The sequence below is a fragment of the Castanea sativa genome, chromosome 8, assembly GCF_040712315.1.
Source record: "Castanea sativa cultivar Marrone di Chiusa Pesio chromosome 8, ASM4071231v1".
NCBI lineage: Eukaryota > Viridiplantae > Streptophyta > Magnoliopsida > Fagales > Fagaceae > Castanea > Castanea sativa.
This window is the reverse complement of record NC_134020.1, coordinates 43,678,085-43,748,934: the sequence shown is the minus strand read 5'-3', so window position 1 is coordinate 43,748,934 and position 70,850 is coordinate 43,678,085. Positions and strand designations below refer to the sequence as shown.

The window sequence follows — 70,850 nt, the reverse complement described above, 5'->3', positions numbered from 1 at the left end:
TAAAACAAATATACAAAACAAAATAGAAATACTCTAAAATATCTACATACACTAAAGATGCAAAAAGAACTGATCATACATTGCTAAAGCATGCCAGAACCCTGGGAACACCCTCACTTGGACCGTCAATGCCAGGAATGAAATCCATTCTGGGTCCAATCCAGTTAAAAGGTCTCACAATTGTGAACTCCAGACCATTCTCTGCACCTTCAGCTGTAATAAGACAAGAAGTCAGAAATATTCATTACAAAATACCAATTGAGAAACAGCCAAGCCAATGGAAAAGGTAGCAAACCATAAATCAGCCTCTCAATCAACTGCTTCGCACATGCATAGGACCATCGCTGCTTCTCAATAGGGCCAAAAATGCATGGGGATTCATCTTCTTTAAGAACGAAATATTCAGGCTCCTGGAACAAAATAGCACATAGAATGAGTCAGCTCATAGAAAGTAAGGTATAAAACAAACCACATTGACTTCAAAGTAATGTAACATATTCATATTAATCTAATATCTGCAGATAAACTTAAAGCAATAATAAGAAGAGATAAGGGATTGTTTCTTCGAAACTTGCATTAAACTCTGAAATGCCAGTCTGACCCAACCAAAAATGTCAGGGCAACCATTAACTCACAATGTCAAAAGTGAGTTATAATTCTATCATAAGAAAAGCAGTTTTATACCTCAGTGTATAGAGAGAATGGTTATTACTCCAAATAAGTACTCAGAACAAAGAGAAACTGCCAGCCAACCTCATATAAAAACACACACAAACACCCACAAAAGCTACCCCTCATAAAACACACGCACCAACCTCATATAAACCTTAAGAAACCTGTTATCCCTGGAAAAATTAGCCAACCTTGTAACTCACATTAGCAAACACACCTCATAACCAACCTCTCTCTCTCTCTCTCTCTCTCTCTCTCTCATATGATAAAATTGTAACATTAACCAGAACCAATTCAAGTTACTTTTTTCATTAAAAAAATGGCACTGAGCTATAGCTTACTCCTCCCATAATAATGGGATGGTAAGGTCATCTGTTCAAGACCCACAGGTGGTTGCATGTATTAAAATAAAAAAATACTAACGTCGTTCTAGAATCTTTCCACTTCCGAAATGTACTCCAACCATCTCTTTCTATTTTTTTCTTTCTTTTTTTTGAAGAAGTAAATTCTCTCATCATTCAAAAACACCTAATGACAGGAATGAATAAAATCACTGAGATTTTCATCATCAAAAACTTTCATCAACTTCTAGAAGACTAGAATTCTCAACAAATATATGCATATGGTTATAGTCTACAGAAATTATCAATTTTTTTTATTGAATGCTACAACTCAGTCAGCTATGTGTGACAACAACAAAAACAGCCACCGGCCCACATAAGGGAGGGGTGAAAAACCCATATCTAAAATAAACACGCAAGAATAACTACTTCTAGATGAAAACATATAAACATATAAACAAATAACAATGGGATTAGTAAGACTATCATCAAAGTAACAAAAATTAATAATAAATAAATAAAATTCTCTACAAACAACCCGCATTGTCTGAAAACGGCATTAAACTCATCATGTAAAGAAGATGGCTACCTAAAAGAGAGCTCTTGAAAATCAATAATTTCTATAATAAATAAATTACCAGTTCTTTTTTACAAAGATCTTCAATCTATACAGTCATTCATGGCAGTTCAAGTTACTAGTATTATTTATTATTGTTAACATTAATAATCAATCATTCCTACACATATCATTTCAAATCTTGATCCACATTATACATCCAAAACATATTTACATCAAAACAAACAAATGCTGAGCCACAAACTATCTGAATTACGCAACCGTCAAATTAATCACAAAAAAGGTTAAGCAAGAACATCACAGATCTGAACTATATCAAGAATTGCCAACAAGTAAAAAAAAAATTGAAGAAAGCGAAGGATTACCTTACGGAGAGGACTGTCTTTAGGAAGAAAGCTCCCAATCGTTTTCCCATACACCTCACAAGTAGAGAAGTGAATGAGACGCTTATTGTTCTCTGAGCAGTACTTAACCTAATCAAATTCAATAATCACAATCACACACATCACCGTCAATCAAATAACAACCAAATCTTTGTAAAGCGAACGTAAAATAGATAAAAGTTCCAATCAATCAAATCAAATTCCAATTGATTCCAAATGCAAAAAGAATTGAAAAAAACCGCGCCGAGAAAACGCGATTTTGTTCTCAATCAATGCTTACCACTGGGAGCGCATCGATGAAATTGCTGTAAATCGTGTCGAGAGGTCGCGTGTTGTAGTCCGCCGGAGTACAAATCGCCGCCAGATTTATCGTCTACCGAAAATTCAAGAACAGTGTCAAAAAATAAAAAACGAAGAAATTGAGAGAATCTGAAATGGAAATGTGGAGAGAGAGAGAGGAGTGGAACTAACCAGATCTGACATCTTGATGAGGCCTTCGAGGCGAGAGTCGTTCTTGATGTTGAGGCGGTGGAACTGGATGCGATCGGACCAAGGGTGAGCCCCAGCGGGCTCGAGAAGGTGCTTGATCTTGTCGCCGTAGACATCGAGAGCCAACACCTTGTGCGGCGTCTCCGCCATGAGCTTTTCGCAGAGGTGAGAGCCAATGAAACCACCAGCTCCGATCATGCATATTGTCAGAGGCTTGATTGGTTTCCCATCTAGATCTACCCTCGCCGCCATTTTTTTCTCTGTTTGAAGCTTTTCTTTGTTGCTGGTTTCTTTGCTTTTTGTGCACTGAGAGAGTTGAGTCTGAGAGAGAGAGAGATAGAGAGGAATTTGGATGGAAAGGAAGGAAAGAATGTGAGGAGAAGAGAGGTGAAGAGTTATTTGAAGGGGAAAGAGAGAGCGGAAAGGGAGGGAGGTTGTGTTTCTGTGAGTGGATGTGACTCCTCTTCACTTCTCTCTCAGCCTAAATTAATTGGGGATTGGATTTTTTTTTTTTGAACACTCTCGCGCGTGTCAATGATCTGGCTACTCGCGCTATTTCTGCCCACTCTCAGGTGTGATTTATTTATTTTTTAATACTTTTTTGACAAATCCTAATTTGATCCGTAAATCTTAGTTTGAATCTATTATTAAAATTATTTTTTTATTCATTAGTAAAAGTAAGTAACAAATTACTAGATAAAAATTATTATAAAAATATTGAAAATGAGGTCTAATATGGATATGGATTATTTATTTTATATTATTTTTAAATAAATCTGTTGATTGTATAGTGATTATAGTAAAAGCTAGTTTGAGGAAGAATGGGAGAAGAAGTTATTCCTTTCTTCAGTTAAATTTTTGCTTGTTGAAATTTTCTATTCCTATTGACTTAGGGTTTTGCATTATTAATCAGTTAATATAGATAAAAGTGTGATAAAACCTACTAAAAAAAATTAATACTGAAATAATTCAATAATATTGAAGTCATTTTTTCATGGATGAGTGTGAGTTTTTTTTTTTAGGGTATAGTTACTATAATAGGAGTTTTTTTTTTTGGTGCTGGGAATTACTATAGTAAGAGCTAATTTGACAAAGAATGGGACAAGAAATTATTCCCTTTCATTAGTCAAATTTGTGTATATTGAAAATTTTCGAAATAACAGGCTTTTCAATTTTTTGAAAATGTTGAAATTTTCTATTCATTTCAATTTAGAATTATGCATTATTTAATCACTTAATATAAATAAAAGTGTGATAAAACCTACCCAAAAAAATGAATATTGAAATAAGTCAGTAATATGGAAGTCATTAGTTCATGGATGAGTGTGAGTGTGTCTTTTAGGGCATAGTTACTATAGTAAGAGCTAGTTTGACAAAGAATGGGAGAAGAAATTATTCCCTTTCATTAGTCAAATTTGTGTATGTTGAAATTTTTCGTAACAATAGGTTTTTCAATTTTTAGAAAATGTTGAAATTTTCTATTCATCTCAATTTATAATTATGCATTATTAAATCACTTAATATAGATAAAAGTGTGATAAAACCTACCTAAATAAGTCGGTAATATTGAAGTCAATAGTTCTTGGATGAGTGTGAGTGTGTCTTTGAGGGCATAGTTACTATAGTAAGAGCTAGTTTGACAAAGAATGGGAGAAGAAATTATTCCCTTTTCTTCAGTCAAATTTGCATATGTTGATTTTTTCTTCTTGCAATAAGAGCCTTTTCACTTTTTTAAAAAATGTTGAAATTTTCTATTCATCTCAATTCAGGGTTTTGCATTATTTAATTATTGAATATAGATAAAAGTTAACAATATTAAAATCATTATTTCATGGATAGTATGAGTGTCTTTTTTGAGGGTATAGTTACTATAGTAAAAGCTAGTTTGACAAAGAATGGGAGAAGAAATTATTCCCTTTCGTTAGTCAAATTTGCTTATGTTAAAAATTTTCGCAATAATAATAGGCTTTTAAATTTTTTAGAAAATGTTGAGATTTTCTATTCATCTCAATTTATGGTTTTGCATTATTTAATCATTGAAAAAAGATAGAAGTGTGATAAGACCTACCTAAAAAATGAATATTGAAACAAGGCAATAACATTGAAGTCATCGAGGATGAGTGTGACTGCGATTGTGACTGTGTTCTTTTTTGGGGATGAGTCTCATTGTGTTTCTGTCTATTTTATATAATTAAAAATTGCAAAGCCTTTGTTATGATCATAGTATCTCACATGGATTAAGTGTAAGCTTAACCACATATTTATAAGCTAGTAAGCACCATTTTCTTGCAAATTGGTTTTCAATGGTGAGTTCTACCTATGGGTTCCTAACAATTGTTATCTAAGCCAATCACCACTAGAGTAATTGGACTTAATTCATTGAGTATGAGATCAAATGAGTTGCTATTTTGTGACCAGATCTTGGAAGTGGCAACCTAGAGGCTAGATCTAAATTAAAATAAGTGATAGGTGAAAGGAGCCACCAAAAGAGAAATTACTACCATCAAATCAGTATCACTAGAGTGAAATGTCGTGGACGTCGGTTGCAGAGCATAGTGGTATGTTATGATTCTAGTGTCCCACATGAATTAAGTGTAAGCTTAACTATATATATATAAGTTCTTGGGCACCCTCCCCTTGCAAGTTGGTTTTCAAGGGTGAGTTGTACCCTTAGGTTCCTAACCTTTGAGATGAATAGAAAATTTCAACATATTCTTAAAAATGAACAGCTCTTATTGGAATAAATGGAAAATGTAAAGATTTTTTTTAAAGAACAAGTTTGAAAAGGCTGATATATATATATATATATATATATATATATATATATATATATATATATATATAAAAGAAAAAAAAAAGAGAGGAAAAAAGTGGTTTGCTATGGGGTTTATTTATTTATTTATATTATTATTTTAATTGTTATCGATATATGGTCCGTGGGTCATAGCTTATATATATATATATATATATATAGTATAAAAGATTAAAAAAAATAAAGGTTAAGAGAATGACAAAAGTTATACATATGTGTATCTAAAATTTGTCATTCTCTTAACTTTTTTTTTTATTCAAGCATATATTTAGTTACACATAATATATATACATTATACATATATTCTTTTCTAATTAAATTCAAACACATGATAAGTGGGAATTAAGTTCTTCTGTGTGTGTGTGTGTGTTTTTTTACACTTTTCTAATTTATATAACTTGGAGATATAATGGATTATTTATCTTTTTAATATTTTTATTTTGCTGATTATTTGTTACCATCTTATGGTTGCCTATAAAATTTCTTAGAGACCTTTTTTTAACACCTCACCTCCTTATTCATGTTAAGTGTATGTCTCCATTCTAATCTTCAAGAAAGTGTATATGCCGCCCCTCCCCCATAAAAACTTTGAAAATACACACGTTTATTTTTAAAATTTACTAATTTCAATAGGCACGCATAGAGTTCTTTCCTTTATAATATAGTTGCAAGCTTTTCCTCTATTGTTTTAGTAGGAGAAAACTTGGGTGTGTATATTAAGTTATCTATTGATTACATTGACCATTAAAAAAAAAATTATTGAATTGATTATACAAATGTGGACAAATGAATGCAACTTCGATCATGTGGATGATTTTTTTTTTTTAAATGCCTCCGAGCACCCGCGTTTAAGGTTAAGAGTTTTGAGAAAAGTTCAAAATAATTAGGGTAGAAACATGTACCAAAATTAATGATTTTTGAAATATGAAGTGTGTTTGAGCCCCATGTAAATAGCTTACAAATAATATTTATTAGTCTAGTTTTTTTTGAGGAACATTTATTAGTCTAGTTGTTATCACCTAAATACATCACTCTATATGTTTATTAATGATAAAATATATGAAGTTTTATATGTTTTTATTCTACTGCTAAAAACCTTGTAATTTAGTTGACATTTTTTATTGTTTACAATGTAGATATTCAGAGTTCAAAATGGCCCTTGCCCAACTACCATATCGTTAACAAAAAATGAAAAAATTACATCACCCTATACATAATTAACGATCATATATGAGGTTTCATGTCTTTATTCTAGCTCCATTTGTATTTCTCCTAAAAGAGACATCTTTAATGTGAAAAAATTATATTCTCTCATGCTTCTCAACAACTAGACTTCCAATGCAAGAAAAAACAAAATCATTCACAATTCATGAAGAAAGGAATAAGGACAAATGTAAAATTTTATTAATCATAACAATTAAAAACATGTACGGAAAAAATAAAGGCATAAGAATTCTCTTTTAACCTTATTCCATGATTAGGCCCACAAACAATCTTGCTGCTGATGATGCTTGATGAATCATCCCCAATCGAAACACCATATCATCACCTCCATTATTTTAAAAGTTTGACAAAACATATTTATTGCAGTTATTCACAGTTGGCATGTATAGAGACTTTTGAGATTTTTTATTAATACAAGATAAAAATTCTATTAATTAAATGCATGTATATGTGTATAGAGTTTCCTCTTAGAGACTTGAATCTCAGCTTTTACCCCTCATATCCTACAAATACTTATACTCATGGAGTAGTGACCATTACACCAAGATTATACGGTAGTTTTTTGAAATATTAAAAGCTCTAAAACCTTTGAACTATAAAAAAATAAAATAAAAATAAAAATACAGAGGATGCTAAAAAAAACCATTTTGGAAGAAAACCAAGAGCGTGTTTCCAATGTCCCAGCCTATTATTTTCTTCCAAATTGGTTCCCTTCTCTTTTTTGAAACTGAAAATGAAAGATTTAAAACAAAAGAGATGCCTTTTTTTTTTGGGTGGTAAATGATGGGAAATTGTATATGACAATGCAATGAATTGTAAATGGCAATGCAAACTATCATTTGGACGTAGAATATTTTATGAAACCAAAGATCTAGTTATCTTGGGTTACTGTGCAAACTATCAGACAATATTTTGTTGTTGGATCTTCTATCCCATAAAAATTTTATCAAAATATTTTGATAAAATGTGGAAATGTTTAGGATATACTTCTTTATCAAAATATAAGCACACCAAATGTAAGAGATTCACGTGCATGTATAGAAAAATGAATGGAAGTCAGACGGAAAATTCTACCATGAAAAGTAAAACTCCTATACCGACCAACATCATGAAAGGAAAATTCTTTCAATATTATTGAAAAAATAAAATGTAAAATAATAAGTTCAAAAATACTGAAAATACAAAATAGATTGATGAAAATAAGTCTAGATCTACCATGAAAATTGTAAAGCATCAATGTATATAAAAATTAGCCCATTTTCATCGTACCTATGATCCATCTCCATTCAATCAATCAAAGGCGATGCAAAAAATTAAAAAAAAAAAACGTGGCTACAGCTCGCGTGTTTTGTAGGGCCACTTTTCTTGACACACGTTCATGCCCACATACATATGCGTTGCTCTATTTGTGACTCAAATTGTCAAAAACAATGGCTAGTACAGTAGCATGCTGTTTTAGTGGTTCATTGCTCTCTATTTGTGACTCAAAAAGAGTCAAAAGAATAACATGTTCAGCAACGGCTAGTACCGTAGCATGTTGAAGTGGGCGGGTTTTGGGGATGGCTAGCTTGTTTTTGTTGGGAAGGTGATGAAGTGGAAGAAGATAAGTGAGGACTGAGGAGGTGGTTTTGGTTTACTTTGAGGATAGAAAATAAGACTGCATGAGTTATCAATTTTAAGGAAAATTTACACTTTACCACTCTAAATTATATTCCCGATTATATTTTGCATCCTAAACTTTTCAAATATATGTTTTGCACTCTAAAATATGATTATTGTTATGCTTTACATATCGACATTAAGTTTGTTATTAACTTGAATGGAAAATATGGCATCACGTGAGAATAAACAATTGCCCATATTCTTAATCCTTTAAAAACAAAAGATAAATTAACACTTTACTATCTTAAATTACACTCTTAATTACACTTTGCACCCTAAGCTTTGAATTTAATTTCTTCCAAGTTAACTTAACAGCGAGGTGCAAAGTATAATAAGAGTCATAGTTAAAGGTGCAAAATATAATATGGGTATAGTTTAGGGTGGTGAAATGTAATTTTCTCCAAATTTTTAATGTAAACACCACTTAAAGAGAAAAAAAGTAGTTTAAATGTTAGGAGTTTGGGAGATAGGACTCCTATTTTTTTATTTTTTTTATGGGAATTCAAATAGTAACCTGTAGAAAGAGATTTATAGAGTTATCTTAAATTTAGAGGAGTTAAAATTAGTAGTTTATCCTTTTTGACCTTATGATCTTAAACTTTTGTAAGATATCATTCTTTTAAGTAGGAGGGTATTTTAGAACTCGAGAAAAATCTAATTCAAAGAGGAAAATTTTATTATAAGTAGTATAAATAGTGTTAGTAATTTCTTATTATTATTATTTTGATTAGTGTTTTTGTTTGTTGATAAAAAATAATCATCATAGAGTGAAACTCATAGGTAAAATTTTATCATCTTTATATTAAAAAAATTAGATTTTCCCTTTTAGGTAAGTAGCTTAATGGGATTTCACAAAAAAAAGTCTACGTACACGGTACACAGCACAAATATTATTATAGTATAGTAAACAATAAAAATAGTAATATCTTATCAAGTAATCAGTACTACAAATAAATTAATCGCGATAAACATAGGAAGTTTCCGTAGATAGCAGCGCGTAGTGTTGCTCTGATCAACGGTGCATGTCAACTAGTAAGGAAAGTCATGACGTTTTTTTCAGATCGCGATTGTCCAATCGAGACATGTGACTCGCCTTGTTCCAATGAGCTGTATATATTCATGCTCACGTGGGTCATATTTCTCTGTTTGTGCTTGGAGGCGAGAAATTTTTTTTTCCACGGCTAATTGGTCTCTGATTGTTACTGCACGCGCTTTTCTTACGCTTTAGCGACCATTTCCAAAGGAATCCTAATATCTCTTTTGCCAGAAGCAACCAAACTTATCTTTATCAGCTTTCTATTTTGGTATCTTTAATTTGTTGTTTTTATTTGCCACTTTGGATAAGATTATTGTGAGAGCATCAACCACGTGCTATTCATGTTGAATCTGTTTTGGTTGTAGGTAAACGTTAAGAGCATCCTGTGGTTCTTGTTAGAGTTAAATTAATATAGATTTTATTTAATAAAAAAGTTGAATAAATAAATAATTTTTTTTTATAAAGTTGATCTTAAAACTTATAAAACTGATAAAATACTGACATAAAGTTGAACGATTGACAAAAATTTAAGCATAAAGTGGTGTGTTAATGGATCCTTTATGGTGCTCAACTTGAGTCTCTCTTTTTCCAAAACTTTAAAAAAAAAATTTTGAGTCTCTAATTAAACCAAAATTTAGTCTAGAATTTGTCATAAACGACTAAATATAATCCAAAATTTAATACCATGCATATAAATTTTGACAGCTAAATTGTTTGGTTGATTTGAAACTTGATTTGCCCGTGCATGAATTAGAATGAAATTTCGCCCTCTCTAAAAAAAAAAGTAGGAATTATGTTTCTTTCTATATAATTGTTAGAAATATCAACAGGACGAGTGGACGAGATAGACTAGATCATGGATACCCTACCCTATTGCAAGAGGGATAGGTGATGATGAGAGTATCGATAGAGAGACATTAGTGTATTATTTGTATTATTATTTTTTTGATAGAGATAGAGACTAGTGTATCAAGAAATTAAGATATAGAATAAGTATAAAAGATTAGATATAACATTCATGTTTTTCCCCCTTAAAGAGAGGATGGGGCTTACAAAATAAGCCCCATCATCGCATCGCCTCGTGGTCCATTCATTTTCTTTTTCATCTCTAGCTATCTCATCAGTGACAACTGACAAAGCCAAGTAATTGAGGTTGAGAAAATGCTGCATGGGCTTCCCCAACTGAGAAGAAGTGACGGGTGGGGTTGGAACACCTGTATATGGTCTCACTTCGTCTTGTCCTCTTCTTAAAGCACGAAAAAATCTCTGTGAAAAAGGATGAAACAGGAGAAGCTGGGCCATTTTGCTATATTCCTACTATCCTTTTCCTTTTTGCCGTAACTAACTATATTTCTACTAAATTACTAATGATTGTTCATTCACATCACTCATATTTTAATTCAAATAAGCTACGTTGGCCCAAAGCAATCCTATGAGAGGGACTGCATCAGTAGCAAACAAATGCATCCTATGTGTGTGTATATATATATTATCCTTTTCATTTTGTAATATATATATATATATATATAGATATATATATTTCCATTATGGCACTTGACACACATTGAAAATATAACAATGAGAATGCAAATTTTACAAACAGTGCAATTCTAAGATATTCCCTTATTAGTTCTAAAGATTCTTAAGGCTTTGAACTCGATTGATTAATATAAATATATATATATATATATATATATATTAATATCCAAAGTTTAGAAAAAATCTAATTTGATTTTAATTGGATTTTTAATTTTGTATCCTTGTCTTATTTAATTTTTAATTTTGTGTTAAGTGTGTGGGGAGTAAAAGGACCCAAGTGGGCATATGGGCCTTTGTACTGTAGCATGGAGGGCCGACCTGCTCCAGAGTTAAGAATTTGTTAACTCTGCGAATTGGCCCATCCGCCGAGGGTCCGAGGATACAGCCGAGGGCCCGAGGATACAGCCGAGGGCTAACTTCTCCTCGGATAGATCCAAGAGAATTCAAAGCTTCATTATGAAGGTCAAGGCACAACTCTGGAAAGACTAATGGTTAAAGGAGGAAACCCTGAATCTTCGAGGTACACCGGTGTTAGAAAAATACCAAAAGAAAAGGCTGCCACCTCCACATTAAAGACTCTGCACCTATCTCCCTGGCCGCATTAATGGGGAAGTGACCCCTGAACAGTAGAACTGAAACTTCTGGTCATTATTCAAAGGCACTAAGAAAAGAAATATCTAGGGGGGAGGAGGTTAGAGCAACACGTGGATAAAGTATCAGGAAAAGAAGTATTTAAAGGGGATGAACGCCAGAGAAAAAAAGGAGAGGGGTGGTCAGTAACTAAGAAAGAAATTAAGAATTGTAACTTTTAAGAGAAAAAGAGAAATAATACAGAAGTAGTCCTCGGCTTACGTCCGAGGAGGTCTATTTGCAATTATCATTTGTTATTTACAAGTGTTTGTAACTCTTAGCCTGTTATCAAGTTCTCAATACCTCTAACCTAGATTTCAAGTCCACACTCTACAAATTTTATTGTTTAAGACTCATTGGGCCTGAGCCCGTAATTGTCTTTGGGTCCAGGTGCAATTGTGCACTTACAAAGTGAATTATTGAGGGTAAAAATCAAAGAGTCCAAATTCAATTAGATTATAAATTAGATTTCAATTAAAGTCTAATTTTCAATCACTTGTCCATCTAAGTTTTAATTTTTGTGGCAAGTAAATTATTGGTTGCAAAAATCTAATAGTTTAAAACCAATTTATATATATATATATATATATATATATATATATAATAAGAAACCATTACATATTATAGAAATATATGGTTTTAAAAAAATATAAGCTAATACCTGTATAATTTGAACTGTGTGTGATTATTTTTAACTGTATTTTTATATATGTATGGACTGCACACTAGTATTTAAAATGAATGATTTTTTATGATACAAATTAATTTTTTATTACTTATTGAGAAATTAAATGTGTATATTGTATACATAATAATGTCTTCTTAGCAAATTTTAATTATAATTTTGAAAAAAAATATTTTCTTATTTTTTTTCCAAGAATATATAGTAAATTTAAAAATTACATATTGAGTGAGCGAGGGCTCCATTTTACGTGCAAGTTTTTTTTATATTTTATTTTTTATGTACGAAGAAAAACAGTGGGGTTCTGATCTGTGGGCCTGTGACCCACACCAAATTACTGCTGCATATAGCAATACAAGGACCACCGACAAACAATCTATCAAGCAAGCACCACGCAAATAATTCAGCGCGTGAAGAACATATTCAAATCCCGAAGCGTGGTTGAGATGCTATGCTATTGTACGCATTCTTTTCTAGCACATTTTAGTGAGGTGCCGACAAAATTATCCTCAATTAATGCTAGCCGAGTAATAGCTGTGAATTTGATGATTTACGCGGAGTTTTGATTGGGCGGCGATTGCTTGAACCAAGCTGGTTTTTTAGCTTTATTGTTTCTGTTAATGATGTAAAATTTTTAAAAAATTACTAAAAAATATCTCAACCAAAGTATCCATAAAAAAAAAATTTAAAATTAAAATATGAATGAGATACGGTAGAAGATAGAGAAAATATCAACCGATATGTACTTTTTAATCTTTTTTTTATTCAAATATATACTTTTTAATCTATTCATGAAAGTATTCACTTTTTTTAATTTTATTATTATTATTATCTTCCTTCTCTCTGTCAATTTATTCAAAGATATATTTTAGTCAAAATCAGTTTGTTGCAATCTTTTTTAAACTAAAGCAATGATAAAATTTTGTTACCACGATTTAATAACTTAATCAATCATTAATACTTAGTACTTACATTATCTATTCATTATTAATGGTTTCATTAATGTATTGCAATATTTTTCAAAAGTGTACCTCTTTTATTTTGGCTACAAAATGCTTCTTGAGCAATCAATTGATGAAGTATGTTCTAGTTAGTTCAACTGGTAAAATTTTTTGTCCTCAAATAAGATGTCTGAAATTTGAATCAAAAGTTTGTTGCAATTATTTTACCTGATTGGATAGAATATTACAAATTCAACTCAACTTTATTATTGTTTAAAAAAAAAAAAACATTTTTACAATTTTCAACCTAAAGACAAAGGGAGAGAGAGGCCAAGAACCTTGTAACTTAGTGACATTTTTGGTTTCCTTTATAAAGAGAATTAGGATTTGAATTCTCCTCCCAACTTTTTGTAATAATTAATTAATTAATAAATTACAAAGATAAATATAACTTGTTAGGACGTAGCTTGTAATATTTAAGGCATGAAATATATTTGTGTGATGATACTTACAATATTTGCCTTTTTTTTAAATCTATAATGATATGTAATTTGACTATTTAAATCAAGTTCCCATTAAATAAATTCCCAAAAACTCTTTTGGCCAAGTTACAATTTGATCCCTATACATTTGTTATACTTAAATAAAAGTATGCTACAAACTTTGTTGTAGCTAATGACTATAATTCTTATTAAAAAATTAACATGTTTATATATTTTAAAATTTTAACAGTTGGATTGTATATTCTTTGTATTTTTAACATACATGTCAAATTTTACGTCAATTGAAGATTATTTATTATTTGATCCATAAAATTATTTTTATTAATAATTTTATATTACAAAAATTTGAAATTTAAACATTCAATTAATGACATAGCTATTGATCTTTAGTTTTTTTGGAAATTTTACAGGCACGTGGGATATTAGAAGAAAATATTATCTAATGATGGATTTTTCAAAATTCACATTCAATAAAAAGTTATTGAGTAAAGTTGTAGCTATTAGCTACAACTAAATTTGTAGCCAAATTTTGTCTAAAATTTATTACCTAAATTTCAAGAAATTTAAAATTCTAAACACACATGTCAAATTTTACGTCAATCGGATATTATTTATTATTTAATCCATAAAATTATTTTTATTAATAATTTTATTTTACAAAAATTTGAAATTTAAACAATCAATTAATGACATAACTATTGATCTTTAGTTTTTTGAAAATTTTATAGGCACGTGGGATATTAGAAAAAAATATTATCTAATGGTGGATTTGTCAAAATTCATATTCAATAAAAAGTTATTGAGTAAAGTTGTAGCTATTAGCTACAACTAAATTTGTAACTAAACTTTGCCTAAAATATATTACCTAAATTTCAAGAAATTTAAAATTCTATTACCAAAAATTTCAATAAATTTAATATTTATTTTGATCAATCTTTCATGCTTATATAGTAAAACTTACACTAATATAATTATTGTGCCATTTGACTTAGCATAAATAGGTATTATGATAGTCAATTTAATCAAGGTGAAATTTTATTAAAATATTTCAAGTGACTCACTAATTATTAAGAATATTTGTAAAATATATTTTATTTAATAAAGAATTTGTAAGTTATTGAATTCGAGATCATAGAAAATATTACTATATAATTTATCGGATTAAGAATATTAAAATATCACTCATCATATCAAACATGGACTGATACATTGGATCATGGCAAGATTTTGGTATTGTTGGGCTATTCCGAAATTAGGCTACATATTAGGGATATTTAGAAGGCCTTAAAGCCCAGTCATAATATTTTCTTTAAAGCCAAGCCCAACAAGTGGGGGCCCTTTTTCGTTTGATAGCCTCGTACGTATTTATTAGCTATAATATTATATTGCCAGTGGGTTCCATATTTGTGAGTTTATCTTACAAATTGTGAGTTAGACTTAGAGCCCCCTTTACCCTTCTCTCTCGAACTCGCTGACTGTCTCACAGCAACGCTGCCCTATCTTTCTAATGAGTCCAAATCTGAAGTTATGAACAATATCTTGGTTTAATATTTAGACTTAGACTTAGTTGATATTTGGATGGAGACTAATTTTTTATGGTGATTTATGAGTATGATGCATAATGCATGTGTTAATTGTTTGTTGCAAACATTGGCTCTGTTGGGATTCAAACCCAAAAACTGGTTTTATAGACCAGCTCCTATCCACTAGGAACAGATTTAGATTTATTTATATAGTATTCTTATATATCAAATACATTAGATTCGAACCCTATAGGTAAAAAAAACTATATTTAGAATTTGTTGCCTTGCTTCACTCGAGCTAGTGCCTTTTGGGTGCTTCGTCGTCTTGGGCGACACAAGGCCTTGGCACCTTAAGGCCACCTTTTGCCTTTGACTACCTTGAAAATAACTACTCACTAACATGCCTTTTCATTTGTTAGTAATGTAGTTATTTTTTGCTAACATATTTCACAATTATTGAATTTTGATACCGCTGACACGGTATCATTTGATAGCAAATACCTTCTCTACTAAAGCCCCTTAATACTCATTCTTATTAGAGGCTAGGGCGAATTAGGGGTCTTTATATTTATTTTATGTTTTTCATTTTAGCTTAAATGATTAATTAATCCTCTAATATTGGGCAATATTTAATTTGATCCATAAACTATTAATATTATCCAAGTAGTCCCTCAACTTTCAAAATCAAATCAATATTAATTTCTGGTATTTTTTAGTCAATTTATTTATGTGTTGTTTTTAAGGTAAATGACAAATTACCTCCCTAAGGTTTGGCCAAAGTTTTAGTTTATCCCTTGACTTTTCAATTATTAATTTACTTCACCTTCCTGTGAGATGAAGTAAAATAAAAATATTAGATATATACTTTGTGATTCCATCTTAATGAGGCCGAAAAAATCACCAGTAAACTGCAAGCACTTCCAAATCGAAGCAACACCTGTAAAAAGAAAATAGAGGACCTCACAGAGAGCACCGGTGTGGTGCAAGCCAAAAACCCTCCGAAGGTCAAGTTAGAGACTTTTTCTTAACCTTAGAGTGCCAGAGTCGAGTTAATTATGCGTACCTTGATGTGAGGGTTTTTGGGGTATTTATGGTGGTGTAGGGTTATCACTCCTGCCTTGGCCAGGAAACTCTTTCCTTTTAGGATAATACTTCTTTTGATTCTACATTCCTTCTCGAGCTCTTTTCCATATAAGAGTCTCTTGATTATGGTCAAACGTGTAATGCAAGAACTCCCTGTGTTCACGTTTGTGTGGAGATAAAGTAAAGCCATGTCAAACATATCGTGTGATGTATGTTGATTCCAATTAGGAGTCTATGACTAATCAGTACCCGACGGATACCTAATGTTAACACTGTCCAATACATGTCCTTATGGTATCGATCTGTCGACCTACCTCATCTACACCACTCCGTCGTGCTTTATGAAGAGAGATCCGTCTCATACTTTTATTCTCTTCAGTTGCCCCTTCACTCCTTGAATCCGTTGCTACAGACTAGATGGACTCATGGAGTGGCAGTTGTCTTTATGGCAACCTATTGAGACTTGACAGGCTAGGCTTATTTATGACGAAGGACACGTGGCCTTTATTTACGACGAAGGACACGTGGCCTTTATTGATTAGCTGCTCCCCCGAAGCGAGGTGTCCCTTCGTATTTTGTGCCCTTCGTTCTATAAAAGCGTGCCTTTTTTTTTCCTTCATTCTCACCTTCTTATAAAAAATTTGCAATCAGAGCGCCACCGTCATTTATATTGCGCATTCGTATCGTCCTGCTAGTATATCCGTCATATCGAATTGCTCGACCTCGATCCGGTATGTGCTCTGAACTCTTCTTTTTTTTTTATATTCACTTTCTGTAGAGCCGTCAGTGTATTAGGTTTTACCGTCATATGTAGGTAATGTCTAGTGCGTCGAGTAATCAATCGTTTGTCCGCGACGGGGCGGGCTACGATGAGGGATTCCCGTCAGGTCAAAGAGATCCTGATACTTCAAGTGAAGAAAGGAATCCGTCCGCTACCTCTCCTTCCCTAGATGACGAAGGTTTGGAGTCGGATAGTTCGGAGTCGTCAAGCGATAACTTAGATGGTGTCGATCCCCTTGTTCAATTCGTGATTGGTCCAGACGGTCTTAGGGAATTCACAATGCTACCCCTTTGGACGGTCAATGATTTTAGGTCCACAGTCACAGAATCCCATTTCAAAACAATTAGGGCCAAGAACCAAATTCCTGACAACGTCCGTCTCCGTCTCCCCCACAAGTCTGAGAAATGTTACTACAGGGGGGTCGACGGTGTTGGGATCTATGAGCAAGCACTGAAGGCAGGGCTCAGATTTCCTTTAAGTTCTCTCCACTGTTGTCTGCTTCAATATCTTGGTCTACCCATCACACAAATCTCCCCAAACGCCTGGAGGGTTTTCATAGGTGTGGAGGTTTTGTACGGGGCCATGTTAAACGGTGCACGAAGGTTGACGGTGGAAGAATTCTTTCACTGTTACCGTCCCACGGAGATCATAAAGTTAAAGGGTATGTATAGTTCTGTAACTAGGAGCCCGTTGTTGAGGCTTGTCTATGATACACCCGACTTCAATAGGGATTGGAAGAGTAGGTATTTTTTCTTGGAAGGGGACGAATGGATGTGTCGTCCAGGGGATGACACATATATGCCCGTCAACACCACATGGGGCATAATGCCTCCGTCGGGTATGCAATTGCTTTTAGCTCTCGTCTACTTAAACATTTGATTTTTTTTTTATATATTTTTTTTTGTAAGTTATTCTAACCGTCTTTTTTGCAGCTCGAAACCATCCACAAGTTACTTTGAAGGAGTGGAGCTTCTTGGAGAGGATTTTCAACAAGACGAAGCTTGAACAGAGGACGTGGGCACAATTAGTCACCCTCGACACACTACATTGGTATTGTGAAGGCCCCGAACCCACTTTTGCTGCCCGTCGTTACGACAGTAGAGTTTGCAAACGTAAGCCCGTCATAAACACTTTTCGTCTCTTTAACTCATTCTTTTCTAATGCTGCACATCCGTCTTTGATTTGCAGAAATGGATGCTGCCAAGAGAAGAGCCTTCATCAAGCAGCAAAGAAGAAATAAGAGGTCGGTCAAGCTAAGGGGACGGTTCCATCCGTTCCATCAAAACGAAACCAACTAGAGAAGATGGACTATCTACTAAAGAAGCAGAAGACCACCCCAAAGCCCGTCGTAGCGCTGGAAGCCGAGAACAAGAAGACGGTCACTCCCATCAGGCACGGAAAGGGTAAAGGTTTAATGAAGGGTCCAGCTCATACCGATGAGAAACCACTCGTCCTCCTTCAAGAAGACTCAGAATATGCCTTGGAAAAACTGTCGTCCATCATGACTGCTGATGATTATGAGGACTTTGGCAACCACGCTACGGAGGCGATGGGAGAAACGAGCCTCTTCACTATTACTCAGGTATTTAAAACCCATCCTTGAGCTTGAAATCGTCCTTTCTTATCCATCGTTTACATAGTGTTTACTTGTACTTTGCTTTCAGGCCATGCTAATGATGAAAAGGTTGATGGGCCGTTGTCTAAATCATGAGACAACTCTGGACCGTCTTAGGAAGAAGAATAAGATGATGGAGGACGAGCTCCATGATCTAAAGACCTGGAAGATCAACATGGAGAGAAAACTCAAATGCTCGAAGCAGGTTAGAGGAGAGTTGGAGAAGTAGACAGAGCAGCTGACGCAAATCCTAAAAGACAAGGAAAATGAGGTGACGGATGCCAAGACTCAGCTTCGTGATGCAAAAGAAGTGGCGATCCGAGAGTATCATGACTCCGACCTTCTTTTGGTAGAGCTTGGGAGCTCCTTTGCTGACAGATTCGACGATGCCCTCTGTCAAGTCAAGGTCTTGTATCCTGATCTGAACGTGTCCCATGTCTCGATAGACGCCCAAGGGCAAACACTAGCTCAATCAATCCATTTAGAGAGTATAGAAGATGTGTTTTCCGTCACTGCTCCTCCTGCTGACAAAGGCCAGACTCTTCCTCAAAATCAACTAGACGACAACCAGAAAGTTGAAAGCTCTTCCCCTAAGCATCAGCAGCAGTAATTTGTGTTGAACCGTCGTAACTTGTGTAATTTCCAATATATATATATATATATATATATATATATATATTTTTTTTTTTTTTGAAATGTCAAGGACAAAACTTTAACCGTTGTAATTTGTTTGTGGACATATTTCTTATAAGATTTAACTAGTCTATTCGCTTGCTTTTATCCGTCGTTTATTTTCAATTTATTGCTCATATAATAGTCCAATCATGTTGCAGGGGTCCGTCCAATTGTGAATTGTAAGCGATTACGACATTTTTATCTATGATATCAGTCCATTTCACAATTTGTTTTGTATGTTTCATCCTTTAGAGGTTGATTCGTCCATTTTCTGGACACATTAACCTTTTGGATGACTCGTCCATTATGTGGATAGTACACTCTTCATCCGTATTGGATTACCCGTTCACCATGTGGAATTATATTTTCACCCTTGTAGGATGATTCGTCCACTATGTGGACCTGATGACTTTTCATTCATTTTGGATGATCCGTCCGCTTTGTGGATTTAATAAAGATTCGTCTACTATATGTACTGATAAATTTCCATCCATTTTGGATGATCCGTCCACTTTGTGGACTTAGTAGAAATCCGTCCACTATGCGGACTTAATAAGTTTTCATCCATTTTGGATGATCCGTCCACTTTGTGGACTTAGTAGAAATCCGTCCACTATGTGGACTTATTAAGTTTTCATCCAATTTGGATGATCCGTCCATTCCGTCCATTTTGTGAACTTAGTAGCAATCTGTCCACTATGTGGACTTATTAAGTTTTCATCCAATTTTGATGATTCGTCCATTTTGTGGACTTAGTAGAAATCCATCCACTATGTGGACTTAGTAGATTTTGAGCAAAACAAATTTCATACATTCTGAATAAAAACCCCCTTTATTATAATTAGACTGGTAGACTATATTGTTCATAGAAAATAAAAACGTGGATTTTAGTAAGTAGAAACTATGACTATTTAAAAAATAAACTGGAAATAAAGAGGAAAATGTTGCTATTTTCTTTGCCTAGTGGTAGTATTTTTTCAGGTGCTCTGTGTTCCATGGATGGCTTAGCTTTCTTCCATCTAGCGTCTCTAAGTAGTACGTTCCTTTCCTATGCCATGAAATGATTCGGTATGGTCCTTCCCAGTTTGGGCCCAACTTTCCTTGGGAGGCATCCTTTGTGGCGCTGAGTACTTTTCTTAAGACTAGATCTCCCACCTAGAAATCCCTGTGCCTAACCTTGGAGTTGTAATGCTTTGACATCATGTCTTGGTATCGTGCTAATCTCTGTGCAGCTGCTGCCCTGAGTTCGTCCAAAAGGTCGAGCTGTAAACGCAAAGCTTCGTCATTCCTATTCTCATCATAGCTTTCTACACTGTAGCTTGTTAATCCTACTTCGGTCGGTATGAGAGCCTCACTACCATATGCCAATCGAAACGGAGTTTCCCCTGTCGGTGTTCTCACCGTTGTCCTGTATGCCCATAAAACACTTGGTAATTCGTCCGGCCATATGTCTTTTGCCCCCTCGAGCCGGGTCTTGATAATCTTAAGCAAGGAACGGTTCGTGACTTTAACCTGTCCGTTGGCCTGCGGGTGGGCGGGCGATGAGTAGTGATTCTTGATCCCAAGCTGAGAACAGAAGTCTCTGAGTGTGTCATTGTTGAATTGTTTCTCGTTGTCGGAAACCAGCACCCTCGGAATACCATATCTGCAAATAATACTTCTCCATACAAAATTACCGATATTCTTTTCCGTGATAGTGGCCAAAGCTTCTGCTTCCACCCATTTGGTGAAGTAGTCAATACCAACCACTAAGAACTTTAGCTGCCTTACCATAGTTGGGAAAGGACTCATGATGTCTAACCCTCAATGCGCAAAGGGCCATGGAGCCATCATTGGGGTAAGTTCTTCCGTTGGTTGCCTTATAAAATTGCCAAATCGTTGGCATTTGTCGCAGGCTCTAACATATGTGTGGGCATCCTTTTGCATTGTTGGCCAGTAGTATCCTGCTCGGAGTAGCTTGTGCACTAAAGACCTTAAGCCAGAATGGTTTCCACAAACTCCTTCATGGACCTCCTCATCACGTAGTCTGCTTCTCAACGGCCGAGGCATCTTAAATATGGTCGTGAGAATCCTCTTTTGTATAGGACATTTTTAATCAAGACGAACCGGGCAATTTTAACCTTCAACTTCCTTGCGTTTTCTTTGTTATTGGGCAGCTTGCCTTCCTTGAGATATGCCCTTATAGGAGCCGTCCAACAACACTCACTGCTTACCTCTTGTATGCTAATGTCATCTAATAATAATGAAAGCTGGACGAAGGACAATACCTGTTCGGGGATGATCATGGATACGGCCGAGGCCGCCTTTGCGAGTCGGTCCGCTTCTTGGTTCTCCTCCCTTGGGATTTAAATTATCTTGAATTGGAGGTCATTTGTTCGACCCTTCACTTCCTCAAGATACATTTTCATCCTTTCGCTCTTGCAATCATAGCTCCCATTAATTTGACTGGCCACGATTTGAGAATCGGAGTAGACGACCACACTCTTAGCTCCTGCCGCTATCGCAAGGTCCAGTCCCGCTACCAAAGCCTCATATTCCGCTTCGTTGTTAGTAGTGGTGAAGCCCAGACGGATCATACATTCGATCTTGTCTCCTTTCGGGGTGTGGAGTACAACTCCAACACCCCCAACTTGCTTATTAGAAGATCCGTCTGTATGAACTCTCCATATGGGCGTCTCTTTTGCCCCCTGCTCCTTTGCGGTAGTGAATTCAGCAAAGAAGTCTACCAATATCTGTCCTTTCACTACCGTCCACGACTGATAATGGATATCGAACTCACTGATCTCGATTACCCATAGCACCATTCTTCCAGCAGCTTCGGGACTGCTCATTGCCCTTCTTAAGGGTTTATTTGTCAGGACATTTATAGTATGCGTTTGAAAGTACAGCTTGAGCTTTTGAGCCGTGGTCACAAGAGCGAATGCGAGCTTTTCAATCGGGGGGGTACCTTTCTTCTGCTCCTCTTAGTGCCCGACTTATAAAGTACACGGGCTTTTGCACTTTTCCTTATTCTCTAGTGAGCTGCACTGACCGTGGCTGAGGAGATGACAAGGTATAGGAACAATTCTTCTCCCAGCATAGATGGCTAAGTAATAGCGGGGCGGAGAGATACATCTTTAACTCTTCAAATGCCTATTGGCACTCATCTGTCCATTCGAATGATCTCTTCAGGGTGCGGAAGAATGGGAGGCATGTGTCCGTCGCTCTTGATACGAACCTGTTTAAGGCTGCTATCTTCTCGGTCAAGCTTTGTACTTCCTTTACCGTCCGTGGAGGAGATAGCTCCATAATCGCTTTTACTTTCTCTGGGTTGACTTCAATACCCCTCTGGGATACCATAAATCCCAAGAATTTTCCTGCGGTTACTCCGAATGCGCATTTGTTCGGATTCAACTTCATTTTGTACGTCCGAAGAGTGTTGAAAGTCTCCTAGAGGTCCCTCAGGTGATCAGACACCTTTACGCTTTTTACCAATATATCATCTACGTAAACCTGCACGTTTCTGCCAATTTGGTGTGCGAACATCTTGTTCATCAATCTCTGATATGTGGCTCATGCGTTTTTAAGCTCGAAAGGCATTACCTTGTAGCGAAAAAGCCCCTGACTTGTTACGAATGAAGTTTTCTCTTGATCAGTCTTATCCAACTTGATTTGGTTGTAGCCAGAGAAGGCATCCATGAAACTCAAGAGTTCATGCCTTGCGGTGGAATCTACCAGTGTGTCAATGCGGGAGTAGATAACTATCCTTAGGACAAGCCCTATTCAGATCTGTGAAGTCGACACATATTCTCCACTTCCCGTTGGCCTTCTTAACCATTACTACATTTGCCAACCAATCAGGGTAGTATACTTCGCGTATGAAGTCTGCTTCTTGTAGCTTCCGTACTTCCTCTACTATGGCTCGGTCTCGTTCGGGGGCGAACACTCGTTTCTTTTGTCGAATAGGGGAGAAAGAGGGTGACATGTTCAAGCTATGAACTATGACCGTCGGGTCTATCCCTGGCATATCCTCGTGGCTCCATGCAAAGACATTTTGGTTTTCTTTGAGGAATAATGCAAGCGCTTGTCGGACTGTAGGGTTAGCCAAGGTGCCGATTCTCGTGGTTCGGTCGGACCTAGAATCATCCAATTGTACTTCTTCTAATCCTTCCACTGGTTCTACCACCGTCCTCTGTTCCTCGATGCTCATTGTTTGTAGGTGGTCATCCATTTCCATCATGGCGACATAACATTCCCGTGCAGCCACTTGATTTCCACGCAGCTCTCTAACTCCGTGTTTAGTCGGGAATTTGACCATTAGGTGGTACGTAGAGGTAACGGCCCTCCATGCGTTGAGAGTTGGTCTTCCTAGGATGGCGTTATAAGCAGAAGAGCATTCGACCACAAGAAAAGCTACATCCTTGGTTATTTGTTGTGGGTAATCCCCTACCGTCACAGACAACGTGACGACACCCAGAGGGTAGACCGTTGTCCCTTCGAAGCCAACAAGGGGTGCATTTGTCAGGACCAGTCGTTCTCTACCAATCCCCATTTGCTGGAACGCGGGGTAGTAGAGGATATCCGTTGAGCTTCCTTTGTCCACCAAGACTCGATGCATGTTGTAGTCCCCTGCCCGTATGCTGACGACGAGCGCGTCGTCATGGGGGTGGTGAAGACGTTGCACATCTTCTTCTGAAAACCCGATGCTAGGGTTATCTCGTTGCATCACTCCTAGTGAGGAACCTGTCGACTGGACGCTTTGAACCATCCGCAAGTAGGTCTTTCTGGCCTTTTTGGACGAACCTGCAGAAGTAGTGCCCCCTACAATCATCCGTATATCCCCTATGGGTGGTTTGGGATGCTCGTTCTTCTGTCGGGGATTTTGTTCTTGGAGTTGACCCGTTCTCTCCTTCCTCACGAACATCTGCAACCTTCCTTGTCTAATGAGGGCTTAGATTTTTTGTTTTAAGTCATAACAGTCCGTCGTATCGTGGCCATGATCGCCATGAAAACGACAGTATTTGTCTCTTGGCCTCTTGTTCGGATCTCCCTTCAGCTTTCCTAGAAACGTCAGGGTTCCTTCGTCTTTGATCTGCATCAGTACTTGGTCAATTGGAGCTGTGAGGGGGGTGAAATTCGTGAATCTTCCCGTAGGTGGTTTGGGTCTTCGATCTTCTCGTCGTTCTCTGGTTCTAGCCATTTTTCGTCCCTTGTTCGGTTGTGTATCTTCCTGTCTTTCCCTCTTTCTAGGTTTGAAAGTGAGGAAGAGAAAAGAGAGAGAGAGAGAAGATTGATTGAGTACAAAGGGTTTGAGATGGGACTTCTGATGTGTGATGGGAGCTAGGTCACCGTTTGAGAACAAAATGGGTTCCCCAAATTTTTTGTTTTAGTATTTATATAAATCTTCAAGCCGCGTTTTTAACCTATGGCTATAGGCAAAGCTGAAGCCCCGTTTTTAAAAACGTAGCTAGAGAAAAACTAAAGCCGCGTTTTTAACACGCAGCTATAGGCAAAGCTGAAGCCTCGTTTTTAAAAACACAGCTAGAGGAAAACTAAAGCTGCGTTTTTAACACGCGGCTACAAACCTTTCTTCTTTTAAAAAAATTAAAACTGAAGCCGCATTTATAACACGCAGCTACAGGCCTTTCTTTTGTATTTTTTTTTAATTAAAAAAAGTCCTATAACCGTGTGTTTAAAACGCGGCAATAGGCTAAGACAAAAAAGGTGGCTATAATACGTAAAAACACGCGGCTTTAGATGTATTCTATAGCTGCGTTTTAGACACGCGGCTATTGACGAACAGTTTAAGCCACAGTTTCTTAAAACGCAGCTTTAGGCAGATCTATGGCCGCGTTTTTGCAAACGCAGCTAAAAAAAAGCGGCCTAAGACCCGTGTGTTTTGTAATAATGGTGGGTTAATTGATCAATAGAAAAACAAAATGGGGAGGATGAATCTAGGGGAATATAAATTGGTGCTGGATATTTTCTAGTAGAGTATTAGAAATTGGTATATTCGGATGGATGTCCAAAACTTTGTCGACCTTTTGGCTAAGATCAAGAAGTTAGATTGACATTACTCACATTAGTATGTTCAGATTGACGTTGCATTGATGGTGCGCGCATCCAATCCAAGGTGGCTGGATTATACCCCTTTTTTTTTAAATTGTGAGATATAGACTATAGTCACAAATCCTAAAAGCACAACGCAATATTTGGCATGTGTACGTAGCAAGCAAGTTGGGTTTTAAATGATACGTTACGTACCGAACCTTCCTCTTTTTTTTCTTTTTTTTTTTTGGGTGAAAAAAAGCTAAACCATGAGTTAGAGGGACCCAACAAACAAAAATCTACACTTAATTGAGACTCTCACTGTCCCATACTTAAAATTAAAATGGTTTTGATGATAAAATTTATACATGAGAAAAAGAAACAATTAACGGTTTGGCCCTAATTAGTTTCAGGGGGCCAAACTAAAAATATAATAAAAAAATTAAATCCAAAGAACAACACATACGTGCGTGCATGTGCATGCGCACGCACGCGCGCACACACACACACACACACATATATATATATATATATATATATATATATATACACACATATATAATATTTATTTATTGTTTATACATTGAATGTTTGTAATTTTGATTTATCATATGATATTTTCTTACATATTGTTTATACATTAAATACACTTTAATTTTTATAATGAAAAGATCATAACTTTATTAAAAATATATATGTAAAAACATTACATCTTAAATTGAAGCTGACTCAATCATAACTGAGTTTTTTTTTTGATAACGGGTTTTTCTCTATCTAAGTTACGTAAGCTATGTATGGCATAAGAATAATTAAAGGAAATAAAAATGCACTAGTCAATTATATAAATGCATTACCTATTCTTAGAAAACATCTAGGAGGTCAATATTGATATTAATGTCCAAAATTATATACTTTTTAAATACCAAAAATAAAAGGCGAAAATGCACTTTTGGTCCCTACATTTTGGGTCAATTCCCATTTTGGTCCCAAAATTGATTTCGTTACAAATATTGTTCCTAAAAAAAGAAAATCGTTTTTAAAATGGTCTCTGCCGTCAACCCACTAACAGAAACTTCTTACGTGGCAGACAAAATGGCTTGCTTGCTGATGTGGTGCTGACATGGCTATTAAAATATTATTAAAAATAATTATTTGGCAATTTTAAAATAACACGTCAGCATTTTAATATTTTAAACAATTTCACGTCAGAAAATTTATATAAAAAAAGAAATTAAATTAAAAAAACTTAAATAATTAAAAAAAAAAATTGATCGTAGCAACCCCTATTTTTAATAAAATAAATGTAATTATCCTTTTAATTCTTTTTCTTTTTCTTTAACCTTAATTCTTTTTCTTTTACTTTTTCTTTTAATCTCATCTCTAAACTCTCTCTATCTCTAATTCTCTCTTTCTCTCTTCACCCTCGACGAAATCTCTTAGACCCAAACTCTTTCTAATCTAGTGATGAGGTCGCTGTCGTTGAAGTCATTCAAGACTCAGTGAGGTCGCTGCTGCCGTCAAAGAAAGAAAACCCATCGTGAAGGTCCGCTGATTTGGTATGGCTCGGTTGTACGAAACCCCAGTCACTGATTCAGTATTGGAGCCTAGATTAGTGGTTGTGAAGCTGAGATGACCCCAAACTCTCAAATCTCATGATCTCATCTCCGCTCAAAACCTTATACCCAATATTGACCAACGACGAGCAGATCAAGAGGCTGATCTTCGATGTTTTAATCATGGAGGCCATGGGATCTTGATGCCGTGAAAACAATGGGAAAATTTTGGAGTCTTGCATGTGGGAGTTGTGAACACGGATCGGTGGTTGGGTTCACTAATGATTTTCGTTTGGGATGTGATCTAGGTTTCGTTGTGTTTGATCTCTATTTGTGATTTTCGTTTGTTGTTTTGATCTGGGTTTGAGTTAGTGGTTGCTGGGTTTGTGTTCATGTAATCTGGGTTTGAGTTCTTTGTATCTGGGTTTGATTGGAAAGAACACAAAGAACAAGTTGTAATGTTTGAAAATTAATAATGATAAGTTATAATTTCTTTAATTAAATTAGATTTAAGGTTTTTTTTTTAAATTTAATTTCTTTTTTATATAAATTTTCTGACGTGGCATTGTTTAAAATATTAAAATGCTGACGTGTTATTTTAAAATTGCCAAATAATTATTTTTAATAATATTTTAATAGCCACGTCAGCAAACAAGTCATTCCGTCTGCCACATAGAGTTTCCGTTAGTGAGTTGATGGCAATGACTATTTTAAAAACAATTTTTCTTTTTTAGGGACGATATTTGTAACGAAATCAATTTTGAGATCAAAATGGGAATTGACTCAAAATGTAAGGACCAAAAATGCATTTTCGCCAAAATAAAAATACAAAAGTCAAAATTTTCATAATTCAATTGGTAAAATGCTCACTCCCGTACATCCTTAAGGCGATGGTCACTCCACAAGTATAACTGTATAAATGCTTGTGGGGTATGAAAGATAAGAGTTGGAGTTCAAGTCAAAAAAATAATAAAATGCTCAAACCCTATTTTTGGTGGATACGAAATCTTAATACTACCTTATTTGATAAATAATAGACTTTTCTTTCACGCAAGAAATAACCTAATAAAATAACGAATCAACTTATGTTCTATAGGTTTCTAACTTTTACTCCCTCAAAAAAAACAAAGAACTCTTCTTCTTTACGAAAAAACAACCGAGAGAATTTCCCTCTATATAGCAATGTTCACGGAGGTCATTCTTTCCAACGCTTACTCTTACAAAGCTTTGTACTAATCTCTGCCACCACTAAGCGCTCTCTCTCTCAGCAATGGAGGCTCTCTGTTTCGAATATTCACCCACTCCTCTATTTGGCACCACACCGTGCCACTCAATGTTCCAAAAAACCAAAACCTTAACCATAAACAAAGCCGCCAAGTCTCACAAAAACCAACTGTCCAATATTACTGCAACGTTGACAAACCAAAAGGTTGAGATATTCCACAGGGCCTCACATCTGAATTCTCATAAAAAGACGAAGCTGCCTAATAAAATAACGAATCAACTTATGTTCTATAGGTTTCTAACTTTTACTCTCTCAAAAAAAACAAAGAACTCTTCTTCTTTACGAAAAAACAACTGTGAGAATTTCCCTCTATATAGCAACGTTCACGGAGGTCATTCTTTCCAACGCTTACTCTTACAAAGCTTTGTACTAATCTCTGCCACCACTAAGCGCGCGCTCTCTCTCTCTCAGCAATGGAGGCTCTCTGTTTCGAATATTCACCCACTCCTCTATTTGGCACCACACCGTGCCACTCAATGTTCCAAAAAACCAAAACCTTAACCATAAACAAAGCCGCCAAGTCTCACAAAAACCAACTGTCCAATATTACTGCAACGTTGACAAACCAAAAGGTTGAGATATTCCACAGGGCCTCACATCTGAATTCTCATAAAAAGACGAAGCTGCCTAAGCCCTCACATATCCCCCAGTTGATGAGAGTTCCTGCTGAGTCGTTAGTTTATGAGAGTGGCTTTCTAGGAGTCGTGCCAAAAAAGTTGGCGGGAGAGAGTCACAATCACAACCACAACTACAAGGACATCAATTACTTGAATGAGATATTGTTATCTAAGGTTTATGATGTTGCGGTAGAGACGCCATTGGAATATGCTTCAAAGCTCTCTGAGAAGCTTGATGTTCATATTTGGCTCAAGAGAGAAGACCTTCAACCCGGAGTAAGTACTCTGGTTTTGCTTTTGTTTAATGTAAAATATTTTGGATTTTTTTTTGTTTTGTTTATTTATTTATTATTTTTTGAAGATTCCTTTGGTAATGGTATTGATACATACGAAAGTCAAGAGTTTTGAGGTTTATTATCACCTCTTTTAAAGTTTTCAAGGGACATATGTAGGTTCAAATCATCCTCCCAATATAACTATCCAATTATTAACAACAAAAAATATTTTTAAATTAAAATTTTCATATAAATTTTAAAAGAGTAAGTTATTATTGATTATTATATTGGCTCATTATTGAGCCCATTTTATTATCCATCATTGTCAAGTTATCATATAGGTTGTTGCATGTGAAATATATTGTGACTCTAGTCTTATTATTAACTCAATTGAATAATGCTATAACCACAATCTATATTACAATATTTTAATAAACTATTGATGTAACAAATTATTAGGTCTACCATTAACATCACTTGTTTATTTATTAATAACTACTTACCATATCAGCTGTTTGGAAAAAAATTTGTAATATAATTTGTGCTATCTCCTATATAATTGTGTTGCCTTTGAAAAAAGAATAAGCTAAAAAAAAAAAAACAAAGAATGAAACTTTTTTTTAAAATTATTTGTTGATATGCTGGGTTGTGAGTGCTCAAAAATATCAAATAAAGTTAGCGTTAATAGGTCCTCCTAATTAATTCACTTAAGGACAAATTGGAAAAAGAAAAAGAAAAAAGATGGATTGTGGCCTTTCCAAGGTGTTTATTCTTAGCACTATCATCAAATAACTTTTCAAAAACATACCACTGCTTTAACATATCAAAATATTACTTTATTTATTTTAAATTTTAACACACCACTTAAAATACACTCTATAGTCTACATCAAGCACATATTTTAATTGTTTTACTTTTTTATTAAATTTTTTTTATTCTTTTTAATTAAGAAAGATATTTTGTATGGAAGAGTGCAAGATATTTCATTATTTTGTATGAATGAGTGAGAAATTTTGAATAAAATTTAATAAAAAAACAAATAGCATATCTACAGTACATAACAAATGCCAAATTTGACATTTGACACATTTCATGAAGGTGATTTTTTGTACTTGACGTGTTAAATGCTAAAAATTTAATATTTAACATACGCGATTCTCGCTCTAGGAAATGCCTTTTTGAAATTGCCCTCCTAATTCTTTTTGTGTCTTCAACGTTTCACGAACAGAAATCGATTGTCTAATTAATACTGTACTCTATAAGCGCTTACACAGTTAATGCTTTCAAACTGCTAGGTGTTCTCCTTTAAGCTACGGAGAGCTTATAATATGATGGCCAAGCTTTCAAGGGAACAGTTGCGTAAGGGAGTTATTTGCTGTTCAGCAGGGAACCATGCCCAAGGAGTTGCATTATCTGCACAAAAACTAGGTGTTGATGCAGTGGTCGCCATGCCTACCACAACTCCTGAAATCAAAGTTGATAGCCTCTTCCCCTTATATATATGTCACAATTATTAGCGTATATTGTACTTTCCTCTAAAAGTATAGGACAGTTGCAGTTCTCCTTTAAGTTTAAAACAAAGCAATCCCCCCCTCTAAGTATTTTCTAGCATAAAAAATGTGCCCAGACTCACATGTTAATAATCTTAAGGGTTGTGATAATGGGCACAACAACTTTTTTGCAACTTTTTGGCTACTTTTTGCAGTTTTTTTTTATATCCATTTTTGCAATCCTTTTAATAATTTTTTGTCAATTTTATTAAATGAGACCCATATAAAGAAATCTTAATAAGCACTGCACAATTCTTGTTAACATTTTCCTAATCTTAATATCCTCATTTAACAAAATCATCGTGTCTGACATGATAGCTAATGTCACATGCACAATGATGACTTCAAATTGTGCATGTGATAATCCATGTGTGTGATATTGGAGGGTAATTAAGGATATTAAAATGTGGGTCAAGCACAATTTAAAAAACAAAATAAATTTTGAATTTTATCTAAAAGGGAACATCGTTAGGCTTTAACTTTTAATACATTTTAGTTTTAATACCTTGTAACTGTCCTATACTTCCAAGAAAAATGCAATTTGCTCCAATTAGTAGTAAAAGCTTTTGTTGTATCTTTTGTCTAATTATGTTGTAAAATTTTAGAACCTCAAGCATTTGGTATTACATCCATTTTGTTCAGCTGAAGACAGTAGAGAGGTTAGGTGCTACAGTTGTACTTGTTGGTGAGAGCTATGCTGAAGCACAAGAATATGCAAAACATCGGGCCAAAGAAGAAGGTCGAACGTTTGTACCTGGTTTTGATCATCCAGATATCATAGCAGGGCAAGGGACTGTAGGAATGGAGATTGTTCGTCAATTACATGCTCCATTGCATGCCATCTTTGTGCCTGTTGGTGGTGGTGGCCTAATAGCTGGAATTGCTGCCTATGTGAAGTCAGTTTGTCCTGAGGTATGTGACATTGCTTGTGACATTATTTCTTAGAGATTTAATTAAGCAAAGCACTTATGCAATGACTTCAATGGTGAGATGGAGAAAGCATACAAAGTTAAAGGTACTACAGTTTTTTGAATTCAAGTCACTAAAATTATACTTCAAGTTAATTATGAGCACATTGTTTTGAGGACATGGATGTTATTAAAGCTGTGTTGAAACATGGAAGTTAAGGCCAGGGGCAGTTCCTTGTGTAACATTTCAAATAAGAAATGTGACTTTATGTGGGGGGGGGGGGGGGGGGGAATCTTAAGGATACCCTATATATGCAAAGACATCTAAAGGCTGAAAAGAAGAAAAGTATGGACTCCTAGAATTTAACTTGTAGACTGCTCAAGGTAAATATCTGCTGTGCCCTAAGAATTTGGGGTTAGACATGAAAAGATTTTTATCTGTTCATTTATTAATTTTAAATATAATAATGACAACTAAGCCTTACCCCAAATTTAATGATAGATCAACATCCAAATTCTTGGAATTCATCGATGCACCTGGTCAATTGTTTGTCCCACCTGCTATGTGATGCGTAATTTGCATCTCACATTTATTTTAGTCAGTGTGTAGATTTTATAGTTCCATGTGAATAAAACCATAATTAGCACTACATTTGATATCTCTAATGTAGGTCAAAATCATCGGAGTGGAGCCATATGATGCAAATTCAATGGCACTATCACTCTATCATGGGCAGAGAATTGTGCTAGATAAAATGGGAAATTTTGCAGAAGGGGTAGCCATTGAAGAGGTTGGGGAAGAAACATTTCGGTTGTGCAGAGAACTGATTGATGGGGTAATTCTTGTTAGCCATGATGCTATCTGTGCATCAATAAAGGTTAGTCATTCTTCCTACTTTTAGCCCACGAGCTTTGCATCACAGAGGGCCTTGATTTTACACTACATGGAATAGTACGTTGTTTCCTTTTAAATTTAATGAAATGCATCTTAGCCTTTAGGCTTTTCCATAAGCCTTAGATGGGCATTCCATTTCATAGCTTATGTTTATAGGTTATTGTTGGCCTATTTTTGCACCTGATTCTCAAATTTTCTGTTTCACAAATAATGAAGTGGACAACTTGATTCACACAGAATGAATTAACTAATATTCTTTTTATTTTTCTTGAAGTCACCTCTTCAGTAAGGATAGAGAAAACATAAAAATGTAAATGTACACTGCTAGTAAATGTGAACGATATCTGATTCATTTAGGATGTAAAAAGAGTATTCTCAGATGCATCTTGAAAGGGCATTTCATTAAGAATTTGCTAACCCTTACATTCTAATTGGGTCAAGGAGTCATTTCTTGCTTACACAGCTCAAAATAACGATGGAAAGAATGAAAGAAAGAAGAAAAAGGAAAAGAAAAGAGTTATTCACTAAGCTTGCACATATTCTTGAAGGAATTGTGGCAATGAAATTGTATTATTTTGAGTACTACTAATTATGATTGGAATATTTGCTGCAGGACATGTTTGATGAAAAAAGAAGCATACTTGAACCAGCGGGGGCCCTTGCCATTGCTGGAGCAAAAGCATATTGCAAATATCATGGACTGCAGGGTGAAAATGTTGTAGCAGTAACCAGTGGAGCAAATATGAACTTCAATAAACTTAGGTTGGTATCTCAACTTGCTGATGTTGGTAGGCAGCATGAGCCTGAGGCTGTCTTCTCGACAATTGTTCCACAGAAGAGGGAAAAATTGGAACAGTTTTCCGGACTGGTATGGCAACAATATACTTTCTATTATGTCCAATAAGCTATTTATGTTCTATCTTTTTGTTTCATTGGATTTTCTGCACCTAAGAGCAACATTTTGTTCTTGATAACTATCACCCTCAAGCAAGATGTTAAGTACCTGCAGATTTTGGGTGTGGGACCAGAATTCTACTGCCCACTTTCTAACAAAATGGGCTTGCTCTTCATTTGTTTCTGCTTGTCTCTTGCCTGAGGTCTTTCCTTTGGGGCTGATCATTTCCATTAGGAAAAGAATATCTCTGCATATTGATGTTTGTTTTTCAATGAATTTTTTTTGCACCAAAAAAAAACATGCAGTTTTTGGTATGCATTTTTAAAGTAATTTTGTTCCAAAAAGTTGTCAACTAAATAATAGAAACCAAGGCAGTAAAATAAAATATACTCATTGTGCTGAAATTTATGTTGAAAGAAAAACAAGTTAAATGTTGATCCACATTTTCACTGCTTGTTGCTCATCTTATTAGCTGTGTCAAATTCCATACAGTTTCTGAGCTCAGACAAATGTTATATACTTCCAACTCTAAAAAATAAAAAACAAAAATCAACCTCACAAATAATGACTTGGTCAAAAATCAAGGATAGATACAGGATTTCAAGCTGGGGTCGAAGATAAGCCAAAAAATAATTTCAAATACGCATCTATGTAGCATTAATAAACTATCAACCAAGACAAATACCAAAAATTCATTGTTTCTTAATATATTAAAATACAATCATCTACCAATAAAAACAAAAAACATAAAACACTATTGTCTTTTAATACAATCATCTATGAAAAGGGAACTCGAAACTTTCAAGTCTTCCAAGTCATCTATGATTGAATTCAAACTAAATGTCGAAGCTATATTTTTTTCAATGTATAACATCAAAGAGTCCGTCAAAAAATCATTTTCTATTTTGTTTTGAAGGTTAGTTGTAACAACTTTCATAATTGAAAATGCTCACTCTGTAGTAGTAGTAGTAGAAACTGAAAGAGTAAGCACTTTCCAGTTTTCACTAACCATTGACACAACTCAAATAAACTATTCAATTTTTTGAACTCTGGATCATGTACTACATTACGCTCAAAATGATAAAACTCATTTTCCAACACTTGTTTGTCATAATTTGTGAAATCTTGTGGATAGAAATCATTTACCAACAAACAAAGATCACTACTTCTGAAAGATCTTAATACCTCTCGAGGTTCCATTTTGTTTTGAAGGTTAGTTTTAACAACTTTCATAATTGAAAATGCTCGCTCTGTAGTAGTAGTAGTAGAAACTGAAAGAGTAAGCACTTTCCAGTTTTCACTAACCATTGATACAACTCAAATAAACTATTCAATTTTTTGAACTCTGGATCATGTATTACATTACGCTCAAAATGATAAAACTCCTTCTCCAACACTTGTTTGTTATAATTTGTGAAATCTTGTGGATAGAAATCATTTACCAACAAACAAAGATCACTGCTTCTGAAAGATCTTAATACCTCTCGAGGTTCTAAAGCTGAGCTAAGCTTAAGTAACTCCATTCTATTTTCACATTATTGCTTGTATAAAAAAATTAATTAAAAAGAAAATAAGAAAAAGAAAATAAGAATTGGAAGCGTTATTTTATATAATGTGTTACAATAAAAGGAAGCTTGTAGTTTCCAACAACTCCAACATCTCTCTGATTTGGGCAATTGTCATAAAAACTAATCACGCAAGAGTCTTGCGTGATAAGTTTTTTTTTTTTTTTTTTTTAAATTTACATGGGCACTTGAGTCTTGACTGGGTTGTCCAGCTGGGAGAGGGGGCCAAGTCATTTTAATAAGGAGCCAAAGTTTTTTTTTTTTTTTTTATGGAAAATTTTTGCTACTGATTTTTTTTTTTTTTGGGCCGGGGCCTGGTGCCCTTAGGCCCCACCTGATCCGCACCTGTCAAAAATGATTTACATTTTTTGTTAGCTATCCTAATCATCTGATTACCTTTACTCTTTTTTTTTTTTGAAATCGTATTAGCCGTCTTTCTTTATTTTGTCTTTTACTCTGGGAGTGCCAACCTCCACTTTGTTGAGAATTACCCTGCAAATTTGTGGATACCTGATTGAACTAGTAATGGCTCTCAGATCTGAAGCTCATGGCTTGTAGATTGTTTACATAGCAAGATAGTTTATTGGTCCAACTAATTTTAATTAGACTCTTGATACTCATCTTTTTTTAATTTACTCTCAGTTTAGTTGCTTACAAGTTAAATATGAGAAGAATTGAAATTTTAATACTTTGATCATAGCTCTGTTAAGATCGATATCTTATAATAAGATTCCAGGGCTTTTTTATTTTATTTTAAGTTTTTAATGACTTTCCTATGTAATGCAATAAGCAAGTGTTAGAAATATACCAAGAGAAAAATTTATGAAATTGTTCACATTCAGTTTATTATCACATCGGTACTAGTTCTGATTTCAACCCGTGGATATCTTTCAGGTGTGTGATCAATTAAGTATTGAAAATGAGATTCTCTGTCGATTTGTAATCCCAGACAGGCCAGGTGTTCTGATGAAATTACTGAATGCCTTCAATGGCCGTTGGACTATGAACTTGTTTCACTACCAAGGACAGGTTGTACTTAATATTCTTCTAGCACATTGGTCTCTCAATTATGCAAAAGCTCAATTTATTTTGGTAATTTTCATTAAACTGATCTGTTCATTTAGATATTGCTTCTCGTCGCTAAAATATGTGTTGTCCTCATTTCCAGGGTGAAAGTGGCGGAAATGTATTGATGGGTCTGCAAGTTGTAAGCTCAGAGATGGATGAATTCAAGGCTTTGGCCGACACTCTAGGATGTGATTATGCATTTGAAACTAGCAATAAAGCTCTGCAACTTTTGTTGCATTAATGGATGACACCGTATGTGTACTGATTCTATCTAAGCTGTTTATACAAAGGGAAGTAAGGAGCCAAGGAATGAAATCATCAGGAAAAAAAAACTAAAGCTGGTGTCTCTAGCTGGAAAGGATTTTCTCGTATTTAAACCTCCAAGTCCCTCCCATTTTAATCAAGATGTAAGATACATAATGTTTAAAAAATCAAATGGTTTTTAATTAACTTATGTAAACCACTTAAAAATCAAATAACTATCACGTCTTACATAAATTGGAGGGAATCAGAGATTTAAATGGGAGGGAATCTTATCCTGTTTCTCGCTATGTAGTCTAGTCTTGTATGTAATGAAACATTTAACTTGAAGCATAATTAACTGAGCTGAAGGTTAATGGTTGTGAAGTTTACCCCAAATATAATGAATGCTACAGCTAACTTATTGCTCTTCCCAATTGTTTGTACTTCCATTAGATCATTGCACATCAGATTTCTAAGTCATCTCCTATGTTTTGATTTTTATTACCTTTGTTAACCATGCAACCTATTGGTGAATCGTCAAGGATTATAATATAAACTTAGAGGAAGACCATTGATTCATACTCTCAATAAAGTTTCTCTAATGGAACACTTCATTGGACTAATAATGAACTTAAAGGATTGTCAAGGCTTATAAGAGTAAGGGAAAGAAAAGAGAAGAAATTTTCCGTGTGTGTGGGTGTGAGGAAAAAAGAGTGGAATACATCTTCCACTCCTTTGGTTCACAAAGGAAGGAGAAAGGAAAATATGTTATTTGACTTTTATGCTATTATGGATATATTTGGCACTCTTTTTACTTAGGTGTGTAAAATTAGTGTACCATTTGGGCGAGTTGGTACATTGATCCCTAAGTACCAAGTGCTTGGGGAACAAGAGGAGAGCTTAGGTTTGTATTGCCAAAAGCAGGAATATTAAACTAAAATTCATGTATAATGAACATACAAAGTGTGTTTAGATACTAACGAAAAATTAAAATTGTTTTACTATTCAGTTTATTTTTACTACTATTCATGGTTCCATTGTACTTTTTGATACTATTCAAGAGTCTCACTATACTATTTCAACTAATTTTTATCTTTATTTATAATACTTTCAACAATAAATTTTTAATTTTAGCAAAATAAACAATTTTTAAATAGACCCAAAATAGTCTGAGGTGAACAATGTCACAAACATCAACTTTTAGTTGCTTATTATAAAAGATGGTACATTGTATTTGGCCTTTCGTGTGGATGTACTTCTTTGACCACACCAAACAGGACTTTGAAGTCATTTAACATAGCTAGCCTACATTTTTTTTTTTATCGAATATGAAATTCCGCCTTTGGCCACATGCCATGATCGAACTAACCATAGCATAATAGAAAATCTCACCCTTTGGCATTAGCATCTGCTCTGGTCATACTCTCCTAAAACAATAGTTAATGTATCTTTTTTCCTCAAAAAGAGAAAGGTTCAACACCAGTTAGGAGGGAAGGTAACATCAATTACTACCCACCAAATCCCACATAGGATTAATAGTATAAATGAACACGAAATCACAGTAATACAGCATTATACAATAACCCATAAGAAAAGTAATCAAGGGCAATAAAACAGAAGCCCCATGTGTAGCAAAAGGACATCATTGTCCCACATCGAAAAGGTTGATTATGCATGTAGTTGGGTTTCCACTGCCCTTTAACTAGATTGAAATTGCTCAAGCATGAAATATTTAAGGGCTTTCCATGTCTGTGGCCAACTGGCTATGTTTCAGACTTCAGTCTTGTGAGAATTTTATGGACAAAGGTTGTGATAGTGATTGGAGAGCTGCTAGAAGAAAAGGACACAACATAGAAAATACAAGGGTAAGAAACTAAAGTTTGCAGCCATATATGTCTAAATGGCTAAATACAGTCATTGAATTTAAGTCAATTCTCTTTTATTTGAGTTGAATACATTTATTAAGGGAGGGTGTCATAGAAGCCAGGACAGCTAAAACATACTTCCTCACGACACTTCAATTGAATTTAGTTCGACACATATCCTCTTGTGGTTTTTTTAATTTGTAACACACGTAATCCCATATCTTTTACGAAGTTTCTGTTTCTTATACAAAGGATTGCAACCATTTCTTATGTAGACAGGGAAGGATAATCTAGATTCGGCTCACTCAAAATTTAATCATTTATAAATATAGTAAATGTAATGACACAACATTTTTTTAATAATTGTTGAGGTGACCATCTGTTATCATGGACAACAAGAGTAAAGTTATTGGTAATCTCAATGAAAGTAATGTTGCATTAATTACAATTTGTAACCTTTACAAGTTGTATAATATATTATGTATATAGCATTATTGTTATAATAATAGGTACCAATAATACTGCAAATTTTACTTCATAAGCTTTTAAATTAACCCTTCTCAAAAAAAAAAAAAAAAAAGCTTTTAAATAAATGTCATTAATAACAAGAAAGTAATTCAAACATACATTTATTAAATCAACCAATTACATTTTTTGTTACCGCAGTTTTTAAACCTTATCTTTGTATTTTCGTATAATAAAATTGGTCATGTTTATTGTGTGACCCTCCAATGGACGTTTTTCTGGCTTGGTGATTAGTCGTGTGTATCACTATTCTAAGATTAAGAAGGTTCAAAATGTCGGTGAAGAAAGGAAAATAGATAGTGTACCTGTATTTCAGACTGTTTCTTTTTTGGAGAAACGTGTACCTGTAGCTCAGACTAGTTATTGAAATTTGAACTTCAAGCCTCCACTTCCATGCACTCCTTAAATTCCCACTTCCCTAGTAATCCATGTTCAGAACCTCTCTCTCTCTCTCTCTCTCTCTCTCTCTCTCTCTCTCTTACAGCAAGAAAATCACTGCTGAGAACAGATTATAATAATGGGCTACTTAAGTTCTTTCTTGGCTTCCTTTCTTTTTCTGGTTCTATTGCTCTTTGTGGCAAATGGGCAGCCTCTGGTTCCGGCATTGATCATATTTGGGGACTCTGTTGTTGATGTGGGTAACAACAACGACCTCGAGACCATTATAAAATCAAATTTTCTTCCTTATGGAAGAGACTTTGTGAAACACAAACCAACCGGAAGGTTCTGCAATGGAAAGCTTGCCTCGGACTTCACTGGTACCTATGATTGATTCTCAAAAAACTCTCACTCTCTTATGTCAATGTCTTTTATTTGTTTTGCTAATGAAGTTTGCATTTTTGTTTTTTCTTCAATCACAGCTGAAAATTTAGGCTTCACTTCATATCCACCAGCCTATCTTAGCAAAAAAGCCAAAGGAAAGAACCTCTTGGGTGGTGCCAACTTTGCCTCAGCTGCTTCTGGTTACTTTGATGCTACAGCCAAACTATATGTAAAGACACTAAAAAGCACAATAATGTTACAAAGAGAACTTTCTTTTTTGAAAAATTTGACAATTGAAGAAGTGGTGAACTGTGGAGTCCATGAGTGTCAATTGTGTCCACACACACCGTCAACCACTTCAACAATTACAAATTTTGTTGTGAAAAAAAGTTGTCACTAGCATTATTGAAAGCAGAATATTTTCTCACCCTTATTCTTATATCTTATATTGATAAAGCTAAAGACACAACAAAATTCATAACATTTTCACTGCTGCTGCTAAGATAACAAATTGTAATCGATGTACAACAAAGTATTGTCTGTGGTGGTTTTGTTTGAAAATAATGCTATACTAATCACAATTTATCACATTTTAATAAATTACAAAAAATAAAGTCACAAAATTTGTTGTCTCTCGCAGCATTATTGTTCATATATTTATGCATACATGACATGATTAATATGTTGTTGGGGATTTTGGTGGTGTAGAATGCGATCCCATTAAAGCAGCAGCTGGAGTACTACAAGGAGTACAAGAATAAGTTGGTGGAAATTGCTGGGAAATCAAATGCGTCATCAATAATATCTGGTGCAATCCACCTCATTAGTGCTGGGAGCAGTGACTTTGTTCAGAACTATTACATTGATCCTTTTCTTTACGAGGCCTATACTCCTGATCAGTTCTCAGACATTCTCATTCAATCCTATACAGATTTCATTCAGGTCCCTCATATAAACCATCAATGGAGGTTACTTCAGCCATTCTCTAACGTATAAGATAGAAAGTAACTGTGGTGTACTTGCCCCAAAAAAATCACAATATTTTTTCACTTGTTTTGATGGAAAGTCATTAACACCACTTTATCACACAATAATCACAAAAGTTTTAAGTCAATAATTGTTGGAAAAAAAATGGTATCACTACTGCTACACTTATTATCACACACTAATCACGGAAACACTCATATACTTTCCACATTGATAAGTCATAAGTACCTTGATATATTCTTCCTACATGTTCTAGTCAGCTAGCTCAACAGTGAGACTAGTCATTATTTTAGACTCACCAGAAATTTGTTGAATTTTTTCACTTTTAATGTTCATATTTTTCACTAATTGAATTGAATTGAAACTAAGTTCCAGTTAACTCAACTGATAAAGTCTTTTGTCGTCAAATAAGAGATTTGTGATTTAAACACATTCTACATCAAAAACCAATTAGTGTCTTAGCTTGATAATAAGAACAATCATTATAGAGTGCACGCTATAGATTTAAATTATCCTATTTATCCAAAAAAAAAAATCTACAAAAATACAAGACACTGTATTAAAGTGTTTATATGAATGATTGTGAGCTATATGCAACTTAAAAAAAGGTCCAATTCACATTGCTAAAAATCATTTTGTGACAGAACCTGTATGATTTGGGAGCTAGGAAAATTGGAGTGACAACTCTGCCCCCAATTGGATGCCTGCCAGCAGCCATCACAATATTTGGGTCGGATAGCAACGAGTGTGTGGCTAGGTTAAACCATGATGCAGTTTCCTTCAATACAAAGCTCAATGCCACATCTCTGAGGTTGCAAAAAAAGCTTTCTGGCCTCAATTTGGTTGTCTTTGACATCTACCAAACTCTCTTCGATCTTGTCACTAAACCTACAGATAATGGTACGTGGATTACTCCTTTGAATCTTGGGCTTGTGTGCCACATCTCAAGCCCAACTCCGTAAACATTATCATTTTGTTTAAAATTCATAATAGTCTAATTAATCATTGGTTACTGATTAATAACATTAGTCTAATTCTAATTAATCATTAATTCATAATAGTGTTATAAAGAAAATATACATTCACTTTTCCTCAAATTGGTTAAAAAATAGACAATGTGCAAATTCGGTAATGCCGTTTTAAATCACACTTTTTCAAAGTATAACTTTTCTAAACTGAAATATTTATTTAAGTATTGCTTTTTTAAGATGAAAAAAAATTTAGTTCCAAATGAATAAATAGGTCCAAATTTTTTTGAAACTAAACTTTTGTCCTTTTTCAAATGACCCCATTTTTAAAAGAACAGACTAAACTAGCGTTAACAAGCTCAGGTTACCCTAAGCATTAAAAAGGTTTTTGCGTGGGCTAGCCAATAAGGTCAGACCATTTTGGGCCACTCAAACCCAATAGGGCATTATGGGTTTGAACCAGGGAGAGCCTAAATCAACCCAATCGTGCATCTATCTTCTTTTCTTTTAAAAAAAAAATATTTTTTTAATATAAATTTCTGAATAAAATGTTTTTTTTAATGAAAAAAATGTTTATTAAATTAAAGGAAAGCAATAAGCCAATAAAAATAAAATTTGTACTGTTACGTCTTAATACCATGTCTTGAAATATATTTAAGAATGGCCTAGCTGAAAGCTAATTGGGCAAACAATTTTGCTCGGTCACCTATATTAAAATAATAATAATAAAAAAAGCCTACAAATTTGAGCATGGCCCAGCTCAGTGTGAGCCTCTATTAAAAGAAAAACTAATTAGACATTGACATGGATTGATTATTTACACTATAATCTGTGTGATTACAGGGTTTTTTGAGGCAAGAAGGGGCTGCTGTGGAACGGGGTTGCTAGAAACATCAATACTATGCAATCCAAAATCAGTTGGCACATGTGCCAATGCATCGGAGTATGTATTCTGGGACAGTTTCCATCCATCAGAGGCTGCAAACAAAATTTTAGCCGATAATTTGCTCATAAATGGCATCTCCCTCATCGGCTAGTCAAACACTCGCATCTACATCAACATTATTATTCTGCTTTAGTCTTTGATTGATGTTGTTTAAAGTTTGGTTATTAGAGTCTGTCTTGTTTTGTGGATCTACTTAGGTGGAAAAAAAAAAGAGGCAGGATTTGTGAGTTGTGTATTCAGATTTCTTCATAAGTTAATTGCTTTTGTATGTTTTGACAAGAAATAAAATAAAGACTAAAACTGTCTTATCTTTTACTTACCTTAAATTTGTGTCACAAATATACTTGTTAAAATTATTGTTGGGTAATTGAGAGAAGAGAGAGAAAGTGAAATATATAATTAACATGGTTCAACTTAATGGTCTAAGTCCCCAACAAAAAGCTTGTGATGGCTATGTCTTTGCGCTATTGAGATTTGTTATGTTACTATGGCTCTCCACGAGTCGGGCGGATCGGGTTTGGGGTCAAACTATCACTCGACCCACTCAAGTCGAGTGAATAGATTTCTCACCTGTTGTCAACCAAATGGTTAGTCGAAATTGTTTGCCTCAGTTCTTCGGTTTGGTGGGTCGGATTCGTCGGGTGATTGGTTTGAAGGAAAAGAACAAAAAGAGAGGCAAAATCAAGCAAAGAAAAAGCTTGGAATAGAGACAGAGAGAGAAATCAAACATAAAAATAGCAAAACCAAGGCAAATTTGGTAAATAGTACGAATTCCGGAAAATTTTCAGTGAATGGTATGCGGTTGAAAGTATTTCGTAAGTTGGACTGTTTTTTGAAAATCGAGTTTGTGAAACTCGAGTTCCACCCCAAAATCGAGTTTCTCAAACTCGATTTAGACCCAACGTGAATTTAAAAAAAAAATGGAACTCGAGTTTACTAAACTCGAGTTCCACTTTAAAAAACCAACGGAACTCGTGCTTGCTTCCCTTGAGTTGCATTTGGTTTATTTTTTTTAAAAGCATGGAACTCGAGTTTACTAAAATCGAGTTCCACTTTTTTTTTTTTTTTTTTTTTAAATTCACAACAAATCTAAATTGAGATTGAGAAACTCGATTTTGGGGTAGAACTCGAGTTTCACAAACTCGATTTTCAAAAAACAATCCAACTTACTAAATACTTTCAACCGCATACCATTCATTGAAAATTTTCCGAAATTCGTACTATTTACCATATTTTGCCCAAAAATGAAATATCTATGAGCTTGGAATAGAGACAGAGAGAGAAATCAAACATAAAAATAGCAAAAACCAAATATCTATGAGCTTGGAACGGAGATAAAGAGAGAAATGAGATTTTGAAATCATACTTGAGAGAGAGGAGACCCAACACATGGTAACAAATAGGAAGCAAAACTCGTCAGCAAACAAGAAGTTGAACTCGTTGGCAATGGTGATGGTTGGTAGGGAATAGTCAAGCTACGGTTTGAATTTTAAAGAGAAATTCTGAGATGTGAACTAGGAATATGGGAGTCATTAACATTATTGTTTTCTTTTGGTTTATAAAGGTGAAATTGCTATTGCCTAACATTGATTCAAAAGTTCAAACTGGCATGAATAGCTAATATGCCTACTAACATTGATTCAAACAATTTTTCTATAGTTAATTTTGTGGTGAATAGTGTTAGGAGTATTGATTAAATGATTAAATTTACCATATCCCAATAGCTTAAGCTTTTGGGACAATCGGTAATTTAACATAGTATCAGAGCATGAGATCTTGAGTTCGATCCTTGTCTTCTTCACTCTACCTCCCATTTAAATTCTCACGTGTTGGGCCTCACCTATTAAAAGGTAGTTTCGGCCCATGCGTGAAGGGGAATGTTAGAAGTATTGATTAAATGATTAAATTTACCATATCCCAATAGTTTAAACTTTTGGGACAATCGGTAATTTAACATATAGCTACTGACATGACAACATCACAAAACACAAAAGTCTATTCCATCAAGGAGAAACTTACCTGCCCACATGTAAGTGTAATTAAATCTGCAGATGGTGCAGTAGTTTTGGTCATGTTGGTTGTTGCGGTTCTAAAACTTTTAAATTGTCACTCAAACCGAAACTTCAGGTTTGGTAGTAGTTAGACCCACATCCGACTAACTTACGTATTTGGAACCAATCGTGGGGCTTCGGGTTGGACAAGTCTAGTCGGTTTGGTCGGGTTGTCCAACTAGTTGGACAACCCTATATGTTACAATGATCCAATGTAGGGTATATACACTAGCTAGTCTTAGGCTAATTATATATTAAGCCTACTTTGTTTAGTATTTAAGAGGTAAGTAATAGGCCTCCTCTGTCTTTGACCTCTAATAAAATGTCTCATAAATGAGTAAATGACTTACTTAAATGGGCGAATGAACTCGATCTAAGTTTCAATTTGTTGAACTATAACATGATCGAGCCTTTTGTTGTGATTAGGAAGGCTTTGCACATTATTTTGATTGGGATAGCATGCAAATGAATTAATGGATTATGTCTCCAAATGGTTGAAGAGATCTTTGTTGTCACTGAAACTTTAACATCTCCAGTTGTTTGAACTTTGATGACAATGGATAGTCCATCATGTTAGGGATGATGGGCAAATCAATTCTCTAACCTAAGTCATTGTGGCAAAATTTCAAATGGTCAAATATTAATAACTATCTTATCTATAACTGAACTGTATTAAATATCAAGCTTTTTTATTTAAAAATTAAACATAAACATGAATTTTTAGATTAGATAGTAGATAACATTTGATCTATATAAAATTCAGTGTGCTTGTTAAGGGGATTGAAAACATATAATATAAAAAGTTGCAGTGGAAAAATGAAGCTTGTCACTCGAGTTTTTCAATGACCCTTAACTTGTGTGAATTCAAGATCATTTGACCAAAATGTCAAACTTTCTGGATAAAAAAAAATTAAAAAAAAAAACAAACAAACAAACAAAAACAAAACAAGATGGAGTTTTATCGTTTCCTTATTTTTGCTATATCTTGTATGATTTACATCTGATTTGTACATAACCAATTCTTTGATAAGATAATCTAATTTATTAGTCAAATTTAGCCAAATCTTGTATTATATGAAAAAAACCCTTCTGTGGCGTTTGGTACGGGGAATCCACATTACTCCTAGCATCTAGATTTCCAGGAATGTAGCTATTCCTATGTTTGGTTTTATTGGGAGATTCCCAGGAATGTGAGATGATAATGTTTGGCGTATTCCTAAGAATCTTAAATGAATTATTTGTTTTTCCTATTTTGTCCTTAGATTTGAATGTGAAGTACCAAGCCCATTAAAAAAAAAATCTTCCTTTAAATAAATAATGAAAAAATATATATAAACTATTAATTAGTCCTTTAAAAAAATATCTTACTCTAAATAGATAGATAAAAAACATTATATAAACTATCAATTAGTAACACATTCATTAAAACTGTGATCTAACATTTCAAAATGACAAGAATAATACAAAAATAACTATTAGCAGAGTTATTTATCCTGTTTATGTTGTTTTGGCGAGAAAAGATAAAGACAAGATAGAAGATATTGATAATTTGTTTTATAATTTATCTTAATTGCTTAAATGATAAGGAAAAAGGGTTAAAATTGTCAATTTATAAAAAATACAATTTCTTTTAAGTTTGGGAATCTGGATTCCCACCTGTTTTAAAGGGAATCCACATTCCTACTGAGAGGGGTTTAAGGATTCCCCTGGCATCTGATTCCCTAGCGTAATTTGCAACCAAATATGGGAATCTTTAAACATTCCTGAGAATCCTAAAACATTACCCCGTACCAAACGCCACCTTCAGGTTTCACTTAAGTTGGCCAATTTTCATAGAATCAAAGCGACCTTAGTTCGTGCATCCAAACCCCATCCTTTAATCACCCTTATTTTCTTGAGTAATGTTAATAAGACCTATATAATGCATCCAAACCCCATCCTTTAATCACTCTTATTTTCTTGAGTAATGTTAATAAGACCTATATAATGATCTAAGTAACATCACTTTCACCTAAGTTTATTATAATCACTCAAAAAAAAAAAAAGTCTATTACAATCAATAGTTGGAGTAATGTTGTAAAGTACAAACATTGTCATATAGACCAAAATCATATTTTTAAAACACGATTGCAAAATAAAGTATGTATGAAGTGTGCATTGTGCAATAGCTAGTGTGTAATTACATTTTCAGCAATTGTCGTGCAAAATTGTGTGAAAAATATTGTGAGCCGCAATTTCTCTCCCAAAATTTTCAACCTACCCTTTTCACTGCACCCAAACAGAGTAACAGGCTTATTCCCTCCTTTTTCCTAAATGCGAAAGAAAACGTGAGAGAGAGAGAGAGAGAGAAAAAGAGAAAGAAAGAGGGATGGACTTCGGGCTAGCAGCGCTGAAGTTGGTGTGCGCTCAGCTGAGGGAGGCCAAGGAAACAGAGTCGCAAAACTCCTTCACTCTTGGCGGCATTCTCTTCCAACGCGCCTGGTTACAGGTCTTTCAGTCTACTCTCTCTTAATATTATTCTAATTCTTCTAATCACACCATACCCCCCCCCCCCAACACAACACAACACAACCAAAACAAATCAAACTAATCTGTTGTTGTGTGATCACTGGTCAGGGCGTTCTGGTCTCCACCTCCGACGCGGGAGCCCCCTTGCTTCTCGACGACGGCACCGGCGTTATCCACCTCTCCCTCTCCGGCGACTTCCGTCTCCGCCCTTGGAAGACAGGGATGTATGTAATGGTCGTTGGAGGTTACATTGCGAGTTCGGGTGAGCCCCCCATGATTAAGGTACAAAACAAAACCCCTCACTTGTTCTTTTTATGCTTCAAGTAGACATTGATGGGTTACTGTTGAACCTTAGATTATACTTACATTCCTCGCTTAGAAGTAATTATAAATTGTTCCTTGTATTCACAAAATTTAGGAGAAATGCGATTTTTTAAGGTAGATGTTTGTTGATAGTACAAATGGACATATTGACAAGTGCTTTTACCAAAAGTGACATGTTGCTAGTCAAGTCCAAGAATAGAAGTCCCACAAAAATAAAAATAAAAGATAAGACTGCTTACCAATCATCTCTTTATAAAAACTCCACAAAAATAAGAATTTGTTGGCAACCACAAATTTTGGAACAATTTTTTGTTTTTACTATTGCAAACATTTGGGCTTTGCATTCATGGTTGATATGGGATTAGAGTAAATCGGCGTTGCCTGAAATTCTGTTGTGTCCTAATATCAGGTTCACAAGATTGTTGATCTTTCTGCATTCCCGGATCGAGAGGCAATGTGGTATCTTGAAGTTATTGAGGCATACAAACTGTTCTATGGTCCCAATTGAAGAACTTGTATGTTTCTGTTCAGATCATATATAGTGGAGAGATAGTGAACTTAGTAACCCCATATGCAGATTGTAGCTCCATGATGCTGATTGAAATTGCCACAGAAGTCCCTCCATGGTTTCCCTCTTTGGCAAATTTTTACTTAGCAGTTGGCACCATTGATTTAAAAATTTTAAACTTGTAATGACATTGATTTTGTGTTTATTTTCACCAATTCCTTCAAAAGTATAATGACATAGATATTTGAACTTGAGCGATGGAGTCCTGTAATTATTTCTCCCCTTTCGTAAATTGTACTGGTAATGTGATTTTGCAAAATTTATAGACGGTTAATGACATTCTTTCATGCTTGTTATCTTCTGTTCTTTTTTGCATGGAAGTTGAACATGAAGAATCGAAACTCCTAGTTTGAAGAGTTCAAAAGTATTGAAACTCAAATGTGCATTTTATTTTTTCTTCTATTCTCATATCTGCAGCTTAACAAACAGCTGCCTCTATTCATATCAGGTCATAACTTCTCGTTTTCTGCGCTATATTTCAACACTTGGTGATCCAAATTCAGTCAGCCTCTCGAAATATATAGCCTCTTTTAACCGGTTCACACTAAGTCGCCTAAATGAAACAATTCAAACATTGAAAACTTAATGCTCACTCTTTTCACAATGTTCTGTCCTAACAAAATGTTTTGTGGTTGCCAACTAATGTGTGCCATGAATTAGAGAGTTGTGTCATGCTACAACAAAGCTTAAATTATCTCTGTTTTGATACAAGGAGAACAGCTAGAAGGGCAGCACATTATCAACCATCACAAGCCATCCCTGCCGTAGTAAAGAGTTGATTCATGCTACAACCAAGCTTAAGTAATCTCTGCTTTGATTCAAGCAAAATTACTAGAAGGGCAGCAGCACTTATCCAACCACCGCAACCCATCCACACCAGGCCCTTTCTTTTGCCAGTGAATTGCGTTAAGCAAGCAAATGTTTCTGATGACATGCCTTTATCTACATGCAATTTCCCCAAGGTCACATCAAAGATCCACTTGATTTCTACCAGAAAATCTACCTTGCTATAGGGGGGCTGGAGCAATGTTAGCTGGGTTCATCAGATCATCGTTTTGATTTACAAGGCACAAATTGAATTTTTGCATTGTTGTAATGACAGCTAAAATTCCCACATTCCTTGCAGGATCCAGAATGGTGTTCCTCCAAGCAATATTCTGTGCAGGAGTCTGCTGTGATTGTATGGGACATACATCTCAAAAGTGGATCACAATTATGACACTTTCAAGAAAGATTATTCCCCAAAGCATGATGCAGAGAATCTGTAATAACAGATTAAATATTAGCATTTGTAAATGAATATCATTCATAAATTTTTAGCTCTTTCCAAGCAAAAGTTCAATTAACATGTTATATTCACACATGCAACAGCAAAAGGCAAACAATGCATTTTAGGGTAATACAGGATATGAGATGCAATTATTTCCATCATTATTGGTAGGACTGGATATCAATAGTAGGTATCAACAAACACAACAGCAAGAACATTAAGAATAGTTATAATAAACTAATAAATAGTGATCCACGTCCATCATCATAATTTCCTCTCTAAAACACACCCACACATGTACACATTGGGGGCTGAACCACTCTTATTGACACTGCCATCAATTTATTGACTCATAACATGAAGATGGAACAAATCAGCTTCGGTACATTAAGATTCCCTCTTTACAATTCAGCTTCTAGATAAGATAGTTCCTTGCTCCAAACCAGGAAATAAAGAACCCTTAATTGAAGCATCTATTGGGCAGGGTCAGATTTCTCAATCCAATAACCATTTACTCTTGTTATCAACATACTCAAGACACAGTCAAGAACTGTGACTACATCATGCTTTAAGTCCATTACAGAATTGTAGGGAGAGAAGCTTTTCAAAATTTATTGAGTTCGTTGCTTTCCTCATTACCCAACATTGTGTTATTAGAGATGCCCCTCTGGTGACAGCTTCTATATATTTTCAGCGAGACAGGTTTTCTCACTCACTTTGTTTGACCTTCATTTTTAGGAGTTCCAATAAATAAAACATGAAAAGAGAAGATAATATCTAAGAGCAAAATGGTGTGAAACTAGCTTTATACTGCTTACATTCACAATCAAGAAGGAAAAAAAAACAACACAAAAATCTAGCTTCATAATCTAAGGTGATATTGTTGTTGCCACCATCTTCTGCTTACTATTTTCTCATGCACATCATAGAGAGCCTACAGCTTCTTAATGACTGACAGAGCTTAGAGCACCACTGAAAACACATTCCTAATGTGTCAGACCTACCACTCAAATAGATGACCATAATACTTGGATCAGGGCTTTAAATTGGCAGATCTCTTTTCAGATCAGTTTCTCAGAATTTTCAGCAAGCAAGACCTGAGGTAATTAGCTATGGGGCCTGAGATATGAGATTAAGCCCTAATAGGTCAGAATCAAAAGAAGTAGAAGAAATCAAGAAATTGTTTAATCTTTTTCTTTCTAAACTGCTTAAGCTCTCTGTTAACCAACCATAAAACCCCAAAATCAGTTATTCACATAGTTGCTTGGGAACCAAGTCTCTATCTTCTATAATACTATTCAAAAGAGAATTCACCATTCTATTTTCCAAAAATGTCCCTGTTAAATTACCGATTGTTCCAAAAGTTTAAGCTATTGGAATATGGTAAATTTAATCATTTAAACACATACTTCTAATACTTCTAACACATGTGGGCTGAAACTATCTTTTTAGTAGGCAAGGCCTAACACGTGGGACTTTAAATGAGAGGTAGAGTGGAGGAAACAAGGATAGAACTTAAGACCTCTTACTCGGATACCATGTTAAATTACCAATTGTCCCAAAAGCTTAAGCTATTGGGATATGGTAAATTTAATCATTTAACCACATACTTCTAACAGTCCCTATTAAATAGTCGTCATACCTAGCGCACAAAGCTCCTGCTTCTGCAGGATCAAGGAGAGGTGATTGGTAGGCCGTCTTACCTTCATTTTTTTTTTGGAGAGGTCGATTCCTAGACTCAAACCTGCAATTTGTTGCTATGGGCGGAAGGCACTTGCCATTGCACCAAATGATAGACCAAAGTCCTTAGAATAATGCAATGCATCAAGAGGTGATTGATCAACTCCCCAATCACTTTGCACTTTGCCATGAACCACTGTCCAAGCAAAAAGGCTACTTCTTTGGAACCTAGGTCTTCCAAATTGCTTGCCAAAAAAAAGAACCTGATAATAAGATTTCTCATCAAACTTCTGTTTCTTTGATAATAAATAACCCATCCTATCTAAACCTCTCCCAAAGATGTTAACCATACATTAGTTTTTTTATTTTTTATTTTAAAATTTTATGTTGATGAATTGCTGAGGCCAAAACTATTGCTGAGGCCAAAACTATTTTCTTTCCACGTTTTTCTGCTTTCCAACTTTTTTTTTTTTTTTTTTTTTTGAGTACTGAATGTCATGGGGGGTTCCACGTTTTTCTTCATTGAATCCAAAACTTTTGAGTTTTCCGTTGAGGAGGGGGGTTCTTTTTTCTCTTTACGGATTTTTGAGAGAGGTCATTCTTCAATGCGCTCTGTTTTTCTGGGGAAGGAAAGTGCAAACCTTTTCTTGCTCCACTTGGAGGATTTACTTTCAAAGAAATCACCTAGTCAATATGCAAGAACGTTTAGAGATGGTAACATGGTGTTCATCCTTCAACTGGGGTCAAACGCACATGGTAAGTTTTTAATGGTATCTGAAATTCTGCATGGTCGACGGAAAGGTACTATTGTGATACCTGAAGGAAGGTTGGGATGTGGCTGGCACTATTTTAGCATAAACCTGAGGAAGATTTTGAAACCAGCCTCTCTCTTCGAGGGGATCTTCGCGAGAGAAATCAGGGTGCTATAGCGGTGGAGGCGGCGGTGGTGGGTGACAGCCCTCATCTCCAAGGCGGTGCGAAAAACATAGGGAAACCAAACACAGGAGTTCCCATTACAGATGTCTCATCTTCCTATGCGTCGGTGGTGGTGGGGCATCGGAAAAATACCACTGGCAGAGGGGTTGAAGGGAAGAAGAAATCTGCCTTGGGAGGGGTGAAGATTTTGTCAGAGAACAGTCGCAATTTCAGCAAGAAAAGGGTCCTAGGACAGAGGGAGGAGGTTGGAGAGAAGCTTGTGTCAGATCCAAGTTGTGCTTACCGTGTTTCCTGCAAGGCAAGTACCCTCGGTCAGAAGGAGCTTCTCGGGGCGAAGGATATGTCTATGGGAAAGGAAACTGAAACTGATGGAATGAAATCATAAATTTCCTTGGACCTTTTTATGTGCTTGGAACGTGGGCTTGATGGGAAATGGGCTATTGTGTGGTATGAGGTAAATGAAGTGGGCCCAACTTTAAAACCCTCAAAGCCCATTATTCATAACCTTATCCCTCCAACCCCATCATTCCAGCCAAGCCCAGAAGAGAATGGAGGCCACGCCAAACCCCAGTAACGTTAAACTCAGCCCACTGCCAGAGCTCTAATCTTGAAGCCCACGCTCTGGGAGCCAGAGTTCAGGTGCCGATGGAGGTCCAGGTTCCGAGAGTGGGACAAGTGGGCTCGAGTTCATGGGATGAAGAGGTGAGGTCGGTGTCTGCTCGTGGTGATGACCCAGTGACCGGAAACGATGGAGATGCTTCCTGCAGCGCCGATAAAGATATTATCGACGCCGGCAAGGCTCCGGCTGGGTTTTCGAGCCCCGACACCAAGATGCATCATCGGCTTGGGTTTTGGGACTTGGGTGACACCGGGGACTTGATGGTTGGCTCGGATTTGGCAAGGAATGGGCCGGGGATGTATAACGGATTGGTTCCTAGTTTAGACTTGGGTAAAGTGTTGGAGGTTGTGTTTGGGGAAGGGGATGCACATGCAGAAGTGGTGGATTCAGTTGGGGCTACTCAGTCAGAATCTGGGCTCTTTATTCTTCCTCGGGAGTCCAGTGGGGTGGTGGACAGTGGTTGTGGCAGTGGAGAGAATGAGAATTGTGTGTTGGAATGTGAACCTCTGTCTCATTGGGTTCCTAACGATCTCAATGTGGGTTCATTGACTCTGGATTCTGTAGAGGGAACACAGAGATGACGAGGCTGGTCCCCCCCAGTTGGGTATCCAAGTTGATGAGAAAATTCGTAAAATGGTGGGCTTTCCTATTGTGAGACATGAAGCTCAATGTTTGGCCCTTTTTCGTATCCTGAGCAGTGAGTGTCTCAAGGTGAAGGACGAAGAGGTGTCTAAGAGACCGCTATTTCGGGACCACGAGGCCTCAGGGAGCTTAAGGGGCTGATTTCTTATGTCAATTATGAGGGTGCCAATGCTAGGAGTAAGTGCAGAGATGCTTTGACGGACTCGGGGGCTGCTAGTAGTTTTAAATGACACTAAGACTACTTTCTTGGAACGTGAGGGGGCTTAATAATCCCCGGAAGAGAGAGGTGTGTAAGAACCTTCTAAAAGAGTGGAAGTGCGATTTTGTGTGTTTTCAAGAAACGAAAGTATCGTCTATGGATGGGGCATTTGTTTGGAGTTTATGGGGTAGTCCGTACACTGATTGGGCTGTTTTGGATGCTGTGCAGTCTTCAGGTGGGGTCTTGCTGATTTGGGATAAGAGGGTTGTTGAGAAGTTGGATGTTATTGTGGGTCAGTTTTCTGTCAGTGTATTATTGAGAGGTGTGGTGGATGATTTTGTTTGGGCTTGTACAGGTGTGTATGGCCCTAATGACAATGGTCAACGGCCTAATTTGTGGGGGGAGTTGTCTCAGGTGCGAGCCAGGTGGCCCATGGCATGGTGTCTTGTAGGTGATTTTAATATTATCAGATACCCAAGTGAGAGACTTGGTTGAGAGACTTGGTTGTGAGACTTTCAGCCCTGCTATGCTCGCATTCTCTGATTTCATAGAGAATAATTCTTTAGTTGATTTACCTTTAGAGGGGGCTTCCTTCACTTGGTTTAGAGATTCCGGTCTTCCCTCTATGTCAAGAATTGACAGGGCCTTGGTTTCTCTTGATTGGGAGGAGCACTTTGAGAATGTATCCCAACGGGTGCTTCCTCGTGTTCTTTCTGACCACTGCCCTCTTTTGTTAGAAGCTGGTGTTGTTCGGCGTGGTCGTAGTGCCTTTAAATTTGAGAACATGTGGTTAAAGGATGAGGGTTTTGTGGATAGAGTAAAGCAGTGGTGGGATGGCTACAGTTTTGAGGGTTCTCCAAGTTTCATCTTGGCCCAAAAATTGAAGGCTCTAGCGAGACCTAAAAGTGGAACAAGGAGGAATTTGGTGATTTGGTTTTTAGAAAGAAGAATAAGCTAACTGAGCTGATGGGGTTAGATGTGAGAGAGGAGCTAGTGGGTCTCTCAAATGAGGATCAGAGTCGGCGCATTCAACTCAAAGGAGACATAGAGCATGCCTGCTTCTCTTGAGGAGACATCTTGGAGGCAAAAGTCTAGAGCCTTATTTGTGAAGAGGGAGATAATAATACTCGGTTTTTTCATAGAGTAGCAAACTCCCATAGAAACGCTAATCAGATTAAAAGGATGGAGGTGAATGGTATTCTTTATGAGGATGAGCACGATGTACGCTCTCAAATAGTCCTTTTTTACCAAGAGTTGTATAAGGAAACTGAGGTGGGGCGTCCTTCTATGGATGGGTTAGAGTTTGCCAGTATTGAAGAGGATGATCGGGTGTTATTAGAGAAGGAGTTTTCGAAGGAGGAAGTCTTTCAGGTATTAAAGGAGATGGAGGGGGATAAAGCCCCTGGTCCTGATGGCTTCACCATGGCCTTTTTTCAGAAATGTTGGAGTGTCGTGGAAAGGGATGTAATGGACTTTTTTGAAGATTTCTATAGACATTCTTCGTTTGAACGGTCTTTGAATGCTTCGTTTCTCTCTTTAATTCCTAAGAAGTGTAGTGCCGTTAATATTAAAGACTTTCGCCCCATTAGTTTGGTGGGTAGTGTTTATAAGTTGTTATCCAAGGTGTTGGCTAATAGGATGCGGAGGGTTTTGGATAATCTCATCTCTGAGACTCAGAATTCGTTTGTTGGCGGAAGGCAGATTCTGGATTCAGTGCTTGTTGCAAATGAATGCTTGGATAGTAGGCTGAAGAGCAGAGTTCGGGGTGTGGTTTGCAAGCTGGATATTGAGAAAGCTTATGATCATGTGAACTGGGAGGCCCTGTTTTATTTGTTGGGCCGGATGGGTTTTGGGGTGAAATGGAGGGGGTGGATCAAGGCTTGCGTTTCGTCTGTCCGTTTCTCTGTCCTAGTAAATGGGTCCCCTGAAGGTTTTTTTGGTAGCTCCCGTGGGTTGAGACAAGGGGATCCCCTATCTCCGTTATTGTTTCTTTTGATAATGGAGGTTTTAAGTAGACTTTTGAAGAAGACAGAGGAGTGTAATCTTATTCGGGGATTTCAGGTGGGAGCTGTGAACTCTGCTGGGGTGAGTATTTCCCATCTTTTATTTGCGGATGACACCATCATATTCTGTGAGGCCTCAAGGGAGCAGCTGCTGTCAATTAGGATGGTGTTGTCTTGTTTTCAGGCGTTTACGGGTTTGAAGGTCAATGTTGGGAAAAGCGAGATTGTCCCCGTTGGGGAGGTGAATAATCTAGATGCTTTGGCTAATGTGCTTCAGTGTAGAGATGCGGTTGCCTATGAAATATTTGGGGATGCCTTTGGGATCTTCTTTTAAGTCTCCTTGATTGGAATCCTATTTTGGAAAAGATGGAGAAGAGGCTCTGGGTGGAAGCGTCTCTATTTATCGAAGGGTGGTAGGCTCATGTTACTTAAGAGTACTCTCTCAAGTCTCCCGACATACTTTCTATCTCTCTTTACTATTCCTAAAGCAGTGGCGACTAGATTGGAAAGTATTCAGAGGAATTTCCTTTGGGGGTCTTCTGAGGGGGGTTTTAAATATCCTTTGGTGGCTTGGGATAAGGTGTGTTTACCCGTTGAGATGGGTGGATTGGGGTTAAGAAAGGTGGTGTCGTTTAATCAAGCTTTATTAGGGAAGTGTGCCGTGGAGATATGGCCATGAAGATACCCACTTGTGGCGTCGGTTATCTCTTCAAAATATGGCGAGGATCAAAGGGGGTGGAGGACTAGAGGCGGGAGGTCCCGTGGGTGCGGCCTTTGGAGAAGCATTAACGACGGTTGGGAGGACTTTTCTAAGCATCTTTCTTTTGTAGTGGGGCAAGGAACTCGTATCCGTTTTTGGCATGATAGGTGGATTGGTGACGATACCCTAAAAGTTCTCTATCACGAGCTTTATGTGTGTTCGGCGGTCAAGGATGCTGTATCTGCGAGGTTTTATGGATTCCGGAAAGGGGTCTTGTTAGAGTATGGAATTTAACGTTTTATAGAGCGTTTGAAGATTGGGAGTTGGCGCTTCGTATTCTCTACTCGGCTTATCCAATCCGCATTCCACAGGGGAGTAGGAGAGATACCCTTTGCGGCGGCTTAAAAGGGGATGGTATGTTTGACACTCCTTACTACCTCGCGATCCGAGGTGCTTCGAATTCTTGGCTTCCTTGGAAGGGGGTTTGGAAACCGAAGATCCCCAAGCGCGTGGCTTTCTTTCTGTGGTCTGCTGCTCATGGTCGGATCCTCACCTTGGACAACCTTATGCTTAAGGGTCGGCCCTTGGCTAATAGGTGTTGCTTGTGTTGCAAGGATGGGGAGTCGGTTAACCATCTTCTTTTGCATTGTCCTGTTACCCATTCTCTTTGGTCTTGTATGCTTCAGACCTTTGGGATTCTTTGGGTTATGCCAGGGTCGGTGGCGGAGTTGATTCCTTGTTGGCATCAGTGGCATGGAAAGGATAAGTCGGACATATGGAATTTGGTTCCAGGGTGCTTAATGTGGACTGTGGTTGGAACGAAATCGTCGGTCCTTTGAAGACAAAGAGAAGACCTTGGTTGAGTTGAATCTATTATGCCAGCGTAGTCTCTTAGAGTGGTCTCGTTGTTGGGGGTTTTCTAATTGCTCTTCTCTCGCTGAGTTTTTGCCCTCCCTTAACTTTGTTTCCTAGTAGTTTTTCTTATTGTTCATCATCATGAACTCCTTGTATGACTTTCTTTCCTTTATTTATAAAAGCTTCCGGATTACTTATCAAAAAAAAAATTTTGACATTAATAATAATAAATTTGACCCCTTGATCATTCGCCTTCCGACATTTTGTTTCTGTTTTATTTTAATCTTATCACCAAGTGAAATAACATTACCCACTTGGGGATCAATCACATCGAAAATGGGCTTGATGCTCAAACCTTGCTAACTTCTAATTCATTCTTCAAATGACATTGACGAGGACCAGACACTGCTTTGGATCTTTCTCCCTTTCACCCTTTGTCTATGGGTGCCATGTCCCCTTCTGTTCATAGTATCTTCATCTTCTAACTAAAATTACATGAATTTAGTGATGTTACATACTGAATAAATAAAAAAGAATATACTGTCAAACAAGATAATTAACAAGCAAAAACTTTGTTCAAGCTTTATAATTGGCTAAAAAAAATCAGTAGTGAAAGAAATACAAGCAGTTTATACAATTTGAAGCATTGCAACAAATAAGATTGACAAATAAAGATAAAGAAACACAGCTTACTCAGATATTTATGACAGCAATCCAACAATCTATTGATATTGTCATTATCTGCAAGAAGTTTTCCCTTCATATTATTCTCTTCAGCAGAATCCTTTGAAGCAGTCCATTGATTTAAAATACTGATTATCCTTCTAACCTGTCACATAGGTCAAGGGAAACAAAAATATTGCAAGACACAGCAGTTGAGATAAATAAATAAACCAAATGAGCAAAAAGGTACATAAAGTTTCTAAATCCAAATATAGTCATTGTCACTGTAAGAACCAATCAGGATACAGCTGTAGTTCTAGCATTTGATATGGTGCAAGAGGTGGTCAAGCCCTCATGTCCTTTGCTTAAGTCATCTGATTGGCAGTCGAGAAGCTCATCTTCAATCAGATCAGACTTGCCTATAAGAACTGAAACATATTGAAATAAACTTGATCTATTCATCTCATTTTCCTGAACTTGAACCAGTATCCTTTCAATAATGCTCCAGAGTGCACTCTGTGCTTCTAAATCATCCGAGGCAAAAGGAAACACATCAAGCAGGCCCTGCAAGAATGGAAAATCTGGATGGAACTAAAGTGTCACTTCCAATCATAATGGAAGTTAGAAAAATTACACAAAAGGTGATGACATTATGGGAAAAAAAAAATCATTACAGATAATAAACAAATTTTTTTTTTGATAGGTAAACAGATAACAAACATAAATAATTTACCCTCTGATAACTCTGAAGCTAAATCAGTTACTTCAGAAAGAATATTTGCAATTAGTACTGCAGCAGTAACACAAGAGTTGGCAACCTACAAAAGAAGTATAAATCAACTCAAAGGGCCCTTCAAAATTTTTTTTGCTAATTCTACTTACTGAATTACAATTTTCATGTTTGAAGATTTTTTCAAGAAAAATCAGTATTAATAGGTAGTCACTTCAATTTATATAATGCTTCTTATGGTAGCCATTTAGTTTTCTTCTTTAGTAGTAATGAAAGAAAATTCCAAAGTTTAAAAGAACTGATTGATAATTGAAATATTTGCAAACAACTATCAAAAAATTAACTGGAAAGAATGAAAAGAGACATCACCACCAATAATTTCATATATCTGGGTACGCTACAAGCCTACAATGTACCTCAACTTTGTCAGGGAGTTTGACCATGTCACAAGCTAGTTTGAAAAGTTCCTTATTTGAACAGATTTCTTGAGAATGACCATCTAAAGCAGAAAGAGCTTCAATTGCACGGAAAACCACATCAAGAATTGAGTACCTGAAATTGTATGAAAGTGAAGATCAAACACAAGAAAGAAAATAACTTCTGGAAAACAATAGAACACTTGCAGCAAGTCATCAGCATGATTTATCTCACTAAAGCATCAGAGGCAATATAAACCACTTATAGCCATAAATTTCAGAGAGTAGCAGCTATAATTAACAGCTGTCTTGGGTTATAAAATCACATAAGACATTAGAATCTCCTTGATGAAAGTTAAACATCTTTGTTTACTATCACAAAACCATACAATAAACAATGATGAAAGCATCAAAATACTTACTGACCCACATACCAGCCGCTAGACCAAACGACTTAACCCTTTTAAATTAGATAATTAGACAACATTCAGTTATAAATTACATGTGAATATTCTGAGATTTTAAAGCATTACACAATATCTACCGCACTAAAAGTGCCAAATGACTGTGTATTAAGGTTCTAGGTCATTAATTGTTGAGCATGTGCCAGAAATTGAAGTCATCTAACATGAGCCCCATTGATGTTTATTGACTAATGTGCCATCATGGCATATTCAAATTATTAACAACAATGGCTAACTGAGGTAAATTACTTGATTATATATATGGTATTAGAAGTTAGTAATTGGACAACCACACTCTTTTTTTTTTTAAGAGATTTATTTTTGACAAAAACACCAAATTTACCAACACTAGTTCAGATATGTGCCCTTACAAGTTAAGGATCTCCAGATCCACAGCTATATTCCTTTAAGGAATGAACAATGACAAGGAAAACTATAAAGATACGTTTAACTTGCTTTGACTCATAAGTTACAGCCAATGCACAATTCTTAAATCATGTTAGTAAATATATTACTTTTTTATTTGATAAGTAACATAAGAAATTTTATTAGAAAAACCAAGTATACTGAAAGTGTACTATAGTGGCACATATCAAAAACCCAGATTACAACGATCAATAAGATCGGGGCAAGAAAAACAAGAATAAAAAGGCACTAAACTCCAATCAAGGAGAGTACGGAAAAAGAAAGACTTAATGTCAAGAATAGACCGTTCACAATCCTCAAAGTATCTAGCATTCCGCTCCCGTCATAAGCACCAAAACAAACAATGCAGCACAAACCTTCATAAATCTATATTTTGATGTCTACCAAACTTGACCTTCCAAAAAGCCAGCAACTCACTAACTTTATGGCATAACCCAATGTATACCAAACAAACAAAAAACCATAGACCACAACTCATATGCTATAGGACAATGAAGAAGAAGGTGATCCACCAATTCCCCACACCTTTTACACATAAAGCACCACTCTAACACTGAAATATGCCTCTTCCAAAGATTACTGCCATTTGGTACACCCAATTCATGTAGCACATGTTTGTTACTTTGTTTTACTAGTCTAGTATATAATGCGTAAAAGCTAGACAAGCTAGTAAATCATAAATGTTCCATTTTATAGCATTTATGAAGTGAATTAGTCTACCAAATTCATATTGCATCACCTAATTGAAAACAGAGCGAAGCCGTACCTTTCAGGTATTCTTTCACTCATTAATTTGCTCATCTCAAAAATCAAGAGATTAACCAATAAACTTGGTAAACCTAGCTTCATCAAAGGCGGAAGAAGAATATGCAAAACTTCTGGCTGACTTTCAATGATGGCTAATAACATTCCAACACTCTGTTCAGAAAGGGAAGCCTCTTCAGCAAACGAAAAGTAAGTTTAAGATTTAAGCAATATTTATCTCTCTAAAGCATTTATTCCAGAAGCAATGAAAAGGGAATTTTAAAGTCTATATGAGGTACCCTCAAATTAAAGTTTTATAATTTAACCCAAAAAAAAAAAAATCTAGAAGAGCTAGCTTTTTCTAATCATCCCCAGAGAAGTTTTATCTTATCAGTAACTTTCCAAGCTGAATTCGAATGTTAATTAAATTTTCTCTGTTGTAATTTACAAGTAATATTGTTTTAATCGTCTCTGATTGGACATGATATGGAGTGAAATGTTTGTAACACCAAAGATCAAAGTCTTTTTAACAATCTTATAAAAAGCTCACAAACTTTAATAGACACAAGAATTCAAGAATTTCCTTTTTTCATAAGTACAAGAATTCAAGAATTTTAAAAATAATAACAGAGAATATGATAACCAAAAACATTTTCAAAAACAAAAAGGTTCTAACTGCTTGTTGAGTTTGAATGAAACAAGAACTGGTGAATAAAATTACAAAGACAACATTTTAGGCCAAGAAGACTACAATAAATTTAACACTTTTTAAAAGGTAAAAGTAACTTCTTTAAGAAAAACTTTTACTAAAGATTTTCCAACATTCCTAAAGTTTATTTCACTGCAATCGAAGCTTAGTTGAGTTGAACAGTGCTGAGGATTAAATTCCTTTTGTCAACAATCCATTCAATAAGCCAGCCCTCTGGCCAAGTTAGTAGACTTCCATTATATAAGCTCTTTTAAAAAGATTATCTTTCTCTGTTTTTTTTTTTAAATCATATCAAATCATTTAAATAGTTATTATAACCAAAATCTTCCTAAAACTAAAAAATTTCTTCATTCCTAAAATTATTCAACCAATTAGCTCTCTTTGGAAGCATGAAGCCCCAATCCCTAGAATAAGTTTGATAAAGGATCTATCAACTCCATAGTCAGTTTCATATCCTTATTGCTGCTACTGCAATCAATGTTATTCACTTTCTCTGAGATTGGTACTCACTACCACAAAATATCACCACAAGCACCAATCAAAATGAGAGCTGATCATTAAAAATTAAAGGCATTTCCTTGAGCTGAAAGCTTGTTACCTTTTCAATAAGCTGTAGATTTAGGGTATTTTCCACAATCCATAAAATATGGTATATAACATGTTCAGACTGCAATGCTTCAGTCCACATAATGCATTCACTACTTTGAATACCCAAAGTTAACAACCTGCATCAAAATATTAACCATAGGAGAAGTATGAAACAAACAGAATATTTTACATGCAGATCTGTATAAGACACTGTCCTACAATATTACAAGGTATGATTAATAACTTGAGCATCATCACTAAATTCACAAGACGGAAAGAAGTATAATGTGTGTAGTTGGACATATGAAGCTCTCTATTACATGAGTGGTGCAACAAGCAAGAAAAGAGTCCAAACACAGACACTTTACATGGGGGAGGATGAGAAAGAAAAAATACTTCAAGAAAATGAGTATTTCCTTTTAACAAATAAAAAAGAAATATTTAAATTTTATTTTTATTTGTAATTACGAATGCACCCAATTGATATTGAACCCCACCACCTCACCCTCCACCTTGCACTTCATAAGGGGAGAAGGTTGAATCTAAGCTAGAGCTCATTGCCTTCACCAACCCCCTATTTGCAATTTTTCTCCCAAAGAACCAATTAACACCAAGAAAAAGAAAATCAAAGAGCACAATAAATTTCAAGAGAGGCATAATGACTATCATGCACCCAGGCTACAAGTTTAAACTTGATAGGTTAGAAAGCAAGGATAATTACTACTTCATATCACAATGAAATAAAACATTCTGGCACAAAATATATAAGTTGATACCAAATATGATATCAAATCCAAAATCTGAAAAATAAAAATAAAATAACTGCAGGAATCACAAGTGGCTAAAAATATATTACCGGCAAGCTTCACATAGGCACTGAGAATCTTCTAAGAATAGTTGATCCACAACTATCTCAATCAATCCATTTGTAGAAACTATATGCTTCAACAGAGCTTCATGGCAGGCAAGGTTTCCAATAATTCCAAGGCTAATCTCCTGAAGCACGAAACTGAATCATTTTCACATGAAAGAATTCTTCAAAACCTCTAGGTTCCCAGTTCATCCATATACAAAAAGCAAGTTAAAAGAGAGAAGGAAAAAACATTACTTTATCATGCAAAAAGGACGATGCAACAAGCTGAAATTTGGCTTACTTTATCATGCAAAAAGGATGATGCAACAGGCTGAAATTTGGCTTACTTTATCATGCAAAAAGGATGATGCAACAGGCTGAAATTTGGCTTACCTTAACACGCACAGATTGGGAAACCATAAGGTTTGCTGAAAGTACTTCAAGTATAAGGTTTTGTACCTGCAAACATATGTTAATTAGATTGTGATATAAAAGAATTCATGGTTACATCTCTAGCATAACAAATTAAATTACTGCCCAAAAGCCTACTTCAAGGAAAATAATAATTTTTGGGGTGCTTGCAGAAAGAAGGGAAGTGGGACATGAGAAACCTACATCAATATGATTAATCACATGTGCTCGTGAAATTGTTAATGAACATAATCATCTTACACAATCCCAAGCAGGATCAAGACATTAACAGGGCTACATTCAAACTAGATAGGCAATGGTTTATTTGAGTTATAGTAGCATCGTCATGTCAAGGATGAAGTATGGTGACTTGACTCGGAATCAAAATCAAAATAAACGACAAGAATTATCAAGATTAAACAGTAGAAGGGGAAACTTGATTACCATGAGTTCTGCATTAGCTTTACTTGCAGCAAGATCCCACAAAATGCAACCACACTCTTCCCAAGCCTCTTCTCCTGCCGAAACACTAGGCCGATCAAACCTATGGCACGATTCTTCATCCTCTCCTTCTATTCGAGCATGTTTACCACAATCCTCAACAATGTCCATGCCCTCAGATTTATGGTCTGACGAGTTCAAAACTTCTTGTCCAGATACAGAAGCCGCACTTCCTTCCACATGATCAGTATTTGCTACTTGACCAATGCACGCATCAAAACCATGACTATTGCCGTTATTACTAGCATCAGTTGGTAGAAGCTTCCGTATCAGAGAGATTATATAACTAGGATCAACTGTAGTCGAGATGTCAAATAACTGCATAATAGAATGAGAAGGAAAAATAAACATCATTTTTCAACATTAGAAATTGGTATCTAAGTATCCGTTGAGGCCATGCTTCTAAAATAAATTTATTTATTATTACTAAGAAGCACAGACACTTCATTTGGGATGTTGTACCCATCTCGTTCCCTCCATGTCATGTTATAATTTTTCAGAAATTACTCGTGTCCAATGTTGTACCCGTACCTATGCCCGGGGCCATGCTCCCTAGTTTATTAACAAACATGTATGTAACACATGTATGCAGTGTATGTGAAATTCGAACTTATAATAAAAAACTTTACTAGTTAGAACTAACTGTAACCTTCAAATCACGTTGAATTAGAACCAGTATATATACCTGAGGTGTAAATAAATGAACATATATAACAAACACTTGATATCAAGTAAAGCTCAATTCTAAGCCCCCACAAGAAAATGTAAACCACAAACTAAAAATCTTTCAAACAGAGTGAATTATCTAGTTCATTTATGAGTTAGTTTTCCATATATGATATGGTAAAGCACTACAAAACTTAGCAAATAAAATAAAAAGAGGCATTGATGGAATGTAATAGTAACCTCATCAGGCGGAGCATAAGGGTGATGTGCCGGTGCATCAACTTCTTCTTCGACTTCTTCTTCTTGTTCTTGTTCTAAATGGGCTGGTTCTGAGTCCACCGACATACTAATATCTTCGATTAAGCTGAATAACAAGTTACCCTTACCCACCAACTATTGTATTTTCAAAATTTCTGGAGGCTCTTCCTCTTCCTCTACTTTCTCAAATTCCAGGTTGGGGGGAAAACAAAACGAGACCAGTTCACGAAAGGCCAAAAGAAAACAACTCTTCTTTTTTTTTTTCCCGGACTTTACATGTATATGTATTTCCCCTGAAATAATTACGGTATAAAATTATTTTATTGTTTTATTTTTTAATTGTAGGTAAAAATAAGCTACGTTTTTAAATAAAAAAAAAATTTTTTTTTTTTTGAGAATCTTTAAAAAAATTTATTTATAGTTAAAAAAATAAAATTAAAAAAAATTAAAAAAATTAAAAAAATTAAAAAACACAAGAGGGATATCTAGTCTTTAATTAGATGGTTTAAGCATATGAATTTATCAAATTCGGTAGATTTTTTGTAACCCGTTTACCCTAGATGAGCTTTTTAATTGGTCTAGGAAATAGGTGGGGCTTGTAGCTCAGAAGATTAGAGCATGTGACTACAAATACAATGTCTTCTTCATGTATTCCAAATCATTTATTTATCTTATTTTATTTTATAAAAAAATTTCAATTTAGTCTTTTGAAAAAGAATACTATGTGAAGAAATTCAGTTTTTAAATCTTTCGGGTTGCATGGGTTGTTATGGTGAAAGTGATTGATCTCTTGCAAGATTAGAGGAATTGGTCAAGGAAAACACTAGTTTAACAAATGAAATTTAACATCATTATGTTTGATACAATGTATTTAGAGGGAGGGGAATAAGCACACTTTTGAGGATGTGGAAAGCTCGACGGAGTAGCTAATTGCTTTGTTTACATGGACTTTATTTGATTAGTCTCGGACTTGGAGACCCCCACACTAGAGGGGGGAGGTGGGCAGAGAGGCCATGTCCCCCTAAGTTTTGAAAAAACCCTTCCTCCTTGCAATTTCTATGAAATATATATATATATATGCTAACTTTTGCACATTGCCCCCTAAGAAAATAATCTAGTTTCGCCACTAACTCACATTTAGTGATTTTCTTTTGATGCTTATAGATTCCCTTCATTCGTGTACATAGTTTTGACTATTTACTATACTTTCTTGGTTATCTCATGTTCTTTTACATGTAGTAGTCTTCTTTTAATAAATTTTTTTCTTACCTATCCTACATATATATATAAAGGTTGTTGTCAACGCCAAAGCCCTTTCTATATATGGAATTTTTTTTTCCAAATAACATTAAATATCAAAAAATTTAGTTAGTTGTCATGTTTCAAAACAATGTTGTAAACTAGCACCTTGAGTGTCTAAAACTCGAGTTCCAAGATAAAACTCGAGTTCCAAGATAAAACTCGAGTTTTTAAATCTCGATTTGTAAGTGGTGGGAGCTGATGTGGAAGAAAATCCATGTAGAACTCGAGTTTTTAAGAGTAGAATTTCACTTTTAAGACTCAAGTTCTAAAGACCCGAGTTTCACTTTTTCTTCCTTACATTCTTTTAAGTAGCCAGCGTTCTTCTTTGTGTAGATCTGACCTAGCATTCTTCTTCTTCCTCGCGTCCAATTAGAGCTACAGCGTTCTTCCTCTATTCTTCGTCTCTTCGTCAGATCATTCCTCTATTCATCAACGTTCTTTGTCTCTTCCTCGCATCTGTTCGTTCTTCCTTGTTGCTGAAGACCAAATCGTCCACCTAGTCGTTGAAGATCAGATTGTCCACCAGCGTTCTTCTCCAACCAGATTGCCCACCCAGCACCAGATTGTCTTCTTTGACGCTACAAATCTCCAACCCGTCTTCTTCGGTGCTGTGTTCTACTTCAAGTTTGTTTTTCTTCAAGTCCGACAAAAATTGAGTTTCAAAGACTCGATTTTGCTTTTAGAACTCGAGTCTTATAGACTCGAGATCTATGTGGCTAAATTGGTATATGGCAACAGTAGAACTCGAGTTTGAAAGCCTCGATTTTTGTCATTGATCTCAAGTTTTAAAAACTTGAGATGCTAGTTTCCAAAATTCTCTTGAACGTATGTTAACTTATCATATTTTTTCCCTTCACTGTGCTAATCTGCAAAATCCCTCCTATATATGTCATGAGTTGCTTCAAGTTTCCAATTAACCTATGTGAAAATTTTAACTCAATGATAAGTAGTCTCGGGCTGGACAAACAAGAAATGAGAGAAGGCTTCAATAGCTAAGTTGAAAGATGGTTTATATGTAAAAGTTACAAGGGCATGGGATTCAGGGATTTTTTTGCAAATTAATAGCATTTTGCTAACAATTTCGTTAATTAGTACGTTTCCAAAACTATTTAAAAAATTAGCATCTCGAGTCTTTTAGACTCAAGTTCAGTGTAGAAACTCAAGTCTCAAAAACTCAAGTTCCATGAGGTGGTAAAGTTGATGTGGAAAAAAATTCACGTAAAACTCGAGTCTTTTCCTCAAAAGAAAACCAAAATAAGAAAGAAAAAAAAAAGAAAAAAAAAAAAACCTAATCCTCTTCAGATTTAATGGTTGGGACGAGGGACCAAGAAAGCTGAAGTAGGAAGCATGTATTATCACTTGTCATCTAGAAAAAGATAAAAGTAAATCATTTCATTTGACTAGCTATTGGTTTGTTGTTGCTCTCACCGAGTTTGTTTTGATGGGACATTAAATTGGCAGGACACGTGAATGGGAGGTATGGCTTCTCTAAGTTCTCTTCATTGTTGCTACGCTGAGTTTGTTTTAATGGGAGATCAAGAGTATGTTTGGTTTAGGGGTGTTTTGAGTGATATGATCCAAAACTTATAACCGAGTTATCAAAACACATGAGACTCACACAAAATGTGTTTTCAATTTTCAAAACTCAGTTTTCAATGGCATTTTTGTAATCAAATACAAGTTTGAATGGCATTTTTGTAATTAAATCCAAGTTTAAGCTGTGATGTTTGACTTTGGGGTTTTTTTTTTTTTGAAACAAAGTAACGCACGACTGAGTTAAGGTGCCAAACAAGGGGGTTTGGAAAATTGAGATATTTAAGTGATAAGTGATGAGAATTAAGTGATGATAAAATTTAAACCAAACGGACCCAAATTCTCTTTTTTTAAAATTGGTGGGACACGGTCACACAGCATGGACTTCTCTTCTTTTCAAACTGGTCTCTTCTTTTGTTAGCCTTTGAGAATTTTTTCTTTTGTGAAAGTTGAGACTCAGAGACTTGATTTCCATATCATCTTTGCCACCTCATGGAACTCAAGTCTTTGAGACTCAAGTTCTTTTACTGAACTTGAGTCTTAAAAGACTTGAGATGCTAGTTTTCTAATTAATTTTAGAAACATGCTGACTAATAAAATTGTTAAGAAAATCGTATTAAATGGCATAAAAATCCTGGGATTTAGAGGCCTTCATGAGCATTCAAAATGGGTCTTTTAGCCAAATAGTGGTGGAGTTTACTGTATAACATCAATGGTTGTTTCATAAAGGTTTCTTTAGTTTTCAAAGAAAAGTACTTCCTAAAACGTTCCATTTTAATTTTAGTAGCCCACCCAAATAAAAAGCAACCAGGATTTATATAAGAGCCACAGAGAGGCAAAAATGTAATACACAAGTAACACAACACACTCAGGAGACACAGAAGCCACCCAAAAATGGCACTGAAAGTTGATGGTGTCCTTTTTGATGACGTAAATGGATCCAGGATAGTGATTGTGTTAGAGATGATGAAGGTTGGCTATTGCTGCACTGAGTGAGAAGGAGAGAATAGTTTCCTCAAAAAGCAGCTACACTTGGATGTTAATATCTTACAATTTGCAATAATTTAAGCATAACCTATACAATCTTCCCAATCATGGCGCTTTATACAAGTGCCAAATGTATTGACATTACTTCGATGGAGAAGTTGAGGACAACATGTTTTGATTGAGATTACATGCTCATGATATTGATAACAAAGACTTTACAAGTCGATTTCTGGCTTTATTATTCTGCTAGCCCTCGATTGCGAATCAAGGCAATAAGCCATTGTACCTGAGCATCGCCTCTGGCAAAGGTTCACGCCCTCGGAACTCAATGAAAACCTGAAAGAATTATCTCTATACAATTAGGAATGGCAAAGTCTATACAAAAACAAAGTTTTATTTCAAATGGTGACTATAACCAAAACCATGAGCCCGTGGCACTTTCATGGTGAGATTTTTCAATTTACATACTAAAAAACAATTGTATGTTAATTGTGTATAACCTCGAGGGGTGATTTTCCACCACCAAGAGCCAGTATGGTTTCTCGAAACTTCAGACCCATTTCTTTAATAGCCTGTTGCAAGACAGATTGATCAATAAACTAAAACCGAGAAGACCAGTATAATGAAGTTATCATGACACAAAATAACCAGTTCATCCAAGAGATTGCATGAAGTAAGCTTGTAGATGAATTACAGTAGATATGAACCACAAGGGAATAAGATATATAGGGAAAACAGAATATTTGTGCAGTTCACTTGAAAAAGGTGGAATAAGGTGGTTAAAAATTGCTTATGAACTTGTGATAGTGATATATCAATATTGTCACCCGAATAACAAACATAATCAGAATAATTAATTGATCACTAAGTTCTAAAGTAGAAAAATAATTGGCCTATGAAACTGTTGCACTGAAAATTAAACCTTCAAAATAAAATGATCCCCCACTTAGTTCCTTGCAAGAAAAACAAAAATTTTAAATGATATTTACTTTATGCAACAACCAAGACCACCTAATAGGATGGACGGCTCCTCCTCTATGTTTACATTAGTTTTGATCAATTATGGCTACATTCAAATCCTATCAGCATTCAATCTACAAATTATGATATTGAAATTCTAAAATTCATATGTATAATAACAACAGCTAGTTAAATAAGAGTTGGATCTTTTCTCAAAAAGTATTCATAGACTCATGCTGTTATGTTTATTACATCAAACTTAAATTAAGTGACCATTTTGAGCAAATAATTAACAGTTGTATGGAAAAGTAAGCTACAACTGCTAATTTTAAAAATCAACCTACCAACCTTACAATCATATCAAAAGCACCCAACACAATGAGTTTTCAAAACTTGGGTAGCAGGTTACTTCCTTTTAAATGTGTGTGCATGTGTGTAACAGGTTCTTCCTTCTGTATATGTTTCACGTGTGTCAGTGCCAGTGCAAGCTCTGTGTACGTAGGTATATATCTGTGTATGCACACAAGTATGTATGCCCAATATAATTTTTAAAAGACAACTCTCACAAGGATGTGTTTTTTCGATGCAATGTGCAAAAAGGGAAGCATCTGTGATACTTGCACAGGTAAATATCACTGAGAAATTGTTTCTCAGTGTAATTCAATATTTTTTAACAACCACCAATAAGAAACTTCCCACCATAAATGGAACAGGAGTATATTACTCTCACAAGTGGAATTGCGGAATCTCCATCAAATTTTCAGTAATTTGAGCTTGGAATGAATCATATATGCACAAAACTAAATAAGATTCTGAGAAGAAGCCGGCAATACGAAGAAATCTTTAAAAGATCAGAGATACTGACACCATTAACTGCCAAAAACACTGATAGTCTAGCAAAACTTTTTATTTCAAATATCAAATTAAGCGTGTGAAATAGCAAGGAATATGATATACTGCATTGGTAACCAAAAGCATACTAAGAAATAATGCTAACAATGCCAATTTATACCAGGAACTGAAAAAACTTATCTAATGGCCTAGACACGTTAATAATGATAAAATTCAGTGACAGACAGAATCCACATGACCCAGCTAAAAGGACTGCAGGCTTCCTTAAATCTACGATGCATTCAAGAATTGCTGACTTAGGTCAATAGCGAGTCCAAATCTTCTGTTCCACTTTTCCTGCTCCATTCTATACTCTACCAATAAAAACTTACCACGTGTCCACCTAATTAATTAAATACTACTATTAATTAATAACGGTAGCATTAATAAGTCAATAATGATAGTATTTAATTACTTAGGTGAATACGTGACAAGTTTTTATCGGTGGAGTATAGAGTGGAACAGGAAAAGTGGGACAGAAGATTTGGACTCGTCAATAGTGACCCCTAATATGAGGTTCAGGGGCAATCAATTGTTTGTTCATGACTGCATGATTTTATAACAATCTGAATAGTCATGTCATGGTTGCTGATTACTTTTTTACCAACCTACTAGACAATATTGGTATTTTAAGCTCCTTTCATTTCACTAGCTGTGGTAAGATGGGGAAAAGATTAAATTCTGTTTATCTTGAACCCACACTTGATTTCATACACATGGTGATCCCTATAAACAGTTGGAAGATTTTTACATGCCGGACCTAGTGTGAGAGGGTTTTTTCAAGACTAATGAAGTCCAAACTATTAGAAAATGAATAGATTATATCGGTGAGATTAAGAGGTCAAAAGATAATCTAAATTAGTAGCCATTAAGGTAAAAACAAGAAGCATTACATGACTCAATCTACCTTAATATGAGGGAACTTATATGACACATGAAAGATTTGTAGGCCAACTTCTTTTAAGTCAAGTTCAAGTTCAAGGACATACCTTATCATTATCCAAGCCAGCCTCCTCAAATGCTGAAAAGGCATCAAAAGCTAACACCTCTGCCCACTGAAAAATTGGACTTCTGAGGTCAGAAAGATACTGTATAAAAAAGTTAATATAACAATCTAAAATGAAACTTGAAAAATAAAGAAGCAGCTTGTTGTAAAAATGTGAGAATTGAGGTTCATACTACATAAGAGCAAGCTGAAGAAAGCATGAACACAAAAAGGAATATTATGTATACAAGAGGGACCAAAAAGTACCTGGTAGCTGTAGTATCCAGCTGCATAATCATCTAATGT

At 35.5% G+C, this 70,850-nt stretch overlaps 7 protein-coding genes across 9 annotated transcripts in view; 3 read left to right on the top strand and 4 right to left on the bottom strand.

Moving 5' to 3' along the window:
- Nucleotides 1-2,896, bottom strand: part of LOC142607311 (UDP-D-apiose/UDP-D-xylose synthase 2) — a 4,127-nt gene extending 1,231 nt beyond the window's left edge. Inside the window, exons 1-5 of the mRNA XM_075778753.1 lie at nt 2,445-2,896; nt 2,254-2,346; nt 1,956-2,063; nt 296-410; nt 80-213 (exon numbers count right to left, since the gene is read on the bottom strand). Of these exons, the coding sequence (XP_075634868.1) occupies nt 80-213; nt 296-410; nt 1,956-2,063; nt 2,254-2,346; nt 2,445-2,714 (720 nt within the window). The 5' untranslated portion in view covers nt 2,715-2,896. The remainder of the gene's footprint in view (nt 1-79; nt 214-295; nt 411-1,955; nt 2,064-2,253; nt 2,347-2,444) is intronic.
- Nucleotides 2,897-21,513: 18,617 nt separating this feature from the next.
- Nucleotides 21,514-21,999, bottom strand: LOC142606379 (uncharacterized). Its single transcript, XM_075777742.1, has one exon. It carries the CDS (start codon nt 21,997-21,999, stop codon nt 21,514-21,516), a length of 486 nt encoding a protein of 161 aa, XP_075633857.1.
- Nucleotides 22,000-28,361: 6,362 nt separating this feature from the next.
- Nucleotides 28,362-36,514, top strand: LOC142606928 (threonine dehydratase 1 biosynthetic, chloroplastic-like). The gene is made up of 7 exons (XM_075778304.1): nt 28,362-28,926; nt 30,221-30,400; nt 31,118-31,387; nt 32,055-32,261; nt 32,892-33,146; nt 35,633-35,767; nt 35,907-36,514. Exons 1-7 carry the CDS (start codon nt 28,447-28,449, stop codon nt 36,045-36,047), a joined length of 1,668 nt encoding a protein of 555 aa, XP_075634419.1. The 5' UTR covers nt 28,362-28,446; the 3' UTR covers nt 36,048-36,514.
- Nucleotides 36,515-38,869: 2,355 nt separating this feature from the next.
- LOC142607939 (GDSL esterase/lipase At5g22810) lies at nt 38,870-42,421 on the top strand. Its single transcript, XM_075779625.1, has 5 exons — nt 38,870-39,197; nt 39,300-39,430; nt 39,910-40,143; nt 40,833-41,088; nt 42,000-42,421. The coding sequence occupies exons 1-5, from the start codon at nt 38,957-38,959 to the stop codon at nt 42,191-42,193; spliced, it is 1,056 nt and encodes a 351-aa protein (XP_075635740.1). The 5' UTR covers nt 38,870-38,956; the 3' UTR covers nt 42,194-42,421.
- Nucleotides 42,422-46,433: 4,012 nt separating this feature from the next.
- LOC142605608 (uncharacterized) lies at nt 46,434-47,849 on the top strand. Its single transcript, XM_075777032.1, has 3 exons — nt 46,434-46,641; nt 46,770-46,943; nt 47,395-47,849. Exons 1-3 carry the CDS (start codon nt 46,522-46,524, stop codon nt 47,491-47,493), a joined length of 393 nt encoding a protein of 130 aa, XP_075633147.1. The 5' UTR covers nt 46,434-46,521; the 3' UTR covers nt 47,494-47,849.
- A 256-nt stretch (nt 47,850-48,105) lies between these two features.
- On the bottom strand, nt 48,106-64,130 carry LOC142605607 (uncharacterized). 2 transcript variants are annotated; one of them, XR_012839091.1, is made up of 12 exons: nt 63,869-64,130; nt 62,906-63,280; nt 62,444-62,509; nt 62,054-62,193; nt 61,208-61,334; nt 59,923-60,074; nt 58,267-58,402; nt 57,854-57,938; nt 57,427-57,701; nt 57,151-57,286; nt 56,813-56,942; nt 48,106-48,815 (listed from the first exon to the last, which is right to left on the bottom strand). XR_012839091.1 is itself a non-coding variant. In XM_075777031.1 (11 exons), the coding sequence occupies exons 1-11, from the start codon at nt 63,971-63,973 to the stop codon at nt 48,778-48,780; spliced, it is 1,635 nt and encodes a 544-aa protein (XP_075633146.1). In that variant the 5' UTR covers nt 63,974-64,130; the 3' UTR covers nt 48,106-48,777. The 2 variants fall into 2 exon arrangements, 1 of the variants encoding a protein (XP_075633146.1); XM_075777031.1 differs by lacking the exon at nt 56,813-56,942.
- Nucleotides 64,131-67,710: 3,580 nt separating this feature from the next.
- LOC142607537 (organellar oligopeptidase A, chloroplastic/mitochondrial-like) overlaps nt 67,711-70,850 on the bottom strand; it is a 15,143-nt gene continuing 12,003 nt past the window's right edge. Inside the window, exons 14-17 of one of the 2 annotated variants that reach the window (XM_075779073.1) lie at nt 70,812-70,843; nt 70,549-70,647; nt 68,209-68,280; nt 67,711-68,044 (exon numbers count right to left, since the gene is read on the bottom strand). In XM_075779073.1, coding sequence (XP_075635188.1) covers nt 67,973-68,044; nt 68,209-68,280; nt 70,549-70,647; nt 70,812-70,843 — 275 coding nt within the window. In that variant the 3' untranslated portion in view covers nt 67,711-67,972. The remainder of the gene's footprint in view (nt 68,045-68,208; nt 68,281-70,548; nt 70,648-70,811; nt 70,844-70,850) is intronic. The other variant, XM_075779074.1, reaches the window with a different exon arrangement.

Bases quoted from the DNA above. Each gene is read 5' to 3' on its own strand.
- LOC142605607 (XM_075777031.1), bottom strand. From the start codon at position 63,973: ATGTCGGTGGACTCAGAACCAGCCCATTTAGAACAAGAACAAGAAGAA. The intron at 61,335-62,053 runs GTAATATATTTT...ATTTTGATGCAG, and splicing joins TGCCTATGTGAAGCTTGCCG to GTTGTTAACTTTGGGTATTC. The intron at 48,816-57,150 runs GTAAGCTGTGTT...CTGTTATTACAG, and splicing joins TTGCTGTCATAAATATCTGA to ATTCTCTGCATCATGCTTTG.
- LOC142606928 (XM_075778304.1), top strand. From the start codon at position 28,447: ATGGAGGCTCTCTGTTTCGAATATTCACCCACTCCTCTATTTGGCACC. The intron at 33,147-35,632 runs GTATGGCAACAA...GATATCTTTCAG, and splicing joins TGGAACAGTTTTCCGGACTG to GTGTGTGATCAATTAAGTAT. The intron at 35,768-35,906 runs GTTGTACTTAAT...CCTCATTTCCAG, and splicing joins TGTTTCACTACCAAGGACAG to GGTGAAAGTGGCGGAAATGT.
- LOC142605608 (XM_075777032.1), top strand. From the start codon at position 46,522: ATGGACTTCGGGCTAGCAGCGCTGAAGTTGGTGTGCGCTCAGCTGAGG. The intron at 46,642-46,769 runs GTCTTTCAGTCT...ATCACTGGTCAG, and splicing joins TCCAACGCGCCTGGTTACAG to GGCGTTCTGGTCTCCACCTC. The intron at 46,944-47,394 runs GTACAAAACAAA...TCCTAATATCAG, and splicing joins GTGAGCCCCCCATGATTAAG to GTTCACAAGATTGTTGATCT.
- LOC142606379 (XM_075777742.1), bottom strand. From the start codon at position 21,999: ATGAGCAGTCCCGAAGCTGCTGGAAGAATGGTGCTATGGGTAATCGAG.
- LOC142607939 (XM_075779625.1), top strand. From the start codon at position 38,957: ATGGGCTACTTAAGTTCTTTCTTGGCTTCCTTTCTTTTTCTGGTTCTA. The intron at 39,198-39,299 runs GTACCTATGATT...CTTCAATCACAG, and splicing joins GCTTGCCTCGGACTTCACTG to CTGAAAATTTAGGCTTCACT. The intron at 41,089-41,999 runs GTACGTGGATTA...GTGTGATTACAG, and splicing joins CACTAAACCTACAGATAATG to GGTTTTTTGAGGCAAGAAGG.